Source organism: Diorhabda sublineata, chromosome 4 (genome assembly GCF_026230105.1).
Source record: "Diorhabda sublineata isolate icDioSubl1.1 chromosome 4, icDioSubl1.1, whole genome shotgun sequence".
NCBI classification, from domain to species: domain Eukaryota; kingdom Metazoa; phylum Arthropoda; class Insecta; order Coleoptera; family Chrysomelidae; genus Diorhabda; species Diorhabda sublineata.
In genome coordinates this window covers 34,515,982-34,588,070 of record NC_079477.1, presented here as the reverse complement: position 1 = coordinate 34,588,070, position 72,089 = coordinate 34,515,982, and the positions used below count along the sequence as shown (strand labels likewise).

The 72,089-nt window shown below is 32.8% G+C and overlaps 6 protein-coding genes across 6 annotated transcripts; 5 read left to right on the top strand and 1 right to left on the bottom strand.

The window, feature by feature from the left end:
- Positions 1-2,025: 2,025 nt before the first annotated feature.
- LOC130443363 (uncharacterized) lies at positions 2,026-7,134 on the bottom strand. The gene is made up of 2 exons (XM_056777936.1): positions 6,678-7,134; positions 2,026-5,423 (listed from the first exon to the last, which is right to left on the bottom strand). Exons 1-2 carry the CDS (start codon positions 7,132-7,134, stop codon positions 2,026-2,028), a joined length of 3,855 nt encoding a protein of 1,284 aa, XP_056633914.1.
- A 12,250-nt stretch (positions 7,135-19,384) lies between these two features.
- LOC130443362 (uncharacterized) lies at positions 19,385-19,771 on the top strand. The gene has a single exon (XM_056777935.1). It carries the CDS (start codon positions 19,385-19,387, stop codon positions 19,769-19,771), a length of 387 nt encoding a protein of 128 aa, XP_056633913.1.
- A 9,720-nt stretch (positions 19,772-29,491) lies between these two features.
- LOC130443361 (general transcription factor II-I repeat domain-containing protein 2-like) lies at positions 29,492-30,223 on the top strand. The gene has a single exon (XM_056777934.1). It carries the CDS (start codon positions 29,492-29,494, stop codon positions 30,221-30,223), a length of 732 nt encoding a protein of 243 aa, XP_056633912.1.
- A 2,303-nt stretch (positions 30,224-32,526) lies between these two features.
- On the top strand, positions 32,527-43,836 carry LOC130442931 (protein hook homolog). The gene is made up of 3 exons (XM_056777339.1): positions 32,527-32,607; positions 35,860-36,186; positions 40,190-43,836. Exons 2-3 carry the CDS (start codon positions 35,861-35,863, stop codon positions 43,251-43,253), a joined length of 3,390 nt encoding a protein of 1,129 aa, XP_056633317.1. The 5' UTR covers positions 32,527-32,607; position 35,860; the 3' UTR covers positions 43,254-43,836.
- A 9,152-nt stretch (positions 43,837-52,988) lies between these two features.
- Positions 52,989-58,660, top strand: LOC130443360 (uncharacterized). Its single transcript, XM_056777933.1, has 2 exons — positions 52,989-53,266; positions 55,583-58,660. The coding sequence occupies exons 1-2, from the start codon at positions 52,989-52,991 to the stop codon at positions 58,560-58,562; spliced, it is 3,258 nt and encodes a 1,085-aa protein (XP_056633911.1). The 3' UTR covers positions 58,563-58,660.
- A 2,025-nt stretch (positions 58,661-60,685) lies between these two features.
- Positions 60,686-68,979, top strand: LOC130442734 (reticulocyte-binding protein homolog 2a-like). The gene is made up of 2 exons (XM_056777081.1): positions 60,686-60,763; positions 66,116-68,979. Exons 1-2 carry the CDS (start codon positions 60,729-60,731, stop codon positions 68,955-68,957), a joined length of 2,877 nt encoding a protein of 958 aa, XP_056633059.1. The 5' UTR covers positions 60,686-60,728; the 3' UTR covers positions 68,958-68,979.
- The last annotated feature ends 3,110 nt before the right edge of the window (positions 68,980-72,089 follow it).

Genomic DNA, 72,089 nt, shown 5'->3' with positions numbered 1-72,089 from the left:
GAGATGTGTGCGATTTATGTATAAGAGAAGGATAGATATTTGTGATGAAAGAAGATAGAATTTCGGGTTAACACTAAGCAGGGACGTATTATTGCAAATCCGTTGGATGTTTGCTAAGGGTATTAGTGTTGAATTGTTTCACTTTTGTAGGATTTTCTGCCATAATGTGATTTAGGATCGTGTTACTTATTTGAAAATAATTAATTTTAATACAATACTAATACTGAAAATGTATTTTATTACTAGTTTTTTAAGTTTTACGTCAATTTACAAGTGATGAGTTATAATCGATTATTTTCGATTGCTTTAATGGTATTCGATACTTTCACAGAATGCGGAAAATCGCTCCCAAATGAATTTCTGCATTTTTGGTGTATTCAGAGGCTTGAAAAATCTAATTGCTTTGCTTATTTTCAAACTTTTAGTGATACCTAAATGAATCATCGCAATTTCTGAATATTTGAGAAATTTCAAAAGCTGGTACAGCACACATTGTTGGACCAGCCGACCCACGGACCCGTTGCTCATAGGTACGCCGTAACTATTACACTATTCAACAATTTGTGACTTTTCCATATACCCAGAAACGAATGTTTATAAATGTACCAACCCATCTTCCTTAAACCTAATAGCTGAAATACTCGTCCCCTTTTTTACTTCAACCAAATTATATTATACATCAATTTTGATCCATATGGAATTTGATAAAACGGTCCGTTTGTTTATATTTTCAATATTAAAAAGACCCATCGTAGATTCTTGAGAAATTACATATCTTCATCATTTTAGAAAGATAAAAAGTGGGTACTACATTTGTTCCCAGCAAGTTGTATAATTGTCTTATACCGAAGATAACGTATACCTTCCAGTTGGTTCACCAATGTTACGGAGAGAACCTGGCAATTATAAAAATACTAATTGTTTGTTGGTTTGTTAATATCAAAAGATAAGTATTTCCGCCAAAACTTTTTTCTTTAATATTGTTATTGATACGATTTTTTCAAGTTAATTAGAGTCCTTCTGTCTTTAATTCATTATTTCTCAAGTTCCCATTAATCATTGAAAAAATCTATGACTTTTAGCAATTGTTGAATCAGCAAACAATCCTTCAAATTACTCATAAACTGCATATTATTGTCTGGAACAACTTTCTTCTGCATATATGATTTATCAACTGATATCTGAGCCAACTGTTTTGAAAAATATTTTCCTGGACTAGACGTAGCATCAAGTTCTGTTTCTTCATCTACTGCCAGATTTAAGGTAATTAACCATTGCGTAGCAAAATTAGTATTCATGATAATGAATGAGTCAGGGATCCATCACTAAGATGTTGATATTAAAATTCAGAATGAGTGGAATCATGGGGATTCACTTTGGTAGAAAATATTCGATATGCAAACTTAAGTCTATCCGTGTCATGGGAAAACGTAACTTCAGTTACCTATTAAAAGGAGGCACAATTACAATTGAACAATTTTATACCATGACTCTGGGCTTTAAATTGGCTATATACAATTGGAGCAGCTGAAGAGTAAATATCTTTGACAAAATAGTGTTGCATTAGGACTTTTCCGTTAACCTGGTCACAATCTGAAACTAATCCGGATCACGTTTAATATTGTTCGCAAACTGATTGATTTAATCGGGTCGTTGTCATATGATGTGATTTTTTCTACCCTAGTAGACCAGTTTTTTCAACTTATTATTATTAATTTACATGATGAGTGTCATTGATATGTTACTGAGGTTTGCAGTTTTTATACTACCAAACTTTAGTGCAAAATTCGAGTGAGAGCTTAATCGTTGATAAATGCTTGTATTATAGTTATTATTAACACGTTCACATTAACATTTATTTGTAAGAAAATTTTTACATAGCTTTAACAACAGAACTTATTATATTATCTCATTTCTTCCATTCGCTCAGTAGTCGGTTGGTCGGACAGCGTTGCCAGTTTTCATGAGTTTTGAATTAATTCTGGCGTGAACATACTCCCCGCGTTGAAAGCATAAGGATGGCTTTCAAAGGTCAACTGGAAGGGGGCAGATTTTTTGAAAGCTTCTTTTGATGATTTCTCCAGAGGGAGTTCTTATAGAAGCGACCCTAGCGATACCGTCAGGGCCTCTATGGAGCTTGCTGATTCTACCTAATAACCACTGAGTGGGCATAGTGTTCTCGCCTTTCACTAAAACGAGAGAATCTTCTACTAGATGGCCTTGGTTGGACTTCCATTTGGTGCGTCTTTGGAGCTCCGCAATGTACTCAGATTTCCATCTGTTCCAGAAGTGCTGTGCTAATTGTTGTACGAGCTGAAATCTGGAAAGTCGATTCATTTTTATGTCGGTGACATCTTGATCAGGTGCTGCAATTATTGGTCTTCCAATCAAGAAGTGAGCTGGGGTAAGAGGTCCAAAATCGTTGGGATCAGAGCTCAGTGGGCATAAAGGACGCGAATTCAAAATCGCCTCGATTTGTGCGAGAACTGTGGCAAATTCTTCAAATGATAAATGAACTTGGGTCAAAACGCGCCTTAAATGATGCTTTACGCTTTTGACAGCTGCTTCCCACAAACCTCCGAAATGAGGAGAGTAGGGTGGTATAAAACTCCACTCTATATTCTGAGAGCTACATTTCTCGATTATAGTGTTGCTGCCATGTTTTAGAAAATCCTTTAGCTCTCGCTGTGCCCCGACGAAGCTTGTTCCATTGTCGGACAATATTTTTGATGGTTTGCCTCGTCTAGAGACAAAACGATATAGCGCTTGAATAAATGATTCTGAAGAAAGGCTAGAAATCAATTCCAAATGGACTGCTTTAGTTGATAAACAAATAAATACGCCAATATAACATTTACTTAAACGACAACCTCTACCTTTCTTATCGTTAATCATAAATGGCCCCGCGTAATCAACTCCCACTATTGAAAATGCACTAGAAGGATTAGTTCTATCGCGCGGTAAGTTGGCCATAATTGGCTGTATGGTTTTAGCATTGAATTTGAAGCATTTCACACAATTCTTAACAGTCTTTCGTGCAAGATTTCTACCGGATATAACCCAGTAATTTTCTCTTATAGTGCTTAAGAGCAGCTGAGGGCCGCCATGCAATAGGCGTTCATGTTCTTGTAAAAATAGTAGCTTTGAAAAATGATGCTTTGAATTGATCAAAATTGGATGCCTTTTGTCAAAGGAGTAATTTGAATGTTTTAGTCGCCCTCCTACGCGTAGCAAACCATCGGGTTCTAGAAAGGGACTAAGACTTAATAGATTACTATGGGAGCTCAAAGGCTTGTTATTTTTCAATGTTTCAATTTCGGTAGAATACGATTGAGATTGACAAATTCGAATGAGACATTTTAGAGAATCACTTAACTCCTGTACTGTAAGAGAACCGCCTCTTCTGCGATTTCTCTGAAGACAATTATCCTTAAATCGTAAAATGTATGCCATTGTTCGTTGCATTCTTGAGAAATTTGAAAAACGTTCAAAGGGAAAAATCAGAGTAGGGGGCGCAACATTGGTCAGAAGACTGGATTTAAGTTCAGGTAAATCATGAAGCACCTCCAGCTTGTCATTGGGCCAAAAACTTGGGTCCTTAGCTAGCCAAGTAGGGCCGCGCCACCACAAATCAGAGTTTAAAATTTGACTAGGATATATTCCCCTTGAAGCAATATCTGCTGGATTATCGTGGGTGGGGATGTGCCTCCAATCGGCGTGTTTAGTGAGAGACTGAATTTCTGCCACTCTATGGGCCGTGAATGTTTTTAGCAGATTCGGGCTTGTGCGTACCCAAGCTAGAGTTATAGTTGAGTCCGACCAAAGTGTGAAAGATTTGAATTGAATTTTCAAAGCAGTTTTAGCTTTATCTGTTAGGCGGGCTAGAAGCAATGCTGCGCATAATTCCAACCGCGGGATTGGTATTGTTTTTATAGGTGCCACCTTTGCTTTGGCGCATAACAGGGATACATGAACCTTTTGATCGGAATCAATACTTCTCAAATAAACACAGGCTCCGTAAGCCTTTTCCGAAGCGTCAGCGAAACCATGCAGTTGTAATTCAACAGCATTCTTGCAAATAGCTTGTCTGTTTAACTCAAGATCGTTCAAAATAAGAAGCTCCTTCTCCAACCTTACCCAATTTTCAGATATAGCTTTTGGAATAGCGTCATCCCAAGCTAATTTATTTTCCCATAATTTTTGCATTATCATTTTTGCGATAATAGTACATGGGCTTAGTAAACCAAGGATGTCGAATATTTTTGATATAGTAGATAAAATTGTGCGTTTTGTGACCTTTGTACCTATAGGATTGGTATGAATTTTATATTGAAGCTTGTCGTTATTGCAAACCCATATCAAGCCTAATGTTTTTGTTTTGCCATCATGCGCAAATTCTAGTATATCGGATTTTAAATCATTTGAACTTATATTTTTGAGCGCGTTGGTGTCGTTAGAGCACCATTTTCGGAGTGCGAAACATCCCGATTTAAGAGTGTCACTTATCGCTTTACATATGTATTGCGCATGCTCAAGTGTAGGTGCACCTGTTAACAGGTCATCTACATAAAAGTCGTGCTTAATGATTTCGGCTATTTCCGGGTTCATTTCTTGAATATCCTCAGCGAGTTTAGCTAAACAGCGTATTGCAAGATAACTGGCAGAGGCTTGCCCGTATGTAACGGTATTTAGCTGGTAGACTTCCAGGTTATCACTCGGATTTTCGCGCCATACAATTTTTTGCAAATGCCTTTGCTCGGGCGTTATTGAAATTTGCCGGTACATTTTAACTATGTCTGCCGAAACTACATAGTTATATTTCCTAAACCTTAAGACTATTGATAGTAAATCGTCTTGTAAAACGGGTCCAATGACTTGAATATTGTTGAAGGATAGACCGTTGCTAGAGGGCGCTGATGCATCGAAAACTACCCGTAGTTTTGTGGTCAAACTCTCTTCTCTCAAAACTCCGTGATGCGGCATGAAATATTCGAAGCTTGAATCATTGCCGTTACAAATTGTCATATGGCCTAGCTCTTTATACTCGTTCATAAATTGTATATATCTGCTGTGCAGCATTGGATCTCTCCTGAATTTTCGTTCTAATGCATAGAAACGTTTTTCGGCTTGAGCTTTCGACTCACCTAAACTAGAAGGTTGTTGCTTCAAAGGTATAGTGACTGTAAAACGTCCGTTCGCGTCTCTGGTAGTAGTTTTGATGAAATTGTCCTCGCAAAATTGTTCATCTGGAGAAAGTTGTCGCGTGCTAGATATTTCCTCGATTTCCCAAAATTTGGCTATTGAATTTAATAATTCCTGGTTTATACTTAAATTACAAGAAGCCTTTTCAACGTTGTTAGTACTTATTTGCCCAGATACAACCCAACCTAGCACTGTATCAATTAATAGCGGCATATTTTTTCCTAACGAAATTTTGTTATTGCTTAAAATTGTCCAAAATAGGTCCGCGCCAATGAGCATGTCTACTGGTCCGGGAATATTGAATTGTGGATCAGCTAGCTTTAGATCACCTGGAATCGCCCAAGATTGCGTGTTGATTCGACAACACGGCATCACACTTGTAATCTCTTTTAGAATATAACAATTGCCATGCGCTTTAAAATTGGTATGTATAGATTTAAATGAAACCTTACACCTTTTACTGACCTTTGAAATATTGTTTGAAATTCCGAAAATTGAAAGATCTGTTTTATGTGTCGCAATATTCAAACGCTTTTGCAAATCCTCCGTTATAAAGGAAGTTTGAGAACCACAATCTAATAACGCTCTTGCTTTGTGAAAATTATTGAAATTGTCTGAAATGAGTAAACAGGCGGTAGATAATAGCACCTGCCCCGCCGCTGGTACCACTACGCCACTGCTTAGTGCTGCGGAACTTGAGCTCGCGTTGTCCGCTATCTCGAGTTTTTCATGCAAAATTGTATTGTGCCAAGCTTTACACACTTTGCAAGGCCCTAATTTACACTGTTTGACAGAGTGACCCGAACGCAAACAGTTATGGCAAAGATTTGATTTTTTGACAAAATCTTTTTTTTGTGTTATTGTTAATCCGAGAAACTCTGCACAACGATATATTGAATGCTCTTTCTTGCAATAGGAGCATGTATATGTACTTGAGGTCAATGACCTTACTCTACTTTGTTTATTGAATTTATTTTCCTCATTACTAAATTTTGAATCTGATTTATTTAAACTGAGACTGTTCTTTGATTCTAACATATTAAGAAAATTGGAACGTTTTTGTAAAAATTGTAGGAATTTATCTAACTTTGGCAATTCTTCCTGATCTCTATTTTCCCTTTCCCATTCAAGATTTGAGCTAGTATCTAATTTATTAGTAATCCAAAAAATTAGTAGAGGATCCCAATTAGTTATATTTTGCCCCAATTGTTCAATAGATCCCAAATGTTTGTGAATATCGTCAGCTAAATTTTGTAGTTTTTCAGCTGTCGGTTTTTGTATATTTTCTAATGAAAAAATAGCTCTAATATGTTCATATATTAATTTTTTAGTATTGTCAAATCTTTTTGAAATTGTGGCCCATGCCACTTCATAATTGTCGGCCGTATATTTGATTTTGGAAATGGACGCCGCTGCTGTTCCTCCTAGTGCACTTCGCAAGTAATAAAATTTTTGAATATTATCTAATTTTTTACTATCATGAATAAGGCTTTTATATGTGTCCCTGAATTCTAACCAATCTTCAAAGTTTCCACTGAATTTAGGAAGTGATATATCCGGAAGCTTTATACCCTCGTTTTTACAACAAGCTTTGTCTGAAATCACGCTAAGATTTGTATCATTATCGTGATTATTGTAGCTTTGTAAAATGTTTTTAGCAACAGCGATTGCATCATAATATGAATTTTCAAATCTCTCTCGTTCGATTAATTGCTCATCTAAATTTATATCATCCTGTAACTCTATTTCTAATTGATATGATTTGAATTCGTCAAGATAATTTTCGGCATCACGTAACCTATCTTTTAATTTTGTAACTTCTGTTTGGCTTAAATTAGATATAGTTGCAAATTCATTTACCGCTTTTGTGAAAATAGTTAACTGAGCTTTAATTACACCTCTTTTCTTTATTAGTTTGCCAAGTTCTGCCATTTTATATTGTCAAATTGTTCAAGCACAAACAGAGAAGCTTTGAAATCGCAAATGGAAAGAAAAATTCGGAAATAAATAATTTGGAACAAACTCACTCTGATTTCGGTCGAACTGCCTGATTCTTGCAATTGAACTAGTCGGCCAGTTGAGTTGATGTCTGGTCGCCGTGATATTGTATCGACTACTTGTTTGGTCGATCACTTTGCACTCGTTGATAGTTGCTTGCAGCACGTGGTAAATTGTTTTTGGGTTATAGTTGTTAATAATATATTGTTTATTGCGAATTTTCACTGGTTTTGTTTATAATCCGGCTCGAAGGACCATTTTTTGTATTATAGTTATTATTAACACGTTCACATTAACATTTATTTGTAAGAAAATTTTTACATAGCTTTAACAACAGAACTTATTATATTATCTCATTTCTTCCATTCGCTCAGTAGTCGGTTGGTCGGACAGCGTTGCCAGTTTTCATGAGTTTTGAATTAATTCTGGCGTGAACAATGCTGAATAACAATTACAAAAAGTACTAAAAATAAGAACTTTGTGTAGATCATGTCTTTAAAATTGCCACCAAAAAGTGATCTGTATCTTTTTGGGTGATCTACCTGCAGCCGTGTTATAGTTTCTGTGCAAGAAAAATTTTAATATGAAATCAATTGTTGAAGATGAAATTTTAAGTACACAAAGTACTGGAATAATGTATTAAAATGTACAAACTTACGGGAAAAAGCTGCATAAGTACTAGATATTAAAAATTTGCATTTCATAACACTATAAATGCGGAATACAATCAGTTAATCATTTAATTATGTTTCATTTTCCTTCCAATTCGTTTTGGTTTTTCGTTTTGAAAATGTAATCATGCGAAACCACAGTAAAATTTATTGAAGAATGCAAAACTCATGAGTGTTTGTGGGATTTCAAAGCAGCTGCTTATAGAGACAAATACCGACTGAAAATTGAAGCAATTAATTTACGCGACTTTCTTGTGGATGATGTGAACACCAAAATAAATATTTTGCCATCAACCGACACTAAGAAAATTGCCAAAAAAACTGAGTTTATGAATCTGGTGTTAGGTCAACATAGACATAAAGAGAAAACATTTGATATATTTTATATAAAAATATTACCACATACTCTGTGTAGAGACAAAGTATTTCGTCACGTAGCATTCTTCACAAACATAATTTTAGCTAAATAAACTAATAGTTGGATTGAGATCACCATTGTTCTATTGTTTGGTTTGTTCCGAATCCATATTTAAGAGATATTTCATCGGATATAAACTGGATAGAATTTTGCGTGAAATTGTATCTACTATGAGTCGTAATAATTATGATAATGTTCTTACGAGAAATTAAACAAGATCCTGGGAAGGTTCAATCCCTTATCTACATTTTTTTATCTTATTACAAAGCTTGATGATAGTAAACTAGTACCGACGTAGCAGTGGTTAGTCTGATTAGTCGTAGTTCAATACTGACTGTTTAATTTGTTGTGGCAGAAGTTGGATTAGCTTTATTGGAAAACGAATAACAGCAAAATCATTATGACCCAGTAGAAAAACACCAATATAATATCATGAATCAGTGACGGGAAATCGATAGAATTAAACATTTAGTATTATTTACATCAAAATAAAAAAGTTTATTCAATAATTGTTCGAAGCGCAAACCTCCGGCTGCCTGACTTTATCCTAATATGACAAGATTATGGGAATTTTGAATCCTTTCAGCCGGTATGTTTTATACTTTGGCTCTGATTCGATCTTTCAATTCTTAAAGAGTTTGTAGTGAATCGTTATGAACTACAGATATCAAATAGCACCAACCAAACAAGTATTGTATAACCCTAGGAGTATAATGGAACCAAATTTATTTCGTTAACTGTAAATGATTTTATACGATTCGAAAACAAATGATTTATTAATATATTAACTGATCTCGTGAAAGTTGTAAATATCTATCACCATACTTTTTACAGTTATCTCACTAATATCGTTATTTATTGTGAGCTTTGATATTGAATTTTTATATTTTATTCCATCCCTCATAATTACATTTAGTTCATTATCTTCTTTGTTGAATATTATTTTTCCTCCGCAACGTGGAATATTTAGCACACTGCACAATTCCATTTAATTTCTCAGATTTCGAGATAATGTAGAATTGGGAATATGAGAAATTCTGTCAGGATATGAATCATGGATCAAATGGGCGGCTTCTTTTATTGATCTCCCCGTATTATGGCTTGCAGATACCGTAAAGCGACTAAGTGAGGCCTCGAAGCGACTACCTAATGCTGAACATACCAACACTCACAATTACACTGTCTGACGTGCGTTTCTGTAACCAAGTTATCGTTTGCAGAGACTGAAGGTGAACTAAAACCTAATGATTTGACTTACAAGTTTTATACTGGATTTTCCCACCAATAAACTTTCTCCCGCGAAAAATAATTCCATGGGAATAATCTCCTTGACAGGAATATTCACATTGAATTCCTTATCTACTAAACTATAGAGTGTGCTGTACTTGGATCGGTCGGTTAGTCATAAAATATTAATGTAATATAATGTTTTTATTTTTTATTTATACGATTTCTAATCGTGGGATGAATTAATGAATACTGTCTTTTACGTTGTACACACACTTAACTAACTTATAATAATTCACTTATCACTAACACTTAACTAACATTGAGGAGGAGGAAATATAAAGCTCTAAGTGTTCAGGATTTCCGTTGAGGGATGGTAAGAGTTTAGCAAAAGCTCCTTAAATTGAAATATCTTCAGTTAATTCGTTCACTGGAGTAGATTCAGTATTTTCTAATAGATTGGCTTTAATACGGTTTACAAAAGATTTTAGAGTCTTAGACATAAATTTGCAGATTGAATATGAAGGAGTGTCCATTAACAGCAATCGGAGCTATTTCTTTCTGGAGGATTAGGTACTTACTGTCAGGTTTTCCTGACAGGTAGCTTTCTTCGATCAAGGTCGATCTTACTCTTCTTACTCATTACTTTTAACTTTGAGCAGCTTCCTTAAGGGAGTCTGTCTTCGATTTCGTTTGTTTGGATAAGTGTTTTAACAAATTAATATTTGAGCTAGACCTGAACACTATCCTGTTCGCGGCGCCAATCAAGTACGCGAAGACGTGAAAACCTTTTTCAAAAAAATCACAAATACTTTTGGCGAGGAATCACTTTAATACTAATCAGTTTGTGTAAATACAAGTTATAATACAATTTGAGTGATTTTCTTAGACAATTGAGATAATTTACTTATACTAGGCGTAATTTCACGATTTTTTAATATAAATCTTACTTGGAAAAAAATTATACTTAACTGTAATTATTTTTCAATAACAATGTTTGAAGATTAGAAAAAATTTCTAGATTTTGATTTACTATGTTTTATTGTAGAATTACAACAAGAATTATGATGGATACACCGTTTGCCTTTATCCTTGAGTCAGAAACACTAAAGCCTCTTATTTTCAAATAAATTTGATGAGTTTCTGATTTAGAAGAAGACGGGGATTTTATGTAAAAATAAAACTGGAATAAATCACAACTATATCACAGCTTTTCAGGAACAGATAGTTTGTTGTACAGTGATTCAAAAAATATATTTTGTTTTTCAAACGTAGCTCCATTAATTGACTGAATATCCTCATGAGAAATCTTTGATTGAGATTTCAAAATTATATAGTAATATTGTTAATGAAATTTTCTAGTTCCGCTTAGTAAATTTCATAAAATGTTTTGTGATTTTTCTGGAATTTGAATTCATTTATTTTGTTTAGTAAATTTACTAAATTGTTTTACGTTGAAACTTCCCACACATTTTTGGTAAGATTACCAAAGAAATTTTTAACAGTGTAGATAGTCCGTCCTGGTATATTTCCTATATAGTCAGACAGTGTATGGGTTGTTTTTGTTTCCCATCCACTCGTACTTACTACAACATATTTTTATTTTAATTTATCTTCTATGCGACTTTTTGTAATAAATTTTGTTTATATACTTACATTAATTGAAAAATTATAGTTTATTTAAGAAAGGTATAGAGTAATAAAACCTCATAAGGTATGCAAAGGGACCACAGAGTGACCCAACGAATATTTAAGCCACTTTCATAGTTCGGCATTGACTTCATTGTAAATTTTTTTATATCGAGTGCAGGTAGTACCACCCGGGTTGGGGTCAATTTATGGGTTTAGCCTATTGTTATCCATTCGCAAACACCGAAAATAGTGTGCCAAAGGCGTGCCGGTAGGAAAGAAATTTTATTTTAACAGAATAAAAATTAGTCATTATGTACATAGCATTAGGTACACTTTTTTTTTATTGAACATTATACAAAAAATACATTATATAGAAAATAAATTATAAGAAATCATAATATTCTTCGTCATCATGGAAACTATCGTCTCCTCTTGACGATCGATTAAGTAGTCAAGATCCTCTTCTTTAATGACATGCTGGACTGTTTTTCGCCAGTTCTCTGGTGTCACCTCCATAATAGCATGATCAAAAAGTAGCTTAACGTTTTTCATTTTGAATTTCGTGTTGTGTCTTGCTACAAATCCTCTCACTTGCGCCCATATAAGTTCTATAAGATTTAGTTCTCAATTCGCATTTCACCAAAATAGTCTTCAAAAACATCCGAATCGATGTCCTCGTGAAAGGTTAGCAAACCTTCTTTTAAAAATCCCTCTTCGCCTTCAATATGGACAATTATTAGTCTTTTCCCTTTACCTGAAGGCACCTTAATACCCGTTGACAGGCCTTCCATGAAAGCTTGGCGAGCATTGGTTATATTTTTTGTTTCGCCACATTTTTGGTACTGTATAACCTTCATTAATCCATGTCTCATCAAGATAAAAGATTTTCTTCTACTTTGTTCTGTATTGCTTTATACATCTTAAGTATTTTCGTCGCCAGCAAATAATTTCATCGCTTCCCAGTAAAAGTGCTTGACGGTTATGCTTTTCCCAGGCAAAATTCATATTTCTCAAAGTGATCCATAGAAGTTTTTTAGTTATCAACGGAATACTGACCTCCTGACCAAGCTTAGGGTTGGAATTAGGCAAAGGCACTAATAGAAGCTTAAATGGTACCTGTTAAACGCAAAACGTAACTGTATCTAGTACCTAAGTAATTCCTTCACAATATTTCAAGACCTACACTTATGGTCGACACCTAAATTGAGCTGAACTGCACGGAATTCCCCTTTTTATTACTCTATACCTTTCTGAAATAGACTATAGCTAGAGGTTCAGCATAAAGCTGTTCATTTGCAGTTCTTTACTCGTAGATTTTTCAACACGTTTTTGGTTATAGATAATTCAATCAGATCATAAATTATTTTGTAAGTTTTCCTACCTGTTTTTTGATTTGACAAAAACTGATGATAACAGTTTAGCAAAGAACAAATCAATGAATGCCCAAGTCTATACCATCTGTATATAATGGACTTGTTAATTATTTGTTTTTGGAACTCAACTAGAAGGCCTTTGAAAAGTATTCGGGCTCTAAGCAAATCAGTTTTAATCAGGAATGTATAATTTTTCATTTGATAAACATCAATTAAAATAAAGTTAGAAAAGAAGATTCATTGTCATGAATATTAAATAGATCTGCAGGTATAGAAATAAGAGAACTAACAGTACGAGTTTTATAAAGATATACCAAGTGTACTAAAGGAAAGTTGTAATATAAAGATGATGATAGAAGATATGAATACGAATGTGGGAATAGAAACGATATAAAAGAAAGTATCCGAAGGGAAAAGTAGGAACAAGCATGGTAATAAAACGGAAAGTTACTGATGAATTCGCTATAGTACAACGTACGAAAATACTTAGCGCAAGCTTTGACACTAGAGAAATACATGTAATAATATTAATTGCACCGTATGGAAGGAATATAGTTCACTTCTTAGTATACATCAAGTAACAACTGCGAAGAATACTGAAGGAAAAACAGGGTGAGACAGGAAATTAAGAGTATCTATCTTAGCTTACTAACACGGAATAAGAGAATATACATGCGGAATAAGCAAAATATTGAAAAACACTTTAAAAACGAAGAATCTTACCAAGTGCATTTAGGAAAGTAGAAGAGGCTGCAAAAAGAACTAAAGATAGACCAAGAGGAAACCGACAATATGCTGCTCAGTCAAAATGTAGTTGGTGATACATAGAGATTAAAGCGGGACAGGACAGCGGGAGAATCTATGAAAGAAAAGCTTAAATAGGGACGAAGGATCAATTCCTCACAGCCTTCTCTATTATTTAGTAGTGTAAATGTGAAAATTTCCACCAAGGAGGTTTTTTTTAGGGAAAATTCAGTATAGAGCTGGTGAGACAGGTTTGAGTTTACCTTCAGTCTCTTAAAACGATAATACGGTTACCAAAACGTGGGTAAAACAGTGTAATGTGTAGTGGTAGTGTAAACAATGTGTTCAGTAAAAGATTACCTTCTCAAGCGCACACTGCCAATATTTAGCTCTAATTTACGTTCATACGGGACATTCTCGGCAAGCTAAGCGCTGGGTCGCAGGTTCTTAACCCTGCACGATATATTTCCTGCCATTTAGCTGTTTCGTTCTCTAAACGGAAGATCTCCCGAAAAAAAAAGAGATGCAATCGACATATCTTTCAGATACAAGACAGTCTCAGATAATAACCGAGGGTCTTTGCCATTTTTTTTCAATATTGTGCATTCCACCAGCTCTACAAGTTACATAATTTTTCAAAAAAATAACAGAAGGAATTAAAGGAATAATCATGTATGTCCTTGATTACATCACCATGTGACAATGAGGCAAACACAACTATACAAAAGATTCTTCTAGCATTATGCTATATTGGTTACCACATGTTAAGGTTTATAAAAGAACTAAAGCGCAGAAATATCGTAATTATCGTAAATTACCGGTTTGTGGGCAGACGATTAATGGATTTTTCACCACGATAATGCGCTGTCACATACTACCATGATTGTGACTAATTTTTTATCCAAACACGAAAAAAATCATCTCTCAGCCATCTTATGCGCAAGATTTGACTCCTGTTGATCAATGTTTGAACTGGCCCCTGAAATGGGTATCGATGTAAGAATTTATTTTTCAGGATACTGTTATGACTAGCTCTAGTTTCGCGACCACCCGATTATACAAACAAATAAGCCTTAAATTCATTGCGGATGAAAGCCGCCTTTTTGGGCTCTGTGGATTACGATGAATTACTCCTCTTTGAATTCTTTGATTTACTTTCCAGCCTGTAACAGTTTCTTCCCTCACTATCCTGTACCAGTTCTATCCTTCACAACTTATCTCACACCCATCGCTGCAATATTCTGCATTACTTGTTATTCCCAGCGTGCTTTGTGTCGGCCTCAAGGGGCAGACTTCCACTCTGTTACCTTCCGAATCAGGGCTTCCTGTCTTCGTATCTGTCCAAACCATTTAAGCCTTTGAATCTTTATCACTGTCACTATAACACCATCGTTCTTGATATCGTGGTTCATGAACTTTTTAGGTATCCACCATCGATATTGATCGGTGCCAATATACTCCTTAAGATATTATTATAAGATCCACTTCGACCTTTAATGACAAGCACATGGTATTATTACCTTTGTTATCCCATCCTCTTGTATAATTTTGGCCACATATTTAACAATTTAAGCTTTTTTCTCATTACCTGCTCTATTAGTTTCCTGAGGACACTATCAAAATCCTTTTAAAGTCAACAAACATCACATGCAGGTTCATTCCGTCTTGATAGAACTTTTCCTACTGTTTGTGACATCAGGATACCAGTTGTCGCCAGATTAACTATAGAAACTCATACCACCGGAAGAACATCGAAAAAATTGTAGTTTTCAACACTAAATACTTGTATGAGCTTGGCGATTCATCGAGTATAGTGGAATGGTGGTAAGATTATTTGCAAAAAATGGAAGAAAAGAAAGTTACCATTCAGACACAGATCGCCACGTGACTGTCAAAAAAAACAAATAGAGCTGCAACAAAGCAAAAAAAGTAAAAACACCGAAGCTCAAGAGTTGAGATGCTTTCGCAATACCTATGAAAACTGTGCGTTGGATATTAGACTCAAGTTTGAAACTGTATATCTTTAAGATAGTCTGACCAGAGAAAACTCTAAATTTAGAGACCTTCACAATCTCCAAAAGTAACGGTTTTGGTGCCATTTGTAATATAGTCAAAGACCATAATTGGAAAATGCAGGCTGCGATTCAGTAGCTCTGCATAATATTTGAAAATGCCACGAGAACTTGTTACACATTCAATGAGAGTATAACCGTGGTTAAAGAAATATCCTCAAACAAATTGATGGCCATGGCTTCATTAGCAGATTGGATCCTGGTTCTACGTGAATAAACCTAGAACAAAAATCAAATTGAATCGGAATATTCGTAACCTACCCGGCAACTATGTGTCTGAGTTTCTGAAAATTCAAGGGTCAGCTTAATTAGCCAAAGCAGTTTAACAAAAATTTGGAGCCCTCCTTAAGACCAAAAAGTTATTTTCTTCGCAACAGCTTCTAATCCTCTACAAGGCTCAGATATTCGTCCATCTTTGGAGTATGGCTCGCACATGTGGAGCTCGGTTTCCAAGCATACTCTGAAACTCGACTCAATACAAAAGAGAGCTAGTCGACTCAAAGGTGATCCAGAGTTGACAAGAAGCTTAGAGCAAAGTCGCTGATCTTGCTTATCGATACTACCACGGCAGATAATCTTCCAGCTATCCCAAATTATCTCTCTTAGAGCAGTACTTGACAGGTAGACGTGGCTTATGAACACCGAGTTCTCCTGCAGATACTCAGTACGTCAATTTATTGGGAGTTCTCTCTTTGGAGAAGTGCAAGCCAGTGGAATCATCTAGTAAGGCACTTCTTTCTCGAATACTACAATCAAGATCTTCCACAGACAACTCCACTCTCTTGTGCTTTCTTCTTTTTAAATAAAAAATCGGGTTCACAAGTTATAAGAGTGGCAGAATTTTAGACCAACCTGGTAAACAATAAATAGAATTATTTTTCTGGATGAGGTTTCTTAAGATTTAGTAAATTCTGAGAGTGGAAACTGTGAACTCAATCATATCGATTGCATTTTATTGTATTTGAAAGGCCAATTTTGAATTCGGCTTTTATGTATAAGTCATTTTAAACAGTGTGAAGAAGTCCTTCTGCATCTAGCGAAGGAGAAAGTTATAAAGTATACCCACTTGTAGAATAAAACTTTCTGATTGTTGAACTAAATTTAAATTTATGAATAACGTCCCAAAAATATTTAAATTGACCGATAGTGAGATATGAGGAAGCATTATGAAGAGAGGAATAGGCTAGTGTGATTATTCGTCCATTTTTAAGAAGTGATCCGACTTCATTGTCTGACATTGCCTACTTTCTGCAACGAATCATCCCTTTCAAAGTATCAATCTGCCTCCACCTAGAAAATAACGATAATAATTGCCATCTACGAGTAGAACACCCTGCACTTACAATAACACTGCTGGTTTTGAATTTGTGACTTGGCAGTCTGGACCTAGTGGAACAGGGCGAGGAGACATCGGAAACAGGTGGATAAAGAAGATATTTTCAGGTTGATGGTAATATCTGGCTATGGTATCTTGTGATTCAACGTTTGTTTTTATCTCGATAGCTTCTCGTGGGATGATAGTTTCGGTTCTATTGGAAATGATTGTGTGTCACGTATGGACGCGATGCTAGGCTGTGGTACAGGAAATTTCTAGCAGATAACAAGTATTCCTTTAACCTCACGAAAATACGAATATTTCTTTGGCCCAAGTAGAAAGTTCATGAGGTTTGATAGATAAATATTGAGTATCAACTATCAATCCATCAATTTCAAGTAGGTATTCAAGTTTGAAAAGTGTTTGAAATGTTAAATTCAAATAAAAAGTCTATCGCGCGATTGTGGATATAGATTCAAACATAAAGAAATAAACAACGATGAAACGTGAAGAAAAGAATATAAAAATACATTAACAAGCGATATTATGATCAGTTATTGTTATTACGTTTAATATATCAACTTCAATGATAAACGTTGTTCGACAAACATTTTGAAATTCTTTCAAATTTCTCACAGAAAGCTATGATTCTATAAAATGATCTAACACCACTTTAATATTATCTCATTTACATAAAAAGGTCATTTTTCCCATTTGATTATATTCGATATCCCAATCAAATTAAGTTCATGTTTATATTGGAAATTTTGGTAATTATACACTTTCACGGTCACCTGGTTTTTTGGCTCTAGAAAATCGAAAAATGGATGGATTTTAATGATCTTCGTCTCAAAATGTTCCATTTTACGGCGGATTTATAAAAAAAATTTGTAGAAATAGCTGGAATGGAAATTTCTCATAGTTTTACTGTTTTAAATAGTAAAAAAAGGGTTTTGCAAAATAATCCTTTAAAAAAAATTATCTCATTATCAGATAAAGTTCTTATTTTTTTGTATTCTACATAAATTAATAAACAATTTGAAAAAAAATCCAAAAAGAATGATTTTTTCAGTTTTTATAGCTTAAAATGAAATCGATGAAAAACAATCAATTTTCGTGTCTAGTTTCGTACTATATTAATCAATGTTAATAGTTTTTGGACCATTAAAAATCGAAAAATAGACAAATTTTATAATTTTGGTCTCAAAATGTTCCATTTTACGACGAATTTATGAAAATTACGGGGGTAATGGCTGAATTTGCGGTTTTTAATAGTTTTAAACCTTAAATAGTAGAAAAACTTTTTTTTTTCAAAATATACGAACTTGATTCCACGACGTCAGCAACAGTTACGAAGGATTATATGTAGAAAGTCATTTTTTTGCATTTAAAGTCATGAAACTGTAAAAAATATTTATTTTTTTTAATTTTCGTATTTTTTTTATAAATCCGCCGTAAAATGGAACATTTTGAGACCAAGATCATTAAAATCTATCAATTTTTCGATTTTCTAGAGCCAAAAAACCTGGTGACCGTAAAAGTGTATAATTACCGAAATTTTTTTCTTAATCATACAAATCTTCTGTAGCAAATAAATCTCACAATAACGCTTTGTAAAGTTGCAAACATTTTTTAAAACATCATATCAATTTTGTATACTTGAACATATTTAAAATATCAAATACGGTCCAGATTATATAACACCTAATTAGATAGAGTACAAACTATATTGATTAAGGTGTATTAGAGTGAAAAAGGGGCAAAGGCGACAGAATATATAAGTATGCTTGTTGGACAAAGAGAGGAACAAAAATGTAACGAGAGAGAGAAGGTATATAGCCAATCCTCTGCGTGGTTTTTGAGGCCTAGCCGTGGTTAGACCCTCCCCTAACATGCCACGTACCACACCAAGCCGCCCCTCATCCCCACCTTGACTGTCGCTTTTCAAATGTTAGGAAAGGCAATAAAGTTCAGTTGCGTTCGCAACTTAATACCGACGAAATCGATGTACGTCAAACAAGTATTTGTAAAACAATTAGTGATTTTAGAAATGCTACTTGGCCAAATATAAGTTCGTAAAATTACTTACTTAATGTGAATGAGGTGATAAATACCAATCAATTTCCAAAATACGATATTTATCAATATATAACAGTTATATTAAAAGTTAGTACAGGTTAACAAACAATTTGGATAATAAATTAATAACGTTGTTTATACTTGTTGAGCTAGAGTTTGTTTATTGAGCTCGAGCTAGTTAAATTTCGTTATCCCAACAAATAATTTAGGAATACTATAAAACCTACGCTTTTTCAAGCATATTGTGCAGTTTTTTGATATTAAATAAATTCTTTTCAAATCTGAAACACATACTTAACATAGCCACAATAACCAATTAAAATAAGTACTATAATATGACTATTTTTTTATAGAATACATAATTTTGAGGCTTGTTATTAAATTTTATATTTGCCACGTGATTTAAATCATAAATTTCGGAATAATTTTTAGATTAGAAAAAAAATTGGTATACATGAATATAGTGAATGATAATCGCATTCAAATTTTTTTTGGGCGCTATAAATTTGAATTGAATTGAATCAAAAATCGTGTTGTTAGTTGTAGTAGTTGTTATGGTATGCTACGCCGATGTTGCAGCAATCATCGCCGAATCAGAAAACGACCTACAGTGACAACCCTTCCAGTTCTTCTTGGTAAGCCTCCAACTCAATATGAACATTTCTATCAGCAAAACCAAATGTATGACAATCGCGAAGGATCCGCTCAGATGTAAGCTGGTGGCGGAGGACAATCCCATAGAACAATTCAGATATCTGGGCATAGACATATCAAGTACCCACGACCCAGTTAAAGATCTAAGAAGCTGGATAGTCTGGTCCAACCCGTACTTGCGTAAAGATAGCAAAAGTAGAATCTACAAGACTTGTATCAGACCCATCATCATGACGTACGGCACGGAAGTCCGCGAGGACACCAACAAGACGAAACAAATGCTGAGGGTGGCCGAGATGAAAACACTGAGAACAATAGTGGGGAAAACAAGAAGAAACAGAGTAAGAAATACAGATGTCAAAGAGCAATGTGGTACAACCACGTAAGACGGATGGACGAAAACAGACTTCCGAAAATATTCGTAGAAAACAACCCGCCCGGCTCAAGGCCTCCCGGGAGACCACCTAAAAGGTGGAAAGATAGTTGGCAATCCACCTCTCAGGAAAAGATGCTGAGGCAGCTTCAGAATTAACACATCGACAAATCTCCAAGAAGTAAAAGAAGAAGAAGAAGAAGTGACTATAATACTTTGTTTACAGCTTTTAGATTTGCTATTTATAAAGCTAGATCTGTTTCTATGAAAGCTTGTGTGATAACTTTTGACCAACCGCTTTATTTGAAAGCTCAAGATATAGTTTATGCTGTACATTTGGCTGATGATCTTTTTTTGGATGCGTTGGCAATATCATGATAGGAAGTGGTTTAAAAGAAGTACTATCGACTGTATATGGCGATAAAACATGCTACCAAATGTTATCAGGACATAATTATTCAAGAGCACTTTCAAAAATCATTTTTGAAGAGCTGAAAAATGATGAAAGAGAGAAAATTTTGTAAGATATGTTAATTGTCGATTACGTACTTCCATATGGTATCTATTTTCAAAGATTTTATAGCTGCAGAGAGGATGGGAGATTGGGAGTTACATTTAAAAACTGTCGAGTTAATGATACCATTTTTACACGCTGCAAGACACTTTCCTTAAGCGAAATGTAGTGAAATTTATTTACAAAAAATGCGTAGATTACCACAAGAGTTAAATGAAGAAGATTTTAAAGCATACAAACAAAACCATGGTGCTAGAAGAACTGATATGTATTTTGCAAAAATTTCAACTGACCAGACACCCATGAAGTCAATGAAAATAGAAGGTGGTCCTTTCAGACGTGGAGCAACACCAAGTGTTGTTTTCGAATGGATAAAAACAACGTTATTTACAATCGACGTAATCGACGGAATGGAAGAGTTTGATAGCAGAACCAATGAAGATTCTAAAGCAATTGATAAAATTGTACAGTTTTTCAAAATTCGTAAAAGAAGTCATGGCAATTTCCACAGGATGTGTAGGTAACGAAACTATTAATTGTTATGAAGCATTTGATGTTGGAATTAAATTAAGAAATAAAATCAGAAGCTTTAACTTCAAAGATATGAAAATGACCACAAAAGACACTGTTAAATCTTTATTGATCATGAGCAGTAAAATCAAAGTTAATAATAATGCAGTCGCTATAGATCCAAATTTAATTTTCCAACGTTTATACTTTTTGAGAAAAAGTAATGATGATCTTCGCCAATATTTTGACTAGGAGCTGGTTCCCTATCCTCTTTCACTGTTTGATAACGCTGGAATAAGGAAAACGACCAAATCAAGATTATATGATGCCTTTGTACAATGCCAAACGGATGTTAGTGATGTTACTAAATTTTTCTATATTATTGATGGTGGTATGCTACTTCTTAGATTAAAATGGGGAAAAAATAAAAAATTTGCAGATATTTGTCAACAGTATATTAGATATTTGCGTAATAATTATGGCACTAATGTTAAAGTTGTATTTGATAGATATAGTAATGATGGAACTAAAGTGTCTGAGAGAAATCGTAGATATATCGGCAATACTTCCATTGATTATTTATTTGAAGAAGACATGCCTTTAAACACAACGAAAGAGAAACTTTTAGGTAATAGCAAAAATAAAAATAGGTTTATTAATCTTCTCTGCAAAAAACTAGGCGAAAATAATATTGAGTGGAGTCAAGCCGAAAGTGATGCTGATCTAGTCGATCAGCTATAGATCGGTCCTCTCTTCAAGTAGTTGTTGTAGCCAAAGATATTGATGTGTTAGTTTTATTGATGGCTTTAGCACCTGATGATGAAGGAATGTTTTTTTAAACCACTAAAAAATAATATCTTGCAACGAGTTTACTCAACAAAAACCATATAAGAGAAATATCCAAATATTAAAAAAAACACCAGGAGTTTTAATAAAGATTTTGATGATAATTTAAAAATTACATGCAGCAGCTGAAAATTTTATGGTTGAAGAGACAATTGAAGGAGTGCTTTTTAATGATGGTATTGATTGTATTCTAAAGATGTATGGTGCTAAAACTGCCAAATGCTTGAATGAACTGCGATATAAACGTTTCATAGCATTAGCTTCAAAAAATAAAAGCGTACAACTTAATTCCTTACCTCCGACAGAAGATGCAGCAAAACAACATATTAAAAGAGTCCACTTACAAAGTTCAGCAATGGAAAAATCATTCATCGATACCACTTTGAGAATGGGGTTGGCGAAAAGAGAATTATTCAAAACCAATCAAAATGACACAACCAGCAGCACCTGACAACGTTTTAAAATTGATATTTTGCTCATGCGAAACAGGATGCGGTTCAGCGTGTGGCTGCAGAAAAAGTGGTCTTCAGTGGAAATGACTGCAGTAACCACCCAGTACTTGAGGAAGATGGAGAAGTCTCCGAAACGCTAAATGAGAATGAAAACTAAATGTACTTTTTTTGTATATAAAATAATGAATTTTCTATGGTCAATAAACAATTTATATTATGGTCCACAAATTAATTCCATGTCATTACTACACAGAACAAACTTATAGGTAATTGTTTATAACATTCATTAATATATTTACAAGTTTTTAATGGATATTGTATAGTAGAATTTTTTTTTGCATAAATATCACAGATATTGTTTAAACAAGATAAATAGTTCCGTCCCCACACCAAGAGGTGTCTCATTTTAAAGAATATATAAAAACAAAATTTAAAAAAAAACATCAAAATCAATCAAACAATTATGTATTCATTGACGCGACTATTTTGATACAAATTTATCGTACAAACGCGCAGCGGAGGTACTGGTCATTTCAAGGTACTTTGGCTACATACTTTGACATGCATCAATAACGAAGCAGACTGATAATTTTTATATAAAACGACTTGAATAATATTCAGTTTCTAACCCTGTAATATGACCCGAATTTTTATGTGCTAGAATATAGAAACATCAATGAATTTTCTAACAATGTAGAAGGCGAATTTGATTTATTCTATGCTTTTGAATTGGAGAGTAATACTATGATGACTCATTCACAATCCATAGGCGTACCACTTCTTTAGTTATAATTTTTTTTCAATTTTACCCTGAGTAGTTTCATATGAAATAACATTTGTATGGATATAATAAGTATATCGGGTGTAGAATTATATTTTCGTGCGATTTTTTAAATGTTTTTCCACATTGTGTCATACTGGTTATAAGGAAAATACCCTAAACCGGTCCCCTTCCCCTAAAGTGGACCCACAGATAAGCCTTTATATCTAAATATATATTATTGCTTATCATCAAAATGTTTCGTTTAGATATTTGGTTCAAAATTAATCGGGTTAATAAATTGATGGTTTTAGTCGCTTAAACCGGACCCCCTCTTGTTGCTGGTGCTGAAAAAGAAGCGATTATTGTCGCTAAATAATTAAATTATGTTTCTGTTTAACATACATTCTGTATCATTTTCTGATATTGAAATCTTCATTTTATTCTATTATATTGTATTGTAATTGTTAAATTATAATTATATTTGAAACTAGGATGAGTATTTTTCGATTTAATACCATTTTTAAATTTTTTTATTGTTATTTTGACAAGGGGTCCCGTTTCGGCAACCATATCACAAATTGAGAAAGTCTAAAGTTTTTTTTCTACTAATTTTAAATTAGATTTTTTTATAGTAAAAGTTAGATGATGCTTAACATTACAAAGTAAATATAAAGTTTTGGGCACTTGATTTTTAAACAACCTTGCGTTCATAATAAATAAGATAATTCAATATAGAATCGGAATGACAGTATGAACCTTTGCAACCAATATTCACAATAAGTGGTTCAATCATTTTTTTATTACCTATTCTTGTCGATTTTTGCAGCCTCCAAAAATAGTGATTAACATTACTCACTTTAAAAGAATTATTTTTTTTTGAAACTTTTCCCTTTTTCTGTGCCAATACCAGTTGAATCGGTTTTAGAGCGCAATAATGCGGTCTACGATTTTCTGCAATTTCATCGATTTCATATTTTTTGAATTTCCCTTCATTTAAGGAACACAAAGAATACAGTTTTTTTCACGAAGAACCGGGATTTAACATACTCACTAATCTAAAACGGGCTGTCATTAGTCTTTTATAACCAAAAGCTGCACAGAACAATTTAAAAAGGTTTGGACTGGTCAAAAGCTTTGTGAATTGAAGTATTTTAATTTCAACGAAAATAAGATTTATCTGGTCTTTCCAACTTGCAATGTGAAGTGTACAATCTATTGTGAATTCACAACTTAAATGGAAAATTTATTTAACACACTTGGATTTTTACCACTACCACCTTTTTTATATTGATCTTATTGTTGTATGTAGAAGCTCGAAAGCCTGTACTATTATGAAACTTTTAGCAAATATTTAGATTATTCTTTAATAATATTTGAAATAAATTTTGGATAAGTAAGTAGGTTTTATTTTATTCTCTTATACATACAAATACACTATAACTGACTTGATGGAAGAAAAGTGTGTTTATGGGGAACTTCACATTGAAAATAAAAAAAATTGGAGATTATTATAATGAAAAATCAATTATCTAATGGATAGTATGTTAAAATTGGAATGAAAGACATGATAATTTTAACATTATGAAGAATGTTTACCGGAAAAAGTGCAGAGCAGCTGTACAGTCTGCACGCGTTATTGTCATCATTGTGTAAGCACCTGCACATTTCACGCACAGCGGACTGTCCTTTTATATACCCAACAAAAGATACAATTATGTTTTCTAAGTAACTTTAAGGATTGACAGTAAGTGGTTTCTGATTATCGTCCTTGTCGGTGTAGGGACTATAATGGTTTAAACTTTGACAAAGATATGTACTTAGTTGCCTTACAGTAACCCCCTATTTGAAAACAGAATTGTTCATCTAGTGGTAAAAAACAAATTCAGAGTTAAAACAGACCATTTCCTATTTATTCATTGTCAAATTACGGTGATAATTACAGGGTAATATTGAAATTACTTAGTTCATAAGTTTATACGGGTCATTGGCGTGGATCTAGAGGTTTATAACATTTTAACTGCCGAGAAATATGGCTTGACACTACTTAGTTACTTTTATGATGCCTATGGAGGCGAAGGAACTGATGGGGTAGCTAAGGGTAGCAAGAGGAAGTTTCCTGTTCCAACCCTAAGCATCATTGTCATTGAAAAGCGTGAGTTTACGTTTTTAGATGAAAATAGTGATACGACAGAAATTCAAGCCAATCTGATGGACAGATCTTGTGAATTCTGGTCACCTTCTTAAATTTCATCAGTAATTTGAATAATATTGGTCCAGTCTATCAACCTTATACACTATTGTACTAAAGTTGAATTGGTGAGGTTGTTGTTTTGGTATTAAAGGATCTTAACACTTGATTTTACTTATAGAGATAGAAATATGAGTGGCGTAAGGTAAGTTATTCAGCTTTGCTGTTAGAATATACACACAAAGACGAAGAATATACACATCTGATGCACATTTTCACATCCCAATTGGGAACCATGCAGTATAAACGAAACAAACAATTTTTTTGCAAAATTAGTTATAATGAATGAGGTATCGATCAATTTCTATGATGTACAGACCAAAACGCAAAGTAGGAGTGGATATACAGGGTGTTCCGGGACTTGATGCAAAAAATTCGGGAATGACTAGATGATGTGAGAATAATGCTGTGACAAATATCTTCAAAATATGAATCCATTGTATTTCATTCAGGAGAAGCTGTTGGCCATGCAAATGGGCTTCTCCGACCAGGAAAAATGTTATTTTTTATATTTTAATTATTAATCTCTTCAAGTATTTTCGATAAATAATTATAATTTATGATAATTTTTTACAGAATTTCTCTTTATGGCGAACCGTATCTCCTAAACCACAAATTTTATCTAGTTGAACAAAGAGTACATTTTTTTTGAAAAAGCAAAAGTTACGGATTAGGGCATGGGCCGCCACTGGCCTTCAGATAGTAGTGTAGTCAAACACCCTACCCTACATACGTAATCATCCATTAAAAATTCATAATGTTGGAATATATAATTTGGAAAATATACTTAAATAGAAGTTTTGCTTTCACACTTTGCTTCACTTTTGCTACTCACTATTTGCATTAATACCCTGTATACATTGAGGTTCACCACCACCTGGTAATTTCCAGACGTACTTTTAGTACATTTCATCCGAGAACAGGAGCCACAATGACAGTTGCTTATTATGTAAAATCCACAATTAAGTAGAGAGAAAAAAAAACGGACATAAAACTTTTACAAGAGACAAAAATTGAAATCGAGTAGCGGCGTTTTGTGAAAGCATCTCTCCAGGCTGATGGAGCCCAATCAAGTCAAGTCAGAACATCGACGGCAGCCACAACATTAAAAAAGGGGATGATATTACAGAATAAGATCCTATTTTAAGATTAATTGTAATCGTAGAATCGTATTGGAATGAAAATATCGCTGTATATAGAAAATAACTGATCATGATGTAATCATCAACCCCCACATTTTTAAAATGGACCCTTCTTTGGAAAAAGTCACGTTTTCTATTGTCAAAGTGCTACCCCTAACATTATTATTAGAAATAGGCGTAACTGAATGTCTACACCAATTTCGTGCATTAGTCAAATGTAATGATGTTAATATTAAAAATTACACGTGTCACACAATTTAAGAATAGTTATTATTATTGATTCCATTTTAAAAACAAATTTCAAATTTAAAACGTAGTTGGAATTAGGGAAGGTAATCCACATTTGGTCTTGATAGAGTTCTTATTATTTTGACTCAATTTGTCTATTGATTTTTATGGATATTTCAAATGGAAAATTTCTATCCATAGTTTTCGAGCTGTTATTGAAAAGAAACTGGCTCTTTAGATGCATTGAAAATAAACAACGCTCATGAGCAGAAATACGATTACAGTCGCAATTCAACCGAACACGAATTCATCTTGGAGTCCTTCTCATTGAGAAGTTAATTTCCAGATACATCAAACTTCAAGAGATATGATTAATTCAGGTTTCCTTCCAACTTGTATAAGGAAACTATCGATCATCGGAACTAAACAACTAATTCTCAAGTTACTGGTTTCTCCTATGCTTATCGTTCAACGGCGGCGCATAGTCAATACGTTGGGGGTGCACAACGTAAAGCAAAAAAATTTAGGTCTCATACGACCACGTTTATTACACCAACAATCTGAGCTAGTGATTTAAAAATTTGGATAATAATAGCTTACTCTGTTGATAAGTACTTGGCCTCGCCGAAAACTTTATAGATTCAGGATTAATACTTTTTATTCTTCACAAACGCGTCTGTCGTTTTTCGAGATAAATTCACAATAACTAATTCATTAAATCTTAGAATCTCTCGAATAGATAACATGACTAGGGCAGTTAACTTATTTTCATTCATATCTAGCTCCGCCAGATTTTTTCCATTCTGTTGATTCGTCGATTTCATTTTATCAACATAGGGAGTAGTAAAAACTATTACTCACTTCCTTCCGTTCCACCAGTCAGTTTTTTCATGAGTATCAATCTTAAAATGCTCGTGAATACTCGTGGCAAGCGTTCTACACCAACATTGACATCATATCAGATCATAGTGCACACATGTTGATAAATTGTATGAACCACTGCAATCCCAGCTTATTACTTGAATATCATAGTATTTAAAAGAGTTACCAAGTCCAAATTCTCTAGTTCCGTGACATCTCCAAATAAACAGAGTGGTTCCTTGGGTAGCATTGCTGTTAATTCAAAAGTTTGACACCAGAGGTAAGTAGAAATAAGTAGAAACAAACTTTGTGAAACCAATTTCACTACAATGTTGCTTAGTAATACGGATGTCGTTACGAAAATTTTGTACGAAGCAAACCTCAATTATTTTCCGGTTTATTATGTATCCTATAGATGGGTATAACTTTTATTGAAACATCCTGTATATTAAGTGACAAAGGTGTAAAAAGATTAATGTCAAGCCTCGAAAATATTATTAAAGTACCTCAAGAGTCAAATTAAAATTGTGTCACGCAATTGCGGATTCACTTATGAAACAAGAAATGGAGCAAATTGGAAACTCAGAATTGTAGCATCATAGAGATGAAAAGATTAGCTACATTTTTTCAAAAAAAATACGCAAATACCATTTTTTCAAATAAAACAATAGTTACATAAAGTAATGTAACTCCCATATCTGTTTTCGGTGTACACGAAAAAAGTTTCAGTGATTAATTTTTCACAATTTCCTAAACTCGATAAGCCGAAATTTGAGATATTTTGAAGAATTGAAATTACAGAGCATTTTGTTTTATTGTAGAGTAAATTATAGTCGATTTGAAATTCTAGCCGAAATGGAAATACTCGTAAATTACGATACTCTATGAAGACATTATATGTGGCAGGGGTTGAATTTATTTTATTTTTCATCGTTCGAAATATGAATATTCTTCATGTTAACTCGAATCCTTTTGGAAAAATAACCTCAAATATTTGGATTTGGATTTGTAGCAGCGGAAAGAATATTCCAATATTTGCTCCAGCTCGATTTATTTCGAAAGTATAAAGAATTATATCCTTTTCCCGACATGTAGGGGTTGTAAGGGTAAACAATTGGGTTCGATCCCTTTATATCGTACTGCCGTTTATAATATTTATAAAAATTTTTTTCAACTTTCTATCTTAATTATTATATGAATTACATATTAACAGAAAAGTAAAAATAGGTACTTGAATACCTCAATTTGTTCTCAATTTTTTTTATTTATTTGATTTATCGTATGTTAACGATTAATGTTACTTTCCTTTCCACTGAATCTATTTTTTTTTTACTATGGAAACCAAACAAAGCAGACTAATGATTTTTATATGGAATGCGAAAACAAAATGTTCAGCTCCATTCATAACGACATAGTCTAAACAAATTTGATGTCATTCATAACTAACCATTTAATATTCAACATCATTCAGTACAACCTAGCCTCATCTAATCTATAAAAATTCAACATCTTTCATAATCTAGCCCACATATGGGCAACCACCGGCCCGCGGGCCGGATCCGACCCCGTGTAAGATATGATCCGGCCCGCGAGACATTTTGGAAAAACCCAATTAAAAAAATATTACACTAAACTAAGTACTTATACTTAGTACTAGTACATATACTTATACTAGTACATATCTTTAAAAGGAAACACTTGTTTGTGCTTTTTATCTTATCCGGCATCGGATATGATATGAATAGACTATAAAAATGTGGAGTCATCAATAGACTAATGAATCCCATAGCCTACGCAAGTTTCCTTGTGTTTCCTTAGTTTACCCACGGTAGTGATGGTAAACTGAGTGATCACCGCCACTCGGCTTGCTTGATCAATTTCTTTGAAGTTTGCCGCCTCACGGGCTATACATCAAAAGATTTTATTTATCGCCTCTCGATTATTCTAAACTAGTTTATTCCAGATTATTCCTTCATTTTGTCTATATAAGCGGGTGGATGGCCCGAAAGTTAGTTCAGTTCTATTTGAGCTACCGAGGTGATAACTCAGACAAGCGATACCCTTATCGAACGGCTAGAGCCATCAACTTGCTTTGTGAATTTGTGTGCATCTTGAGTGGTAACTAACTATAGTTTGTTATTAAGTTTATTGAACGAAAAGTAAAAAAACATGATGTCTGGTGGAAAGAAACGAAAAGTAGATACAGAGGGTCGCCAGTTTCAAGAAAAATGGACTGAAGAATTCTTTTTTATCTTGCACAATGGTAAGCCTATTTGTTTGCTTTGTAATGAATCCATTTCAGTAATGGATTCAGAATTCAATATAAAGAGGCATTACTCAACTAAGCATGCTACACTACACTCACTGACAGGACAATTAAGAACAGACATAATCCAGAAGCTCAGAGCAAATATTGAAAAACAGCAACAAATGTTTCATAAACAAAGAACACAACTTGATAATGTTGTGAAAGCTAGTTCTATAGTTAGCTCAAAATTGGCAAAGGCATTAAAACCATTTGCCGAAGGAGTATTTATCAAGGAGTGTATATTAGAAGTTTGCGGTGTTTTGTGTCCTGAAAAGAAAAATGAATTTGAAAAAATTAGTTTGTCAAGACGAACTATTGTTCGACGTATAGAAATGATGGCTAATGATATAAAAAGAACATTGACTGACCGTATGGCTGGTTTTGAATCATTTTCCATAGCATTAGACGAGAGCACCGATTTGTCTAACACAGCTCAACTGGCTATATTTATTCGAGGTATTGATAAGGAGTTCACTGTTACTGAGGAATTGCTAGCTTTGCAGCCGCTAAAAGCAACCACTACAGGAGAGGATATTTTTAATGAAGTTCAAAAGGTATTCACAAGTTTTGGCCTGCGTAAAAAGATGATTTGATAGTCCTTCATTGCATTATCCACCAACAGAACTTGTGTTCTAAGTCCATTCGACTCCACAATGTTATGAATGTGGTAGTAAAAACCATCAATTTTATTCGATCCCGAGGGCTTAACCATCGTCAGATCAAGACGTTTTTGGATGAAATATCAGCTGAATATAACGACGTAATATATTATTGTGAAGTCAGATGGATGAGCAAAGGAAAAATGTTGAAACGGTTTTACGAGCTTAGAAATGAGATAGCAGACTTTATGAAAATAAAAGATAAGCCACTATCTGAATTGAGTGACCCAAAATGGATATGTGATTTAGCATTTCTGGTCGATCTTGCAGGCTATTTGAATGATTTGAATTTGAAACTTCAAAAACAAGGACAGTTAGTTAATGATTTGTACAGCCATTTGAAAGCGTTTCAGATCAAACTACGCTTGTGGGAGTCACAGATGCAGTCTGGTAACAGTTACCATTTCAACACACTCTCTGAAAATATTGCTTATGCTCAATATGCTGAAGAACTCAAGTTACTGTCGGAACAATTTTGGAACAGATTTAGCGACTTCAAAAACATGGAAGAATGTTTCAATTTATTTGCTACTCCTACAAAATTTAATGTACAAAATGCACTTACAAATGGAGTTAATCAAGATTCAAGAAAACTCACTCCTAAAATCCAAATTTGAAGACGTAGAGTTGTGCGATTTCTACAAAAAATACCTGGAAGACGACAATTTTCCGCAGCTTAGAAATTTCGCAAGAAGATTGATTTCTGCGTTTAGCAGTACTTATAAATGCGAACAGTTCTTTTCATTGATGAAAGTTAATAAATCAACACATCGTACAAGACTGACTGACGATAATTTGGAAAATTCTTTACGTCTTTGTATCAGTGGAATTCATCCAAATATCGATGGATTAGTTTCCCAAATTCAAGCTCAAGTGTCTCATTGTTTTCAGTGTATTTAACTTTTGTACTTTGTAACAATTGCAAATGTAACTATTCAATTATAATGTACCATTTTTTGAAATTTCATTTTGTTATTTTAATAAATACAATAATCACATTGTCAATATACACATACACGTCAATAATAAATACATAATACAATAATAACAATACAATACAATAATATCTATCGCAAAAAAATATTATCACTACTTTAAAATGCACTAAGTACTTTTAAACGCGGCCCGCGAACGTTTTGCACGCTAAAGTTTGGCCCTCAGCATGTCAAAGGTTGTCCATACCTGGTGTAAAACATCGTATTGAAATATCATTCTAGCATCTGCTTCGGTTACCCCTAGATACTGAGTTTGATTATATTATTTTCTTGGGAAAGACATAAAAACAGAAGAGAATAAATAAAGCAGAAAATTGTGGGATATTCATGGGTACACTTACGAATTCGTTTGCTACCAGATGTGATTTGTTGTTTTTATCTTTAATATAAAGATAACAAAGTTGCGACATTGAAAACATGAAGATATGCCGTCCCAAAAACATCTTTTCAATTAAAACTCAGTTAAAACTCACAATTATGCAAAAACTTCATTAGCAACATTGCATGAAACCCAATAAATTTGCTAATCAGTCTTTCTGTCTAAAAAATTTTGTATGAACTTTCTTTTTGTGGACTAGTTATAACATCGCGGGCAGTATCTATAATGTTCTGAGACTGTTTTTTTTACACATCCCTATCCTTGATGGAACTTAACTAATAGTTTCCAATGGAGTATCTAGGATTCATCCTCGATAAAACACTTACTTGGAACAATCATCTAGACAAGGTAATCTCGAAAGTCACTGCGGCTTAAGGACTTAAGGACGTTAGTTCATCATGGGCAAGTCTACCATGGTGCACTAGAGGTCAAAAAACTATATTCACAAACGCATCGCTTGTTTGGTGGTCGAAAACTGAACAAAGTCGAAGACCGATCTGTTTCGGCATGTCACGAAGCAAGGAGCTGGATTTAGCATTTCTGGATCAAACATAACACTAGAAAATTAGTTGCACCTAAATGTGCAATCAATTACTATGGAAATAGAATGACGAAACAAAATAAATCAGGAAATTTGGTTACATATAATGTTGCTTATCTCTTATGTGTTACAAGAGTATAGTTCATAAGATACATATTTTCGAAAAATCAAACAAATGTGGTAATTAAAACTGTGGTCGCAGTATGTGTGTGTCAAATAGATATGGATAATATGAAAGTAATTAAGATTGTGTTATGTTATTCACTTTTCTGATAAATTTCTGTTTTCCCATCATAAAGTTCATTGGGAGTACGATATTGATAAACACAGCTTCAATCTACTGATTATAAATTAATAAGTAACAAGACGCCATGCTGTTTAGTTAATTGATAAATATTTGCAAGTAAGTACGATGTTTTGAGAAGTTTATTAAAATTTTGATTTTATTGTCTAGAAAAATCAAATTGCCCAATTTTATGTAAAAAATAAGAAATTTTTAAGACGTTTACGACGAAAACACCAGCTTTCATTAATTTTAATATATTTTTAGTGTATGCTACTACAAAAGGCCCTATTTTCAAATTAAAGTAATTCAATTTCTTCGCATTTTTTTCCTTTTTACATAATTTTAAGATGATTTTTACGTGGCCTTGAAAACTAATTTGTTGTTCTGATAAAAAAGCGCTAATGTTCGGAATACTAAAAACAGTTTGGCAAGAAGGTAACTCTTTAGAGATTGTCAGTAGGTTTTCTATAGTGATTATATTGTTAATTTCCGCCATGTTTCTGATGTCAACGGTCAAAATTTTACACAAATAAGATAGATTAGCTTCGACATATATATTATCAATATAAAGTCAATAAAACACAATTTTTTACGTGGAAAATTGATTAGAGAAACCAAGAAAAAGTTACATAACTATTACGCATAGTGCTAGCCTACATAAATAGAAAAATGTGTACCCTTATTTGGCTATCTTTAAAAAAAAACATATCTGGCAAACAAATGGTGGTGTAACATTTAGAATTAAACATTATAAGTTGCTTTAATGGAACGGTGGCGACATGTCCAGTTATTCTGAAACAATAGGCCACCATTTGCTTCGAAGTACTTCGTGCGCGACCAACTTTTGATGGATTTGGCTCGCCTTGAAAGACCCATACAGTCTATTGTTGTTTAGTTTCGAGTTTCGGGTTCATAGGCATAGATCCATGATTCATTACCTATCACGATCTGATTAAATGTCTTTTGAAGCACCGCGATTGAATTTAGCATTTCTTTGTACCAATCCACACGAACTTTTTTCTGAGCCTCATTTCATACAATATTGAATGTATACGACTGAAATTAATACTCAAGTATGCCTCAATTTCACGGTATGTTTTCTGGCAATAGCCGATTTTGGACGTTTCAAGTATCTGTACACAACTCATATGACAACACATTCTGAGTGCGCTTACCATTGAAAATGTCAAACTCTATGATGGGAATGTCAGATTTGACATATTCACAGTGTTGTCATATCTAAAAACTTAAGTAGCAACCCTCGTATCACTGTGAGTAAAAGGAGTATTGATTTTGACAAGAAAAGTATATTAAATTTCAATGAAAATTTTTCTAATTTTGCTCATTTTTCCAAAGACAGTTTATTTTTTTGAGCAAACTTGACAATATCCAAACAAATATGGTAAACGTAGTGCATTTTTTAAACGTGATTTTGTCAATCAAAGTGCTGTTTAGAATGAGGTGAAAAATAAAGTTTATTGAATTTCTTAAACAAGAAGCAAAAATTGGAGCTGCCCTAATACACATCTCCAAAGCATATTAACTTTTCTAATATAGATCGAAATCTTTTTCTTATCTAATGGTTTCATTTCTCAATACTACAGCCACTGGATTGATAGTAGTAAAAATACAGATGTTTCCATCACTGAAATAAGAACTCGAGAAAATTGAACAGCTTCGTGACCTTTTACACACAAAAATCCTAAATTTTCAAATTACAGAAAAGAGCGTAGCCACTAAATTCGTTTAGAAAAGTGAAAAGAAATTAAGAAAATATATCCATACTGCAGGGCTTCGTTGACATAAAACTGCAAATCCAATCTTAGTGGAATGAGTGTCCGTTCGACAATATTTTAGAGGAATTCAGTTGTATAGAGAAGAAAAACGTCTTCTTGTTGACATGGATGAAACTAACATTCGTTGTTCTCATACTCATTTGAAAAGGTTAAATTATTCAACTAATAATGGAGAAAAAACCTATTTAAAAATAGCTTAAATTGTCAATAGGTTTCGTACCTTATTCATATGTAAGGTGGACGTCTAGATCTAGCACTGGGGCTTATCACAATGATATGAATTTTGATAATTACCAAAACTACGCAACTGAAAATTCAACACCTTATTCACAAACCGAAAACAACAAATTGAAAGAGATATTACCAACATATGCAACAAGAAAAGCCATTATACAGGAATAGTTGAAGTTTTGAAGCATCCCATTTGACGAAGATATGTATAAACCAAAATAATACGACCTTATGAAAGTACAAGATTTATTAAATACATATATTTTCACCTCTAGAGCCACAGTGAATTAAGATTGACTCCACACCAACCCGATTTGAATCCAATTGAATTGGTATGGGCAAAAATGGAAGAATACATTGCCAAGTAAAATGTTTCTAAAATGTCACGATTCACTGTTGAATAGTGGGAAAACAGTGTGGAAAATTTTGAGCATTATTCATAGAAAACGAACCACTCACGACAATATTATTGAAGAGTTGATAATTAATTTGAATAGTGATTCCGATACAAATTCAGACAACGATAATAACGAAATATTTTGATATATCGGGCATTGAAGGACTTCCCGATGAAAACGCATCTTCAAGTTAAGGGTGAATTTGTACAAATTTGACTGAAACTAGGTTTCATTGAAGATTCGTTTTATCACCTGTGAGCTCTGTTACTGAAACTTTTCAATATTATATAATTAGTAAGTAGTTAATGATAATTATTGTGCACAATTTCAATTCAGTTTCATTTTCAATTTGTCTTAAAATACCCTCTTTCGTTCTAACGATTTATTTAATTTTTCCATTCCGCCTCCTCCTTATTTTTTCTCTAAGTTTTCGTCCTTTGATCCGTTACAAATGATAAAATTGGTGACAAATGGCTTATTTCAATTTCAGTTTTTTTAAATAAATCAATTTACTTTGTGGGAAACTACACTTTATTTTGTATTTAAAAAATATTCAAAAGTTCGTTTATTCTAAGTAATTATACGTATTCACAAATTGAATGTAATATAAAAGGACAATATCGAATTTTATTTTTATGATTGTCCCAGTTTTCGTCCTACTGATAATTTTCTGTCGTTATTTTATTATAGAATATTGTCAACCTTACCATTGTATCAACATAAAAAATCAAAAACTTTCTAAAAATGACTATGCAATAGTTTGGGTTATACTTTTTTGGGTTGTTTATTCATCTTTTGTGCATTCCAGAGATCGTCCTTCGTTTGCCAAGCAGTAGTGAATTATGTTACATTCGCAAACAAACTAAAAAAAGAAAATAATTTCTGATACGAGCCCAGATAATTTATTCTTGGAAGTTTGATAGTGAAATTTAATTTTGTTTCAGAATGAAGTATTTATTGCTCCTTGTTCTTCTGATAATTGATGTCACAGATATCGATGGTCATTTATGTTCCAGACCAATGGTGAAAAGAGAAGAAGTTTATATCTACAGGACCACATCAGTTATTTACGTGAAAGTTGTAAGATGTTTATACAATGATAAGATAAAAAAGTACTACGATATTTCCGACAACTGTTTGAAAGCTTACACCAACGGCACATTCACTACAAAATATGATGAAACTTATAATATTAGAAGACCTGATAGTCCCGCACTATTGGAGGTATATATTACGAAGGTGGATCTATTAAAAAATGAAGTCTTTTTGAGGTAAGTTTGATGTATTTTTTTGCCCAGAGGTGGGGTGGAAGCTAATGCCTTCCTCACAGCGGGTGGGTGCAAATGATGTGAGTTTGTGTGGGACTCTCACCCACTAAACCACCCTCCTCAATCCTCAATACACATCTAATCTTTTGGATTTTTGAGCTGTTTCTTAGCTTCAGTTCTCTCCACCAGTCCGTCAAGACGGCACAAGAAGAAAGAAAGTTACTGAGCCACTCCACCAACTTCAAGGTCTTACAGCTCCCAGGAGTGGAAGTTTGATTTATTAGCATGTGGAACGAGAAATATGATCAGTTTCTGGTAGTATATGCACATAAACTTTTTTATTGATCATTATCTCAATTTCTTAATATGGTTTGGAAGTACCTACATTATCTTCAGAAACATCGTGGTTGCTTAACTAAAATTACTTATTACGTCTATATAATCCAGATCAAAACTGAAGAAAAATATATATGTGTGGTAAAAGAGCCAAGATGCGAGGGACCAAAGGATCTTAAGACGGAGGGGATCCGCGAAGTATCCCTTGATAGGGTCCACTGGACGTACCTACTCGACAGTTTTTTCAATAACCAAGATTTTTATCAGGGAGAATTGGGACCAAAAAATGTGGTCCTTCAGATTGTGACTTCCAAACAAGGATTAGTTGGAAAAAAAGTTCAAGATAAAATAAAAACCAACACAAATTCCATCAAAGCACCAGGATTTCATTTGGTATGATACCGAACTCAGGAAAGCCGTTACACGATGTTAAATATTGAGAAGAATAAAATCTTTCACTGAACAACAAAACTTTATCTCAAATTCTCAGTTTGGCTGGAAAAACACAAAACGTATCCCCGATATAATTGAACGTGTACTGGAAGAGAAATTAGACTGCTGGACATTATTTACAGATGTATACCTTTAACAGAGTTTGGTTTGAACACTACTGCCAAAACAATACGCAGAGAATACAGAGATGTATTTCAAATATATTGTTTAGAGTGGAAAAGGAAAAGGAAAACCCATTCTCTCTTCAGCTCTTCAATGTCATGTTATATAACAATGGAATAGTAATGGCTACATTAGGTCGACAGTCCAAACTTTTACTATACAATCAAATACTTAAACCCGTATGGCTTAAGAAAATTCAACTATGGAAGTATATTAGGGAAAGAATATTTTATTGGACAAGATAATATTGCTAATTTAAAAGTTAGGTTAACGGAAGAAATTAACAAAATAACCCCTGAGGTCATAATTACAAAGAAGTTTTTGCTATATTATGAGCGGTTTCTTATTGGGAACGTGGCAATGAAACACTAAAATGGAATAACTTTAATATATTTTCCAAGCCTTCGAATACTTATATATCCATCGTCTGGAAAATAATTAATCAAGATTTTCAGTGGTTTTGAATCGTATTCATGTAAATAATTTTAAGATTTATAGGTTTATAGGTCATTTATATTAATTCTATCAAAATAACTACAAAAACAAACTAGTCAAATTAACGAAAACCAGTTTGGAAAGTGAATAACCAACAAGTAAATTTATTATACAAGAAGATAGCGATTTTCTCAATATTTATGCCTAAATGGATAATCTTTGTCATCATAAAAATTTTTCCAGAAATCTTGATGTCACATTATATAAAATAAACAATATCATAAAACAGAATGGTCTATGAAACGAACTTAGTACTCAACATATTTATAATTCAATAGATGTGCTGTATCACAAAAAAATCACAGACTATAAGTTTGGTTGATAGAGTTATCCAATTATCAAATCCTGAATTCAGATGCTTAGTTATTCAAGCAAAAAATTGCATTGAAAAAATTATATACTACACATTCTTTAAAATGATATAGGTACTATAATCAATTGAGAAACTTAGCAGAAACTAAACATCAAAACGTGGAACGTTTTTCCCTTGCCATGTGTATAAAAAGCCGTGAGCAGCAGAGCTCCATCACGAAAGTCGAATTTTTCGTCGAATGAAGAATTTAACTAATACACAAACAAATCTTTCCATAAAATGAATTTCTTGGAAATGATATCAATTCTCTATCTTATTTCTTTATATGGAAAATTTGCTATTCCTCAATAACTTTTCATTTCACAAGTTAACTCTCTCTCTCGAATGAAAATTCATAATTTCAATAGACCTGGTGGTCTCGAACCCTCTTGTTCAATTCCAATTGACAACAAAGAAAATATTGTCATAATGACAAGAAATTTCGAAAATGGGAAGTAAAAAAACTCACCCTAGCAACGATCATACTCGTATTATTCATTAAATAGGAGGCGGTCCAGTTCAACAATTACAACGATCAAAATGATTTCGGGCGTTTTGTGCTAGAAGAACTGAAGAAGAAAACTTTGAACAATTCTTCAGCATCATCCCTACTTGCATGCAAAGTTCGAACCCTCTAGTTAAACTTTTTCTGGCCAAAAAATAAGAAAATACAACAAAAATGACCATAAAATGGAGAGGGGTGGAGATGGAAAGTTTCGAGCTTAGATAGGAAATCATCTCGCAACTAATTGAACTTACATGTGAAATTTCATTTTTCGTTTGACCTGCAGAGGTGAGCAAAGGTCAAAAACCACTTTTTTTGCACTGCGACCCCTCGAAATATTCATTTGTTTTCAACCAAACTCTAATAACATCAATCCGCCGCCAAAAAAGCCATGTATGCTAATTTTGAACCAAATCGGACCCATAGCAATTGCCCGAGACACGAAAATAAGAATTGTAGCTTAAACAGATATATATATATATATATATAAACTACAGACATTCGAAAAACCATCATAATCGTGTTCAGGAGGTCTCAAATCATGGGAAAAATGATGTGCCCCCCATTTTTCTTCTAATCATGCTTACCGTAATAGTCTAATTTTTCCTTGAAAAATTCGACTAAAAACGTTTCCAAGAACTATCGAATTTTTTCTCTAAATATGATATTAGTATATGTCAGGAGGAAATAACAAACTTTATCGAAATATTTCACTGAAATAAAATTAGATTAGAGGTAATCGATACGATAAAAATGTAAAACTGTATTAACAAACTATGAAGTAACAAAAAAACATACATTCTATGATAAGAATTCAAAAATTCTTCAAATGGAATCACATATATAAGCAAATGAGATTTTTAGAAATGATTCATATATATTATATAGGAACGAGAAAGCTACCAACGATAAAAAGACCTAAACAGTAAGATTCGTATTTCTATTTCATAAATTTTAATGCAACTACGAATAAAGCTTGGTTTATACAGTGAAAATAAAAAAAATATCATGAAACTAACACACTGAAATGCTACTTGTAGTTCATGCATAAAATTAAACTTCGCGAACTTATTATTTTTTCCTCAATTTTGTGATTTCGTTTAAAGCATCCTTCTTCTTTGGTTGTGGAAATATTCGCGTTATTGTGTCGATTTCAGCTGTGGTCTTTTACTAATATCAGAAAAATAGAAAAAATCAATGTCCGAAAGTCAGCTGTGCCCCTTAGATGATGGAACACTGATAGATAGTATCAGAAACAAAACATACTTTGGTATATATGTGATGTCAGGAGCTTTCCACATTTGTATGACAAAAAGGGCCCATACAGGTTACTAATAATTTATAATTATCCTCAATTTATTGCATAATTTAAAAAATTACCACCAAGAAAGTTTAGTTTAATGTTAATTTCAATTTAGTTTCAATTTTGGCTGCATAAATCAAGCTTAATTCAATTGATGACATTTTGAAATGTTACAACTGAAGAAAAATGATTTTGTTGGCCACAACAGTTTTGTTTGATATTTATGTTGGAGGTGGAAAAGAATAGGTGAAAACGTCAATTTTTAAAAACCAATTTTCAATCAAAAGAAACATTAAATCCAGAAAATTTAGCAACAAAAACTAGCTTATTCCAAATTTACATATTTCCATATTGAAGTAACTGGACATGTGCTTTCATTATATTTGTATTCCTTTTTCAGATCGGGAACAATATGTAGATACGACAGGGGATTTTGCTACGATCCAAGAGAAGCGTACAATTACGCAGTTGTTTGGGAAGTAATCCCCAAACCAAAAGTAAAGTTTCCAGATACGCAAAATCCAATCTTCCACGGATCTGTAGATTTATGGAATTTCACTTCTAACAATTTAACATATTTATTTTACTATGATACACATATCGATATATCTTTTGCATTCAGACTCAATAATTACTTAGATAACAAGGAACAAATATGGTACACCGACGAAAGTGGTTATATGGTATCGTTGAAAAGTTTGGGTAAACCTTATTATTCATTAAAAAAGCCAAGTAGAAATCATTTTCCGTTTAAATCCAAGAGGTTTGTGAGTGAAGCTATTCTAAGAGATTGTGATTTGAGAACTAATGCTGTTGATGGGGATGTAGAATTAGGTGCAGAATATTTAGTAGATCCTGAAAATCTGAAAATAATTTTAAGTCAGTATCAATCTCGTCTCCATTTGAGTTATAACTCTTTTTCTTCCATAGAAAAATACACCACAAAATTAGAGAGTTATATGGAGGACTTAAAATATAAGAAATCTTTGAATTTAAGTTTAAATATTCTTTTCAATAAAACAGCTGAGCTGGACGCGAAAACCAAACACTTACATTTGAGCGAAGAACGATTGTGGTTAAGTCTTAATTCCATAAAGGGAAAAATAAATTGTTTAAGAAATACGTCAGACGAATCCATCGAAAATGTTTTCAATCAGTTTACACTCCAACTGCAAGCTCTAAATAAAAGTAGTACGATGTGTTTACATAAAGTCAATGGTATAGAAACCGAAAATAAGAATAAGGAACTTTCAAAAACAATTATTTCAATGGAGAAATGTTTAATAGAGTTACGGAACACCACTAACCAAAAAATTGAGTTATCATATTTAAAAATAAGAAAAATCGAAGAAGCTTTGAATGATTTTGAGAAGAAGTTAAATGAAGATCATGAGGTAAATGATGAAAAATTCAATAAAACAGAAGAAAATGTAAAACAAATTCAGTTGTTAAATAAAACAGTATATAACATAGAATATACCCTCAAGAATAAAATCGATATCATCGTTTCGTTAGCTGACAAAATATTAAATTTGAAAAATACAACGGATACATCGTTTGAAAAGTATCATTTTGATTTGAATCAGCTTAATATATCTGTACATGAGAAGATGCATTCATTTGATAAGCATATTAAGAATTTGCTAATCTTAGTGGAATCATACAAATTTGTACAAAACGATTCCAGGAATTCAATTGTAAAGGAAATTGAGCAGAATATGAAGAAAATGGTGGAAAGTAACAAAAATTATGCTGATAATATAGAAAGTAGTATTATGGAGAAATTTAAACCGATAGTTGACCTATTGAATAAAGATAGAAAAAGTCTTTTGGAACGAGTTGATAACATTACTGTTGATATTAATAACAATATAAGGAAATATTTAATTGATAATAGTAAACGTGTAGAAAACATAAATGAAAAATTCAATCAAACAACGGCACATATTTTAAATGAAATTAATAATACTAATAATAAAATCAACATCGGAGAAAAGAGATTAAGAGATTTTGTTTTCAATAAAAATGAATCCATGGAACAATTCAAGTCTGAGTTAACTATATTAAAAAGTAGATTAGATTCTTTAAATTTTGATGTACTGAAATTTAAAGAAGGTTTGTATTCAAATTTGAAAGACATGTTGAAAGGTTATTCGATGGAAAAAAAATATTTAAGTGATGAAATAAGTAATTTGAAACAAACGGCATTTCAGGATAAGATTTATATAAATGACACTTTCAATAAAATAATCAATGAAAAAGCTAATTATGTTGCAAATCAGTTACAGTTAGCGAATCGAGCAATAGACGAATTGAATAAATCAATGAGCGATTCTCGAAATGAATCCAAAGAATTTTTATTAAGTATATTAAATTTGAGAGAGAAAAGTATTTTAACGAAATTGGAACCGCAGATAACACTATTAGAAAATGATATCACTAAATATCGAAATCAAACGGAAAAGCTTATGACTGTTATGGGAAAGGAGGTCAGTAAATTTTATAAATCCTGCAATCTAAAATATGATACGCTTGATAGAAATATTATAGATTTAAATAGAACTATATTGAATGGAGAAAATATTACTAAAGTGAAAATTGACGAACTAGAAGAAAGAATCAGTAGCTCAAATTTGAAAATAGATAATGTAGAAAAAAGTATCGACCATCTAATTATAAATACTAGCTTAGTTAATAATCATATCGAAAATAATAAGAATGTAACAACAAGTATTGAGAATCAATTATTTAGTCTATCAAAAAATCTTAATAAAATTGAAAGAGACGTTTCAAGAGTATTAACTGAAGAAATTACAAGAATCAATCAGAGTTTGGAATATAATAGTGCAACAATTGGAAAAGTTTTAACAGATTTTAATAAAACTTACGATGAAGTTGGAGAATATTTTCGAGAAGCTAAGAGCAATATTTCAATAATCAGTTCTAATATGAGTAATTTAGAGAAAAATCTAAATATGGAGAGAGTGAATAATATGAAAATAACTACAGAATATACCAAATTGAAGAATGAATTAGAAGACAATAAACAATTGATTATTAATAACGAGAAGATTATAAAAGAGCTAAATAAAAATCTGGAAAATTCCAATAAACAATATTCTGCGAGCATCAATGAAATTGCTGTGTTAAAAAAAGAAATACAAGAAATAAGGAAAGGGGATAAAATAAAAGAAAATTCATTTAATGAGTCATTAAAAAATATTATGGAGTTATTACGACAAAAAGATGACGAGATAAGCGCGATTAAAACAGAACTCAAGCGAATGTCTTCTTGTTGTAATGATAACAGAAACGATTTGTTAGAAAAAACGAAGGAAGTTGATGAAATTAAAAAAATGTTTATTCAAAACATTAAAGATCTTAAAACACAACATACATCGTTTAACCACACAATTAGACAAATTTTAGATAATCTGGAAATAGAAGTACCAGATTCCCAATGAAGAAACTTAAATTATTTGCATGGTAACGGCTTTTTGATGAATAAATATTTCTGCAACATTTCTCTTTTTTCTAAATAATCAATGAAAATCCAAAGCAATGTGACCATGACTGTTGGGCTGTAATACTGTATTTTCTTCGTTGGAACTACTTTCTTTGAATGATCAAGGTGTTTTGCAATGTCTTCAAAAAAACTTTGTCGATTTTATCAAGTTTCCTTTGATTTTATCATCAAGCACTACTTTGATTTGCAAATTTTGTACTTTATTTTTGAAACTGTCGATTTCTGTTCCAAAATTTTTTTATGGATAGCATTAACGATCTTCGGTCAGTGAACCCTACGAAACGTTTTGATTCGATTTATCTTTTAAAAACATCATTCGGCCTTGGATATCGTAATGGGAATTGTCACTATAATTTCTGATACTTCTCTAGTTTATTTCTCATATCTACTAAATGGTTTTTGATTAAAAATTTTGTTAGAACATTCAATGCCCTGCAATAATTTCGTGAATAAATAATAGACATTTCAGTTTGTAATCGTGATTTATCAAGAAGTTTTCTAAATAGAAAAATGATGTGATTACAAACATGGACTAAATGCAATTTGATACAGGCAAAATTTTGTTTAAATTTTGCTCAAAACTGAAGAAAAAATTTCAATCTCGAAAGTATTTTTATACTGTAAATATACTGTAAAATGTTATTCTGCACATATCACATCTGGGAGCTAAGGAATCGATGTATAATTCGAAAATTGTGATCATTTTAAATCTTATAAGCTTTTACCCGCGGCTTCGCTCGCATCGATTCCTTTAAATAAGTATCAGAAATCATTATAATAGAAAAGAACGAACTCTGTAACTATATTAGAACCTGAGATATAGATCTTTGAATGTAGAAAAATTGCCAAAAACCTACAAAAGTCCATAACTCCACATTGAATGTCCGCGCCTAGCTCCTCTCCAACTCAACCGATTTAAGTGTTCAAAAACTCAAAAGAAAGAGGATGTTTCAGCAAGTGTTCTTAAACCAAACAAAGTCTCTATCTCGAATAGAACCTGAGATATTGAGGATAGAACGTGTGTATGCCAAAAACCTACAAAAATCCATAACTCCACATTGAATGTCCGCGCCTAGCTCCTCTCCAGCTCAACCGATTTAAGTGTTCAAAAACTCAATAGAAAGAGAGTGTTTCAGCGAGTCTTCTTAAACCAAAACGAACTCTGTAGCTATATTAGGACCTGAGATATAGATCTTTGAATGTAGAAAAATTGCCAAAAACCTACAAAAGTCCATAACTCCACATTGAATGTCCGCGCCTAGCTCCTCTCCAACTCAACCGATTTAAGTGTTCAAAAACTAAAAAGAAAGAGGATGTTTCAGCAAGTGTTCTTAAACCAAACAAAGTCTCTATCTCGAATAGAACCTGAGATATTGAGGATAGAACGTGTGTATGCCAAAAACCTACAAAAATCCATAACTCCACATTGAATGTCCGCGCCTAGCTCCTCTCCAACTCAACCGATTTAAGTGTTCAAAAACTCAAAAGAAAGAGGATGTTTCAGCAAGTGTTCTTAAACCAAAACGAAGTCTCTATCTCGAATAAAACCTGAGATATTGAGGATAGAACGTGTGTATGCCAAAAACCTACAAAAATCCATAACTCCACATTGAATGTCCGCGCCTAGCACCTCTCCAACTCAACCGATTTAAGTGTTCAAAAACTAAAAAGAAAGAGGATGTTTCAGCGAGTGTTCTTAAACCAAAACGAAGTCTCTATCTCGAATAGAACCTGAGATATTGAGGATAGAACGTGTGTATGTGAAAAACTCCCATAAGTAATGTACAGGGGGAAATCGCATTTGAGTATAACTTGAAAATGGTGAAAATTAGATGAAACCCGATGGTTGATGGCTGATCTGTGCATAAATACCTTTCATTGAAAAAAAAAATTAAGCAAATCGGTTGGATAGAACGCCTGAACAGACTCGGAATGGAAATCATCAATTTTTTTAATATATAAGATTGTCCATTCTATTTCCTTTTTTGTTTATTTTACTGTTAAAATTTTGAAAGTCCAAAATATCTACAGTGAAATCTCCTTTTTGAATTAACTGTGAAGTTTGAACTCTTTTTCAATAGTGAGTGAGTTATGAAAAATTTTGGATTCCTGTTCACTTTGAGAGATCCTCACTCAAATTTCAGACATTTTTGGATGCTTAGTTTCTATTTGACAATCACATAAGTGAGTCGTTTGCAGATTTTTCTGAAAATAGAAGAAATTGTTTATCTAGCTCTCATTAAATACTTGCTTTTGGAAGGCAATACGCTTACGCAGATGAACATGAACGTATCAAAAGACGTATTAGAATGATCATTTCCTGAGCTTTCTTGATCTGATTTAAGCAATATTATTTGGACTGCTCCGAAAAAGGTAAAGACGGTTTTATCGGCCAAAAAAATAATGGCGACTGTTTTTTTGGATAGACATTCATTGCTTATCTTCAAAAATAAAATAACAGGAGAGTATTGTGAATTATTGCTTGATATTAAGAAGGGACGAGAAATGATCGCAATGGCAACTCATAATTTGCGCTACGAATTGGTTAACCACCGAAAATAATAACTAGATCCTGGCTCCAGCGACTTTTTCCTGATTCCTAACGTCAAATCCACTTGCGAGAAAGATATTTTGAGAAAGAAGTGTATTTTGAAGCGTTAAAAAGATTACAGTAAGTGTATATATGTATAAAAGGAAAGTATACTGAAAAATTAAATTATTATAGGAAAAAATGTGTAATGTTTCTTTGTTCGCTCCTAAACTTTTCAGATAACCCTCCTATAATTTATAATTAATTTTTTATACTTAATCTGTGAGTTGATTTTTCAGGTATACAACTGAATAATTGTATTTATACGTTAATTGACAATGAAAAATAGAATATATTGTAATATATGATGCGTTCCATTTGAGGTAATTTCCAACGACACCTGGACCAAATACAACATTTTTAACACACATTTTTTAACTGTATCTATTAGTACCAGCATATAACCTGCAACAGGATGTGAAAAAGATAACTTTTGGATCAGAAAATAGATATAAACTAAACAAGTAAATTTTTGAGTGCAGAAGCAGCCGTATCGGGACGATTAACGATGAACTCTACTATGAATACAAGGCAATTGGTTGATTCCCCGGATATTTGATGTGTATTTGTCCAGCGATTATTCATAAAGTAAATACTCGATCAATATGCTTCAGTTATTGTAAATTTGAAATATAGTAACCAAGTGAATGAGAAGTATATAAGAATTAATAGATCTTTATCTTACTCTTTATAGTTAATCGACACAACAGCCGTTGTTGGTCTCATTTTAATCCTAGAATGTATCACGAAGTAAACGCAGTATTCTTACTTCTTGCTACGGAACTGTGGATGTTCAATGGTTACGGCTGATTTATCAATTTGACTCCATCTCAATTTATCCCTCTATTCGAGAGAGTGTAGAAAATTAGGATTAGGGGGTTCGTTACTACTGATATTAACATATAACGGGAAGAACATGGTATGGAACTAGCCAAAACAAAGATCGAGATCGAGATTTTTATATTACAGAGGTGGTTTTCGAAAATTCTATATGCTCAGGCTGTTAATTCAAATATAGGGAATCGAGGGTCGTTAGAATATCTTCTGATAGTGTGTACTGCCCGGACAAAGCAAGATGAAAAGAAAGTACCAACAAGACTGAACTAGATCGACTCATACATGGACCATTGATAACCCAACAACACTGAACAATCACAGATTGGCAGGTGTCTTCTTAGAATATTTTGTAGTACATTTCCTTACTTTCAATAACTGAAAGAAATTACTTTGTTATGTCTCCTTACATTTAGATGCTATTTCATGAAGCAGGATTCAATTTATGAGGCAATCAAAGAGTTTAATTGAAGGGAATGAATGAAATAGAAGAATTTGTACAAGAGTTTGATGGCATATGTGTTTTGAAATAACTTCACGAATAGTGTCCTGTTATCTATTCAAACAATCAAATTTAGTACAAGCACCATGTGATCGTAAACTGAGCCTCGGCAAAGTATTCGTCTATTACATCATCCGTTGCATAATCAAAATTCATCGAGATCATCGCCAGGGAAAGACGTTCGCAGTTACATTCATCCCCTGATACTTGAATTCATAGGTATATGTAATTTAAATTTGTAATTGGTTGAACAAGAAATTGGCACAACCCTTATGACTATCTATGAAAAAAACCATTGTTACTTAGATATGCCACAACTGAAATGGAAATTTTTAACAGAAAACTCCGAATTTATAACAATACACTGTGGTGAAATTCCCATGTCAACTCACCATCCAATTTTGCGGACAATTGTTCGATTTTGGTCTCATTCCTTCGTTTATGTGTTATCCCATGGGGTTTCCATTAAAATTTCAAAAACAGACAGAGGATAACGTAGAGGAAGGAAAATAGAGAAAATATATACAAGACTATACATTCTATTAAGAATTGTAGCCGCTCAGTTTGAGCTATTTTAAACCTGCATTTTTGTGAGTGGTCACATTTGATCACAGCTTATCACGTACTCCTAGATTTTTCTTATCTTGTATAATCTGATCTTCTGGGTCCTTCAAGAAAAACCAAATCCAACAAAAGTTCTAAAACGGTCAAATCCAAATGGTACACCAGTATTTGTATGCCAGACGTGTTCGAAAAAATCAGAGAAACCAATCGCAGGAAACAAGTCATTCTCCACCTCGACAATGCAAGCTCTCACACATCAGTTGAAACAAAAACATTGTTGGACAGTCAAAACATCGAACGGATGGACCATCTGCCGCATAGTCCTTGTTTTGCACCCAATGATTTGTTCTTAATCTCGCAGATCGAAAATAAATTGCGAGGTCAACATTCATTTCAATTGGAATGGAAAAATGCTTCGACAATTAGTTCAAACGTCTGCAAAATTTGTTGATGTTACTGGTGAATACATTGTTAAATAATAAAACCATATCCAATTATAAATATTTGTTTTAATTTTTCTGTCTTAAGACTAAGTACCAACCCTCGTACACTTCATGCAAGATCCTACTACTCGATTCTGCAGGTATCTGTTTTTTACTAAAACTGTCTTTCAACAAATACTGAACATATAAACAACGGACTTTCTGGAACTCTGGGCAGAGAACATAGCCCTGAGCCGCAACCGAGTACTTCAAGTTTTTAGCCTACTGTTTCTGATATCACATAAATTAAATGTTACAGAAAAGTATTTTTCATACAGAAATTTATGTAGTTGAGTTCGATAAATTATCGCAAACAGGAGATTATTTGTTTGTTCGAAAGCCAAGCAGCCATTCGAGCTCTGAGCTCCAATGTCATAAGATTCAATCTGGATTGGGGATGCCTGGACAGGTTAAATGAGTTAGAGAGGAAGAATAAAGCTACCCTCCAATAGACTCCGGGGCTCAATGGAGTGGAGGGCTATAAAATAGCGGAAGACCTGCTAAAATACAATAGAGGAATAATCTGCAGAGTTAAGTAAAGAAAATCATGAGAAACGATAACCAGAGAAGTTTTGTTGAATGTATAAACCTAGAAAAGAACAATTTTAATAAACAGTCCTGTTGGAGCATTGCCGCCTCAATGGAACTCTCAAAACGCTAGGTTCAGCAGATAGTGCAGCCTATAGATCCTCTTAGGCAGATGTCGAAACCTCTAACCACATTCTATCGAGGTGCGAGGGACTAAGGAACTCCAGATGAACATCTTCTGTAGTTAGAGCCATCGCACATCCTGATTTTCCCAAAAAGAATGGGATTGATATATATTAACTGCAAACACACGGTCCATCATCCATGCTGTCACAAGAAAAGTGGACACAAAAAAATCGTCGTGTACATAATACCCTAAATAAACATACATACATAGTTTTAGAAGTATGAAATTATACCAATTTATAGCAATTTGAATAAAAATGCAAATTTTCAATCTTCTCCTACGGACACATCAAATTTATTCGATTGTCTTAAATAAACTGAGAGGTTTAAGTTATCACCTCACGCGTATTGTAATTAAATCAATTTATTCGAAACTTAAAACAAATCATATTAGTTGAATAATGAAAAAAATATTCATAAACTACGAACCATAAATTTAATACCTTTCAATTGATGTCATAGTTGGTTTTACAAACTGATTTAGGTCAATAAAAAATCCCGTTTGCTTGACACAGTAGGATTTGGGATTTTACCATCATTATTAAGATGTAAATATAAATTAATTGGAAAAATCATTTTCAGGTCATTAGATAGTATAGAGTTATCTTCCCAAGTTCCATGAATTTATTCTAAAAATGTTATGTCAACTAACCTCGTTCCAAGATTCTAGTTGCCAGTTCGACCTCGCGATACCTTCGTAGATAACATGGGAATTTAATAATTCAATCACTCTAGTTCACAACTTATTGATAAATAAATCATAGTCGCGCGAATGTTCCATTTTATTACAAAATTGAATCACGTAGCCAAATATTCAGTTCTCATCAAGCATTTCGTATATTTTCAAATCAAAACTTATCAAATTGGAGTATAGAATTCAAATTTGTAGTTTGGAATAAATTCCATATCATTTTTTTAATGATACATGTGGCCAGAATCAATGGCATGGGGAATATCTTTCCATTTGGACAAGGAACATTTTTTCAATTGAGGAATTTGAACTTGCGCTTTATTTGAGTAACTTATATATTTTCATTATCCTACATTGAAAATCTGAAATACATCTTTATCGGTCCAGCCGTCCTTAAGTTAAAAGTGCTCAAACCAACCGGTGTTTGCTTCATACGAGGGTATTCTGAGAAGTTTCCTTCAACAACCATGCCAGCATTAGTCAATATAAGTTGGAAAATATATTTGCGTTTGCGTTGAAAGATAATCATGTGATTTGATCCATTTTGGACGCTTAGTTTGTGTGTTGTAATCGGATACTGCTGACGATATTATCGAAAACAGTCACTAAATGGTAGTGGATGAGAATTAAGGTTGGAGAACGTATTTGCTTATACTGATATCTGATTGCTTATCTGATCTCTATATAACACATTCTCGTCCATCGCCTCGTGAGATGTCACATTAATAACGACTTGAACGGGTGGGAAAGAATAAAACAATTCAAAAGATTCATAACCATATCAGCTAAGAAGTCTAAGGAGCTTCTCGTAATGTAAAGAAACGAATTAAACTAGTGTTCGGTCTTCCGACAGGTCACTGCCTAGTTTAATACCATCTTAAGCAGATAATGCGAAATGGGTGGAAAAAAAAACCAGAAAAACAGTCTCATGTGGAAGAAGTTTACGTATTTCGGAAAAGAAAGGAATTATATGCAGAAAGAAAGTCAAAATCTTGATCACACTAGTGAACGCTATGTTTTCTGTTTTGAGGATATTATATGACCATTTTTAAATGCTGTAGCCTTTGAATAATATTCACTAAACGCATTTTTTGTACAACTACTGTGATGCATCAACGCTGAACAATTGAATGAATTTATCAGTCTAAATGTAACTTCACAATTGAGGGTGTCGTTATAGAATTATATTTTTATAGTGCGATGGGCCGGTACATTATTTCCTCCATAAAAACAATTTATTAATCGAGCTTTTGTGTGTTACATATTAACTTTTATTTACGAGTATGTAGTAATGTTCAGTTCCATTCCATTATAATAGAAGTAATTTTATACCGAGAAATACCTGAAACGAGGAGACGGAGGATGATAACAATTTATATTCGTATTAACAAATAAAAAACCGATGAAATAGAGAAACATGTTTGATTACATCTCCTAGATTCATGTAAAAGATTATGAAAAAAATTAGTTATAACTTCAGGGAATAACTATACCCGTAAGTCATAAATTTTCCTCCAAAATTGCCATTTTGTTCCAAATCTACTACTACCGAAACAAACTACATCATAGGCACAAATATGGTAAGTTTATGGTGATGAATGCCAATGTAAGAATTGGTTTATTTGATTTCATTCCGAATATTTTTAACTTAAAGATGAATCTACCCTAATCGACAAGTCGTTGTAAAAAATCTGAAGAATTATTAGAAAACACATCCACTTATTTTATTTGGCAACATCGATCGTTTACCTGAAACTGGAAACTTGATTTTAAGAAAAAAATTTAAAGGGTTGTAGTTCCATTTGTGAACCTGCCGAAATAATAATAATAAGTAATTTTTTAAACAAAAATGATTGAATTCTGAAGAAGCTCCACATACAGTTTTGTATTCACGTGAATGAATGGATTGCAAGGGTTTTGTGACTTGATATGCGTACTTTGGATCGGTTTTGTTTACCGTCATCTGCTTGATCCAAGAGAAACCAATTCGGCTCTCTACTGTGGGAAACTCTTGCGCTCGGAATTTGATAGTATCAGTTATAACTACTCAGAACTTTCGAAAAATTACTTCCCAAAATTGATCGAATTAGAACATATAGAAACCACACATTCGTAGAAAAAGTGAGAGTGTGCGAGAAGTGAGAGAATGACAAACTTATTTTGATTTTACGTTCAGGAGAAATACGCAATTGTTCCGACTAATTGTCCAATACTATTTTATTATTTAGAATTTTCCTCGTGACTTGATATCCGTACTATCCGTACGTGTGTTGTCTTTTAACGTATGGTATCGAAATTTTTGATTTGACCAATTTTATATCATTAGGTACATTGTAAACAAAATACTATTTGTCCAAATTGCTGTTACTAATGAAATTTATCAATCGGCGGCTATGGTTTTATTTTATTATGTGACATATCTTTTTGTTGAATAAAATTCCCTATAAATTCAAATTGTAAATTTTTCGCTCAGATATTCTGCAACTTTTATTCGGTTAACTAAAGACGTAGAGGTGAGTTCTCATATCTTTTTGTTATTAGTAAAGCAAAAAACTACTTAATATGATGCATTGATCACATCAAAAGATATTCAAATCATAGTTAACCTAATTGAAACACAATTATATTTATTTAGACACCTTTTGGTAGTTTATATCTTCTCAAGCTTTCTCTTTTCTTAAGACTTATCCTTGTTTCTTTTATTATTCAGCCTCTTAAGGAGTAGATGCTCAGCCTTCGTGCTATCTCTTGGGAGGTCTACAGGGAGGTCTCCTTGAAGTTGCTTTTTCATCTTTTGCCCATTTAGTCCATCGATCTTCCATCATCTTGATCTGTTGAATCATCTGAATCTGAAGATCTTCTCTTATAGTTTGCTTTTAATTTGATCTCTTAGACTCACTTCTTCAATTGGTCATTCTTAGTATGTATATTCTTATTAGTTAATACAAGGTAATACAATAGAAGCAACAGACTCCATATTTTACCATGAAGCATAGTTAATTGATTCGCGGATGACATAGTGTTACCAACACAAAATTGGAGAGAGAAATAGAAAAGATTTTCAGTAAATTTTGGATGGACCAAAAACATATTGGCCTACATATGAATCAACATGCGCAAGGGAGACACTGATAAAATCAAAAATACTAAATGAATCGCAAGTGGGAAATAATATAGTTTTGAAGAAGTTAATCACCATCACTATCAAAAGAACTGAGAGCATAAACCTTATAAGGGTAGACAAATTCAGAGCGTATGAGACAATAGTAGAAAATACGGAAAATCGAGAAATGAATATGATTTGCAAAACGACGAAAATAACTCAAAAGGTGAAAGTACAAAGAGGAATATGTTTCCAGCACATTGCCATAATACTACAGCAAAGAATTTTAAAAAAGGTACTAGAGGAAGGAAAAGGAGTAGAAAGAATAAGTGAAAGCCAATTGCTACAAGAAGTAAAGGGGAATACAAAAAAGGTAGATATGATCGAGTGGAGAGAAATAATTAAGAACCGAAGAAAGTGGAGAAAAATAGTAAAGATGGTTAAGATGGTTAAGAAGATACAATTAACAATGTAAATTGTTCCTGCTAAAGTTAGTTTAGTGATACATTATTACTTCAGTGGTGAGACAATAAAGTCAGTGTTTGTTTGTAGTATATAGTAGTAAGATTTTTCGCACAACCACTTAATGACTTTTTTATTGGCATAATCTTCATTTGTGCAATCGATTTCCAAGACATATTTTATTTGCTCTTCAATTCTGTTCTTGATATTAACAGCACGGTAACAATTGTAGTGCTTTCCTAACCACTGTGTCTTTGATCAGTTGGAGTATAGTAGTGTGTATAAAAGACAGTGTTTTTGATTTCGATAGGCATTTTAAATTTTTTTTTACATTCTATAACCTCATTAATTCTATCGTAAAAAATATTTTTCTACCTAACTCTTTTTCACTTTGCTTCGTATTGCTTACAAAATAATCATACTTTTGGAATCCATATTGATTTAGTCTTTTCCTTGCTCTGTTCACAACTGGTTTCTATTCTATTAGTTTCCACTTCTTCTGTAAATGTGTCCATACTATCCTAATCTACATGCATTCATGAATTTCATCTTCGCATTTCTCCCACTCCTATTTTAAATAGACCCTATTTTTTGTTTTTTTAAAAATTCATTTTTGAACGTTCTCTTAGTTTTTCTTTTTTTTTTTTGTTATATTCGCTACTTACGGTTACTTAGAGAAGGCTTTATGTTCTACTTGTATCAGTTTGTAATGTTACGAGGGTTGCTACCTAAGTTTTGTGATATGCCAACACTGATGTGAATACGTTAAATCTGACATTGCTGAAAAAATTCAATCGCGGTGCTTCAAAACAGATCGCGACAGGCGACGAATAATGGATCTACGCATATGAATCCAAAACTAAACAACAATCGATTGTATTGGTCTTCCAGACCAAGCCAAATGGTCACCTGTTTCTTAAGAATAACTGGACATGTTGTCGACTTTCCATTATAGGAACGTAGAACGGTCAATTCTGAATAGTACACCATCATTTGTTTGCTTGGACTGTTTGAGAAATCAACTATACCTATTATGGAAAACGAATCAATCCCCATCACGAGAATGCGAGCGCTCGCACATCAGCTCAAACAAAAACGTTTTTGAACAATCGAAATACCGAATTGTTGGTCACACAATGATTTATTCTTGGAAATCCAAAATAAATTACCACTTCAACGTTTTTATACACCTGAAGAAGCGGTTTATGCATTAAAAACACATGTTTTGGAGGTACCTCAATCGAAATGGAAAAAATGATTCGACAATTGGTTCAATCGCATGCAAAAGGATCTTTTGGAATAGGGCCCTATCCAATTATAAATATTTGTTTTTTTGTATTTCCCAAAACTTAAGTAGCAACTTCTGTCTATACATAAAGATTGTTTTAGTTTTTTTCTGTTTTCAATATTAACCTTATCTGTCTAGTTATTTCATACTTCTTGATAAGAGTGTTACATCGTCAATATTGATAGAGTTTGTTTGGTTATCATGGTGCCCATAGTTTTATTTCAAGCAATATTAAAAAAAGTGAAGATCTTTTATGTCCTTGCCTTACACCTCTATTGAATTCCAATTTCTTGATCTCGATTGTTTATTAACATTATCCATTATAATAGCCACCCCAATATTCTTTCAGACTTCTTTAAGCGTTTGTCAATGATATCATAAGTTTGTTCACAGTATGTTGTTTTAATATTCAACAATGCTAATTGTGCATTTTCAATATTTTCACATTAAGTTTTATTTAGATAGTTTATGATATCTTCTATTGTGACAACATCAAAGTCTATTTTCAAATTATTGAAATATGCGCTATTCGAAAAGTTGGAATTAATAAGTTGGTAGCTGGGTGCGAAAAAATTTTCATATATGTGTGGTGACGTTACAGCCGTGAAAAAACTGGAACTCTGAAACTCCACCGCAATTAACGAAAGTTACATCGACGACGACATAATTAACGAACTAGAAAGTGGAAAATTGTGGAGATAATTAAAAAGAGTAACTACGCAAACAATATTACAAGCTACTATAGAAAAACTTATAATATGTCGGATGAAGACAACAAACTTTTATTCGTGGTTATTGGTTATTACTCGCTCATTGATAAATATACTATTATTAAACATTTTTTTTAGAATTGTGGTTAGTAAGCTGCGTTACCCTATGAGCACACTGTATAATATCTTGATGTTGAATTCTTCGACTTTAGAATAGATATTAATATACGAAATCTTATTAAATATACTCATACTCAAGCCTTTGCTCAACTGATCACGAAATGTGGATAATACAAATAATTTAGTAGTATTTATTTTGTTTTCCAGAATGAAACGCTTATTGCTTCTTTCCGTCATCATCGGCTGTTACTTTGGAACAGATGCTGAAAAATGTAGAAGACCAAACTTGAGTCGGAATTTCGTTTATATCTATAGTACTACTGGCAAAGTTCCTGTTAAAATAAGCAGATGCCTATTCAATAATACAAAAGATACGTATTCCGATATTTCCGATAATTGCCGCAAAGCGTTCCAAACAGGAGTATTCATCGATAAATGGTCGGAATCGAATAAAATCTCGGATAAAGGATCGCCAATTAAGTTAGAAGAATACGTATCAAGGGCTGATTTGATTAAGAACGAAGTTGATCTCAGATCCGGTTCTGAATGCAGATACGACAGAGGTTTTTGTTATGATCCCACTGAAACCAATTCATATGCCGTTGTTTGGGAAATATTTGATAGATCCAAAGTACAATGTCCTGAGCAACTGTATAAAGTATTTGAAGGAGATGTAGACATTTGGGATTTCCAACCGCAGGGATTAAAATACTTATTCTATTATGACAATTTTGCCGATGCAGCTTTTTCTTTAGGTCTGCAATCCCAAGGTAATTGTCAAGATACTGATGTATGGTATACAGAAGAGGGTTACGTAGTTTCGAAGACGCCACTAAAAGCTAAAAATATGGATGGCTTTGCATCTCTCAAAACAAAGACTGGGATAAAAGGAGTGAAAGGTGGAATGAAAGGTGGGGTAAAAGGGGGAAGAATAACAGTTATGCCACCGAATCGATTATATTTCTCTTTGAGATCGAAAAAAATCGTCAGCGAGAATATTATGAGAAATTGTGATATTCTATCACTCACATTAGAGCAAGTTATCGATGAAATCAATTCAGAATATTTGGACGATTCTCAAAATTTACATTTGCTTTTGAAACGCTACTACGACCTCATTCAGAAAACTAAAGAAGATATATTGGAAATTATTAAAAAAGAGAGTACATTGGATCTGTCGTTAGAAATGAAACAAAAACTTTCTGAATTGTCTCAAAAGTTTGAAAAAACACTAATTGATATAACAGATATTAAAAATACGTTAGAAAGTGCTGGAAATTTGAAAGGAATTAGAGCAGACATTGATAACTTACATCTTGAAATAAATAAACTTTTAAAGAAAAATGGGGAATACGATGATTTAATCAAACGACTATCAACGTCAATAGAAGAGCATAGTAAAGCATTTGACGATAAAGATTCTGAGCTACAAAAACTTTCAGTAAAATTGGAAGAACTTCAAACTTTTATAAATAATCAACTTTCTACTATGATAACGAAAAATGAGGTTTACGACAAATTACATGAACTAGAACAAGGATTCCACAACAAAGTAAAAGAATTAGCGATGAACGTAACATTACTTTTGTTGCAACATGAAGGGAGCGGAGGAGTTAAAGGAAAAGGTACTGCTAACGCAGAACTTGAACAAGTAATTATAGAGAAACTCAAAGGCTTTAATTTAGATCAGCAGAAAGCGGCCATTGATTCGCTCAAATTAAAAATGGAATTACTTTTTGATCAACAAAAATCTGAGACATATAATAATGCTACATTATTGGAAGAGAAAATTTCAAAACAAATAGATGATCTAGCTGCTCAGAAACAACCTATTTTGGATAGACTTGATAAAGTTGAAAAAAACATTGATGAACTAAATTCGCTGATAGATAATTTGAAGCTGGATCTAGATAAACGTGAAAAATCACAAGATAATATTTTGAAAGAATATGAAAATAAAATAATAAAAATATGGGAGAATTTTGATACCTACGATAAGATAATTTCAGATCTAAAAAAAGACTTGACAGATTTAAGAGAGAAAGAAGTAGATTTTCAACCAGTTTACAAGAAGATCGATGATTCAATAGAAGAAGCATTGAAACCACGTGACAGAAGATTGGATAATCTTGAAGATATTACTTCAAAATTGACAGACTCCATCCAAAGAGATACTTCAGAAGTAATAAGTCTTCAACAGCAAATCGACGAAATAAATAAAGGATTGAAGAAAGTTGATGATCTCAAACTTGATATAACCGACGAATTTGAAAAAGAAGTAAGACCCGTACATTCCCAGCTGTTCAATCTTACCGGGGCATTGGAAGAACATTCAAAAAAACAGACTGCCACTCACGAAGATTTACAAGATGCTAAGAACTCAATACATTCAGAGTTGGAATATTTAAAACGACAAATACAGGCAGCTGGAGATCAACTCAATGCCACTATTGAAGATAACAGTGATTCGATTTCGAAATTAATAGAGCAGGATAACATTTTAAAAGCATCGATTGAGAGTCTTGAAAAAGAAGTTGGTAATCAAGATAAATTTGTTAAGAATTTGGATACTTTTGTTAAAGACAAAACAGTAAAATATGATTTAATGAACGAAAATTTGGATCAATTAATAAACAAATTGAATGAAAATGTAACAGAGCTGTACGGTGCTATAAAGAAACACGAAGAATCAATTTTAGAGCTTAGCAAACAATGCGAAAAAGCGGCACTACAAAGTAGTTCTAAAGTGAGTGGTACAAAAGGAGGTGTTAAATCCAGCAGCGTCAAAACTACTTATTATCAACAAAACAGCGGAAAAACCGGAAAAGTTGTAGAATATTCAGTGGATGAGGATAGCGACGGGTCTTATACACAAACTAAAACGACCCAATTTGTTAGAGACAATCACAATGAAGAGATTGCCACGTTACGCAGTCAACTTTCTGATGTCCTTGTGGAATTGACAACGCAGAATATGAGAATTTCGCACTTGGAAAAAACAGTTTATGAGTTGAGTCATAAATTAAAAGCGACAGATGACGCTTTGACATATTCAACTAAAGCACTCGATCAAAAAATTGATATTACAGAAGAATTAGTATCAAGTTGTTGTCACAAATCTAGTTATACGGGAGTAAAATCGAGTTACACAGGGGTCAAATCTGGTTATACAGGTGTTAAACACTAAATTTGATGGAATAATTACTTGTTATCCTAATATAATTGATATGCTTGAAAATTTTGTAAATATATTTTTATAATAAAATATTGTATCTCATTTCTTGTCCAAAATTGTCGTTTTTATCATAGTTAGCGTAACTTTAGTTGATCAGTTACCAATAATTGGTAGTTAAAACTGCAAGGCGTAAGAGATGTCCGAAATTTCTGTTAATGGATACAAATTTTGACTATAAATTATCAACAGGTACAAAAATCTAGGGGTTATATAGAATAAAAACTGTTACTTTCTAATAATTAGCTGGAAAATACGGTATTCGGTGAACTTAAAATTCATTATCATAGATACTAAGGTACGATTTGATAAAGTAATTGTCTATTTTTTAATGAGTGGGGTATGATGAGTATTATGCCCGGTTCACATTATTCCAATCCAGTAATCCAGTCCAGTGCTGAACTAGATCATGCCATCCACATTATTACACTAATTCAAAAGCTGCATGATCGATAACATTAAAGTGACGGTGCTTTCAGGAAAAACTTTGGGAATTGTGTTAAAACTGTTTAACTGTTACTCTGAGAAAACGAATTAAAAAGGTAATCTTGAATTGGCCGAGCTATAATGAAAAACACCGTAACTCCAGTCTACTGAAACTGGATTTATCACTGAAATGATACATATTAGAAGTTACAAGTGGATTTTCTTCATAGTCGTATTAGAAATAGACTTCCTGTAGTAGTTCTATTCAAAGCATTGTTCTTGTTGTCGGCAACTGATGTTGATTTTTACTCTCGTACCCAACTTTTTGTATGATTCATTTATCATTCTGATATGGTAATTCTTGATGCAAACTATGCAAAACACTGATGGAGCATGTTAAAATTTCTTATTTATTAACTCTCTTCGATGAACTGGTGCTTCTTTAAGAAATGTACTTAGTTCCTCTGGTGTGACAATCTTGGCTTTTTTTTGATCGATGGCTTTTGATATAATTCTATCATTATTCGAAATAATGAACAATTTCTTCAACTATACTTCTATCAGGTCTCAAAGAATCCTCCCAGTCTCAAACACACAAACACAAGTGTTTGGAGAAATGAAAATCACACAAATGAATGAATCGATTAGAAATATAAATCATACTGCAACTATCCTCATGAGAATATCAAATATCTTCCCGGTTACTAACCCAAATTCCAAACAATCCACAAGCAATGAATTATGTTGTATTCCTCATTTCTATTCATCTCTCCATCTACAAACAGTAACTGGTAATCGTAAGGTATTTTCGTGAACTACTATAAAAATTTTGGGTAGTTTTCCTGATCCCATTAACTTTCTGAAAAAATTAATACTCTTAATGTCTTGAATTGGAATTTGATTCAATTTGATTCAAGCGAAAATACAACAAGGTTGGGCTACAATCTCAGAACTCAGACTGTTTTGTTACAAAAATTATTGAGCAAAACCGAACGGTATTTGTTTTTGAATTTGATGATGCAAAATCAAACAAAAAAGATAATCAGATATAGTAAGGAAGTTGGAGAATGAGAAGTTAAATTCCATTAGTTGATAATGAGAAAAAGAGTTGGCCGAATAGCTGCACAATTCCTATAGTTACCAAAATCGACATTATAAAGTAAGCTGAGGAAATTGAAAATAAACTTGTATACTCTGCTTTTGAAAGAACTAGTATTAAAAACTAATTTCTTATTATAATTTCCTCAAGCGGATTTTAGCTATATTATTTACGAATGTTGGAATTATTTTGATAAACTTTTATTGATATTCAATAAGAAAAACTGGTATATTATATTAAATGATTGGAAAACCTCCTATTTCATTCTGCTACTAAATATTTAAGGCGTTTGTTCAGAAACTTGCCAAACAAAACGTGTGATCCGACATTTTCGTAAAATTACGGGAAAACTGGATGACATTTATGTGGAAATCCCCGTCGTGGGTAGTTCCAACAATATATTTAAAAAATTTTCACGGCCTTCACTGTTACGAAACCTAACCTAATCAATATCAAAAATATAGTTGAAAGTATTGGTATTCTTAGTAAACCAACTATTCGAAGACCTTGAACTTATCTGCAACTTTAACAAAAAAAGTTGATAATGTTTATCAATTGCAGCTATTTAAATTGATCTATGATGCATTTTGGCAAATATGAATTCGAGCTCCTCAAGTAGTGTATTGGAAACGTAAGTAGTTGATCATTTTAATTAGTTTTCTCTTCTTAATATAGTTCAAAGTTTTGACTGTGACGAATATTGATCGGCACTTACCATATATTTTGTTTTTGAGGTTTTTGATAATAAATTATTTAAAGTTATAAATTACTTGATTGAGTTTACTATAATGAAATAAAAGTGAAACAATGAAGAAAAAACTAGAACCTAAAGACTCGAATAATGACAAAATTTTTTGAAAAAGTATCGATGGAACTATTGAAGAAAACATTAAAGCTATTCAAACAAATGGTGAGAGGAAAACCAACATTTATGTAAACATGTAGCGGGTCACATTGTAACCAATTATTTATAGATTCATGCTAGAAACCGACAAGTTTAGGAAAATTAAGGCAGCCGATGAATGGTCTAAATTAGGAAACCAGCACTAGAATTTCCGAAAGTAGTATCAAAATCGAGGTTGAACAAGAGTAGAGTTAATCAAAAACTATATGTTATAAGCTAAATATATTTCGAGGAATACCTAGCATTCCATTCTAGATTTTATATAGAAATATGAACTCCCCGATGGTATACTCGTATAGTGAGTGATATTGTGGAGCGGTTTCATAGGTTAATCAAATTAGGCGTTCATCCTATACCAAAAAATTGTTTTCAATAGTTGTTGAATTTTTGAATACCGACAAAAAGAGGAAGACCACATCCGACCAAGAACAATAGTTTTTAGTGATAGGAAACGAATATCACATCAATTGAACTTTTGTAACTATCGTGAGTTCTCAGAAAAAGTAAAATTGTCCTCAAGTTTCTTGTAAATATATCTACCACTTATTGGTGCCTTTATTTCTCATTGTCACCATTCAGGTATAGTTTTCAAATGACTAATAGTAGTTATTTGATTATTTGAACATTATTGTCAAAAAAGGGTGAAGTGGTAGGTGATAAAGTAATTAGACCATATTTCTTTGATGAAAGAATAAATATTGACGTTTGTATAAAGTTTTATTCACAATTGTCCGCCAGTTCTATTAAAAAAATTATAATACGTTGAAAAATGTAGTATTTGCATGATGATTTCTTTTTTCGGGCCTTTATTAAAAATGAGACCATTAGAAAAAAAGCGGCATTTCGATTTATTGACATAGACATATACTGTGTTTCTTGACCTCTTCATTAATAGGAAATTGGTGTCTTCTTTTCATGCGCAAAAATAAGAAAAATTCACACATGATGAGGCCAGGCGAGTGAGGTGCGTGGGGCAAAGTAACCATGCCACTTTTAGCAGAAAATATCGCTGTGTGCATGTGCATTGTATTAGTTTTTACAAAGTAAGGCAAGACATGCTCTAAGTCGATCTTCTTTCTGATGGTCAGCCACAGCCCGAGGAACAATCTTCGCATCAGCCTTTTAAAGCTTAAAGCTACATTGACGGCTCACTTATTTTCCTCAGTGGTCAGCGTGCCAAAATTTCTACTTTCCATTAATTCAAATAATTGATGAGTGTCTGAAAGAGAGTTTGTTATCAGTAGACATGTTACGACATTTGAACCGTGAAAACCACTCGTACAATCTAGTTTTTGCCATAACGTATTTCTTAAAGAAAGCAAAATCTCATATTTGCCTCATGAAAAGCAAAACTAGAAAAAAGTAGCCCTAGTAAAACGACAGACGGCATCCAATTATAATAAGTTACGCTGTCTAGCTTCTCATGGAAAAAATTTATACTACAAAAGCTTACGGAAATGCCATTTCGGTTATTCGTTGAAGAGGAATCCAAATACTAGTTTGGCAGGTTATGAAAAATGATATAACTCTGGTACGGATTGAAAAGAGATGTTTTGTTAGAATTATGGAAAAACGCATGTAAACTACAAGATTTTTTGTGACCAACGACGTTGCAAAATCTTCGTGATAATAATACTAGTTGAATACAGTGAATGAGCTACTAAATTTTCAATTATCAAGATAAATTTGATGTCGCGAATCATATAACGAGGTTTTATTTTCATCGGCCAAAACTGGTGAAAGCATCAAATATTTTTAATCAATATTTTTCCCAACAATGTAAAATTTCAGTAGATATTACTTAAGACACAAATAAAAATAAAAAGTATAAGTTTTATTATTGGAAACTAGCTTCGTTTAAATTATTATAAACACTGTTGAACAATCAAAATACATATTATTCAGAACAAAATTAATCCTATTTGACCCACCTTCATATTATCGTTACGACAGTTCATGGCCGACAGAAAAGCAAAATAAACATTTATAAATAAACACGTCGAATCGGTATCAGTTCACTAATTAGAATAATTCATAAAATAAACTGTTGCGAAGGAGTCATTTTATATAAAATGTTACAGGATTATACTTTTTGAAGTTATCTCACGGAAAGGCTGTAACAGAAATTATAAAGAAGAAATGACTATAACATTTGCCCCGATTCGCGTAAATTGGTAACAAATGCAAACTGTTCAGATATAATTAATACTAAGTAAACTGGGAAGCTTGATATTCAGAGTTCGACTTCAAGATTCTTGTATAGCAATGGTTTTAATCCGTGACACCAGAAAAAATATTACCATAGGAATTCCATCAATTTTTGTGTACGGTAAACTACGCTATATACTTTTATCCACGTGTGGTTTCCAGGAAGAAGAAACAGTAGTAGTCGCTCTGACGTGGTAGATAGGTTAAGTATCTCAAATATAAGTCTATGGCCCATGGTCATATTTTATTCTTCATTTAAAGTAGGCAGTATCAATAGTCAAGTTTTGTATAAATGAAACGTTAATGAAGATTAGCGTCCACGACGTAGATTGTTATTGAGAAATATATTTTTCCAACTATTGAATGAACATTTATGAATGTCCGAATGTCTAATGGAACAATCCACATTTTGATATAGAGTTGGAGAAATATCGCAGATTGAGGAAAACTCTGAAATGACTGTCGATTAGCAAAATAAGCGTATTGGCTATAAACACTGTAAGAGGAGTAAACTAACAAGGTATTGTGTGAAATATGAAAAAATCTTATGCCTAGAACACTCACACGTGGTTTGCAAAAACTTCTTGGAACAATTTAATATTATATTTAATCACGACTTTGTTAGTAATGTATTTACAACGATTTATCTTAGACATAGATCCTTCATTTCTAATTATTGAATCAATTTTTAATTGACTGGTTTTTGAGTCAGACGACATCCAAAATGATAGTAAGAAATTTTCCTCTTACGGCTAAATGTATATACGAGGATGTATTGATATCTAGTTCTAGACCTAGACCAGTTCCATGCATAAACAAAATATTGCGTTACTATTCCAAAAAACAATAACTTATTAGAAGTGTCAGTGTGAAGTTTGACGTAAAAAAAGTGAGCCAGAGCTACGCAATAAATTAAAAGAAATAAGATATGCATCGAAATTGTGAAAATCGAAAAAATAGAGTATCGAGCCATCATCAAGTACCTGTATTTAAAAGGGTTAAGAGGTAAGCGGATTTACGAAGATATGCTTAATACCCTTGGTGATCAATGTCCTTCGTATGCGACCGTGATAAATTGAACTGCAAGCTTCAATAGAGTTAAATTTTCCATTGAAGATGATGACCGATCGGGAAGGCCAGTTCCTGTGTCAGTCCCCGAAAATATCGATGCAGTTTATGACATGATTTTATCAGACCGTCGAATTGGGTTAAAACGGATATCTGAAGCACTGAATATTTCATACGAATGCGTTCATCATTTAGTTCACGTCAATTTGGAAATGAAGATTTGAAGACTATGTAGACTTTTTAAATCAAATTGTTACTATGGATGAGACTTCGGTACATATCTACAATCCAGAAATGAAGCAACAATCGATAGAATAGTGACACTCTAGTTCTCCAAGATCTAAGAAGTTTCGTGTCCAAAAATCTGCTGGAAAAGTTCTTGCTTCAGTTGTTTGGGATTGCCATTGTGTAATCATGATTGATTTTTTGGATAAGGGTAGAACAATAACTAGAGATTACTATTCGACATTGCTGACCATTCTACGGGAAAAAATTAAAAAGAATAGACGCGGAAAGCTATCCAAAGGTTTTGCAGGACAATGCAAAAAATTCGTGATTTAGGGTTTGAATTACTAGAGCACCTCCCTTATTCACCAGATTTAGCTCCGTCCGACTATCACCTCTTTCCTCAACTGAAAAAAAGTTGAAAAGGTCGTAAATTTTCTTCCAACGAGGAGGTAATAAAAGCTATGGAGGTCTAATTTGCAGAGCAAGAAGAAACATTTTTTTTTGAAAGGTCTAGTTCAGTTTTATTACCAATTGACATTTCAACATCGTGCGTTTGAGTAAATACAACGAATTCTTAATATTTGAGTAATTCTTCGATACATCGTTAGGTAGATAGGATTCATGCAAAATATCAGTCACGAATAATAAATTGACTGGTCGTCCTCGAACAGCGTGAATTCAGTTCAAAGTGATTACCACTCCACTATACTGTGTGTTCCGACCTTAAGAAAATCACGTAGATCGCTACAGCACATGTGATTTGGTTCAACTTACATCCTTACAAAATTAGAATTGTTCAGAAGCCTCACAAACGTCATTTTGATCAAGATCAAGAGTTTTTTATGAAATAATGTAAGATGTTGTTGCTAATAAAATCGTGTTGTTTCAAACTTTCACCGGCCGGTTATAACAGCAATGTTTGATTGTCACTGTTTGATCTAAAACACTATCAATTCAACATCAAGCACCGACTCTTCAGTATCGGTCTGGGCCATATAGTTTTATGGAGTCTAGTAATTTGTGAAAGATTCAAAAGATTTTTCACTTTTAAATAGTCAAGCAAGAAACCGATTGATGTATGCAAATAATAGAACTAGAAAAATCCTTTAATCAAGTAACAGAAATAATGCAACAGATATGTGAATTCAACTCTGTTTGCTTGATGTACGATCCCAAAATAGTCGAAGCAGCAAATTCTACAAGCAGAGCAACAAGCACAATTTCAAAAAATCATATGTTAACGTTAAGTGAAAATTTTACTACAACTAGTAAATATAAATTCAATGTTTTTTGTCTTAAATCTCGTACACTAAAAATGTGGGTTCTTTGATACTTTTGATGTATTATACTTATACTTTAAAAGTAATTTTCTCCATATATATTTTTTTCAATTCTTCAAAGTATATCAATTTAGCTTGTAGTTCTCAAATTAGGTTGCTGATAGTGTTGTGATTAAAATTGCATATTAACATACGTGTATTCTTTTTGCGTCATCGTTATTATTCATCGTTTTTTTTTAACAAGCGATTAATTTTAGTGTGTCAATATTCTAAAACTGAGTATTTCATATTACAGAATGAAAACTCCCCTTCTGATTTTCATCATTTTTGGTTGTCACGCAGTATTCGCTAACAAATGTGCAAGACCGAACCTGAGCCAGGAGAAGCTTTATGTCTACAGCAATATTGGGCAAATGTCTGTCCAAGTTAGTAGGTGTAATTTCAAAAATGCTAAAGAAGTTTATTCAGATATATCTGACAACTGCATTAAAGCATTTGAATCTGGTATATTTATAGATAAATGGTCTGAAAGGAACGTTTTGGCCTCTGAGAATACGCCAGTTGTTATAGAGGCGTATATAGCAAAAGCCGATTTAACCAAAAACGAAATATACTTGAAATCAGGTCAAATTTGTAGGTACGATCGGGGTTTTTGCTATGATCCTCTTCAAGGTAACACGTATGCTGTTGTTTGGAAAATTGTTGATCGAACGAAAATAGAATGTGCCTCTCAACTCTTCCAACTCTTCGAAGGAGACGTGGACATTTGGGAATTCCAACCCCAGGGACTGACTTATTTGTTTTATTACGACGATTATCAAGACAAAGCTTTCTACTTGAATTTAAAAACCAAAGGAAGTTGTCAAGATAATGATGTCTGGTATACAGAAGATGGTTATATTGTTTCCAAAAAACCTTTAAAATCGAAGGATATTGAAGAAAATGCAGCTCTGAGGATGAAAAGTGGAAGAAAGGGAGTAAAAGGTGGAGTTAAAGGAGGAAGAATCACGTATATGCCAACAAATCAAAATTATTTCTACTTAAGACCAAAAAGTGTTGTAAGCGAGAATATCCTAAAAAACTGCGAGATTCTATCATTGGGAATGGAAGCTATTACTAACAAAATTGATTCAAGTTACTTTGAAAATTCACAGAATTTACGTTTAATATTGAAACGCTATTACGACCTCATTATAAGTACAAGAGAAAACATTCTTACGAAAATAGAATGTGGAAGTACAAAGAATGTGACATTGAATCTTGAACACCAGTTTACAGAATTATCAGAAAGCTTTAAAAATGCTACAGATTTTATTAAAGAAATTGAGAATACTTTGGAAACCGCTGGAAATTTGGAAGGTATTAGAAAAGATGTTGATACATTGGCTGATCAAATATCAACATATTTGAAGAAAAATGGAGAATTTGATGAACTACTGAAAGAATTGTCATCAGATGTGAAAAATAACTCGAAAAATATCAACAATAACGATTTGGAAATCAAGACACTATCAGAAAAAAGTGAAGTACTCGAAAGAATCGTCAATAATAAGCTTCCTGATTTGATAACCAAATCTGAAACATACGACAAAATAAATCAAATAGAACAAGAGTTTCATAATAAAGTTAAAGAATTGATAATGAATGTAACTTTGCTTTTACTACAAAACGAATCATCTAACGGTGTTAAAGGAAAAGGTACAACCACTGCAGAAATTGAAAGTATGATTTTGGATAAACTCAGTAGCTTCAATTTGGATCAACAGCAAGCAGCTATCGACGCACTAAAAGAAAAAACAGAACTACTTATAAATTCATTGAGATCTGAAACTAATAATAATGCTAGTATTTCAGAGAATAAAGTGATGAAAAAGCTAGACTCGGTTGCTTCCCAAAATCAACTTATTACTGAGAAAATAACAAATATTGAAAAAAATGTCGATACTTTGAATAAAACTATAAATGAATTGAAAACTGATATAGAAAATAATGATAAACATTTTAATGATATAATAAAAAAATTTGAAGTACAAATAAATGATATTATGGCAAACTCTAGTTATATAGAACTAGTGATTGCGGATTTGAGAGAAGATTTGGGAAATTTGAGCAGAAAAGAAGTAGATTTCAATCCCATTTATGAAAAAATGGACAAGTCTTTGGAGAAAGAGCTGAAACAAAGAGATGAAAGATTAGACTCACTGGATGACATTACCGCAAAATTAACTGAGTATAGTCAAAAAAGTACTTCTGTTATTGATAGTTTACAACAACAAATTAATGATACTAACGAGTCTCTGAACAATTTTAATGATATGAAGGAAAATGTAACTGATAATATCGAAAAAGCAATTAGTCCAGTTAATAAGAAACTGGTTGATATGAATGAGATATTAGAGGATCATTCTAAAAAATACGATACCGTACAGAATAACTTGGACAATATTGGAAAAGAAATTGTTATTGGATTAGATAATTTGAAAACTAACCTTAGTGACGTGATCAATCAACTTAATTCTACATTAGAAGATAATAGTGTTGCAGTAGTTAAGCTCTCGGAACAAGATAATAGAATAAATAACGTTATAGATAACCTTAAAAATGATTTGGAAAGTCAAGGACAATCTATAAATAATTTAGAATCTGTATTACAACAAGAAATTGACCAATATCAGGTAACAAGTAATAATACTTTGGGAATGATTGATAATCTTAAAGACAATGTCACAGAATTATACGAAGCTATCAAACTACACGAAGGATCGATTCTTGAGCTTATAAAGGGATTCGAAAAAGTTTCTCTACAAAGTGCGAGTAAAAGTGGTGTTAAAACTACGAAAGGAGGTGTAGGAGCAAGTGGCGCACAAGTCGCTAATCAAGAACGAGAGTTATATTATCTTCGAACTCAATTAACTGGGGCCAATATTAAAATAAAAACTCTGGAAAATAAAATTGAACAATTGGAGACGCAAATTGAACACTTATTTTTGAAATCGGTTAAATTGGAAGATATTCTAGCACTTTCAATGAAATCTGTGAACAATGACATAAAAGGTACTAACGAAAGAATCGGACTAGTTGAATTTGATATAAAAAGTGAACTTGCTCTTTGTTGTAAAAATAGAAGGAAAGTATGAGGCAATTAAATATTGGAAGTGATTGTGGCTATTATTCTATACATACTATGGATAATTCATTTGTTGTAATACATGTCAGATTTGATTTGACTCTAGTTTTAATATGTACATGAATGTGGAAAAAATGACTCCCATTAAGCATTTGATTACTTATCACAGTAAAGAGTGTGCTCAATATGAACTACACCAACGTTCCCAGAAATTCCAACTTTGGCCATGAATTTGTACATGAATTCATACATTACAGTATTACTGCTTGTATAGGGTTGAATCCAAATGCAAAATAAATAATTTCTTATCTTTCTTGAATAGATTTTAAACATGTCAAATGGAGAAAATTAAAGATATAAAGCCTATCTCATTTTAAAAATAATTTCGAAGTAAGGTAGGTACCCATTGTTGAGGCGGTGGAAAATAAAAAGAGGGTCCTCCGCTACATCAGAATATCTGAGAAACAGTAGCGACATAAAAAGATCAAGTAGCTGAGATAACACTGTGATTGCATCCAGGCAGAATCTCCCAAACGGTACACGAATAAGTCTGAAAAAGTTTTTTATTTCAATCTATGAGATTTTATTGAATTCTTAGTGATTACTAATTTTATTAATATGCGTATTTTTGTCTGGAGAATTTTATATACGACTAACATAACATGTCTATATGAATTGCTTATTGTATGAGTTTATGAGAATTAAAAAACGTATAATTCATATTTATTTGTACTGGAGATTTAGATACAGATTTGTGAAACCGAAAAAACGTAAATGTTGATACTTTAATCAAATTTTTATTAGATTTTAGTAACTTGCAATTTCTTCTACAACTTGAAAGCTTACAGCTACTTATCTTTTGGAATGTTCTCCAAAAACTGATGAATTGCAATCATAGATGGTCGAATCTGGGTAATAGGGTGGATGTTTAGGTTCTGTTACAATATTTTCACGTGAAAATTGAACTTTTGCAGTATGAGGTTGTAATATTTTGAAAAAACATTCACTCGCGAATGTTGATTTACTCAAGAATTACAGGTAAACTTTTGGTGATGTGATAATTAGCTGTTACTGTACGTTAATCTTTAACCTTACTACCTTCTAATGATCCTGTACTACTGGGCACGTAACTTTCTTGACAGACATTTGTTTTTTTGGCCTTCGATGATGTTGGACGGTATTCGAGGTGAGTAGGAATATAATTAAATGGTATGTATGTCCACCATCATTCAACTGTAACTGGAAAACAGGGCCTCATCAAGAAATGGCATCGATACTATTTTCAGTTCGATAAACCAGCCAAGCACAGTAGCTCATGATTGGCTTTTATCACCAAATACACGTTGCTAACGTTGTTCAAGACTTTTTTATTCACTAAATCATAATTGCTTACATCACGCACATGTTCTGGTTACAAATTCATATTTCGGTGCTAAATTGTATCTACTACTATTAACACTGGTATCAGAGTCTCAACTGGAATCAGAGCTCACTACTCAAGGACGACGGTTTTTGAAAATTTAGCTTTAACTCCTCTAGTTTCGCTGTGCCAGCTAGCTAGCGTCTATTATCATCCAGTACTGCTTTGCTTAATCAGGTGCCAAGGGCTGCTCAGTTCTAAGGATTTCAGTATGAGTAATTTCGCGTATACTGTATCAAAAACACAAGAGCGTCTTTTTAGATGTAAGTCCGACTTCGTAGTACTTCGTGGTGATTCATTAGGAGAGAGTTAATGCCTTCGGCGTTCTTGATTATCTTATGGTAATAAGTAGTATGATGGATACGTTTGCTAAACACCCTGCTTCGTTTATTTTTCCAATTTAGGTGCAAATCTTCGTGGTTAGTTTGCTCATGCTTAAGGGTAAATCTAAAGGAGGATAGCAATCAGAGCCATAAGCGTTAATCGAACCTCCTTTTCGAAAATCTTGCTTATCACAAATGAAACACCTCCAATACACCCTCAATAGATCCATCCCTATAGTATATAAGAGATTAGTTTTGATACTCAAATAAAAACCTTTTTTGTTGAGTGTTTCTCCCCTGAAATAATACGTTTATGGTCTCTGCTATTGAAAGTGAAAAGTGAAATAACATTTGTCAATTATTCTATATTGTAGTTTTTGAAAATTGATAAGTAAAGATAAAGATCCAAATATTTGGACTACTATTATTATACATTGCACATATTTATGGAAATTAACATTTTCATATTTTGACTGTGATGAAAAACAAAACCAAAAGCATTTCGAATGTTCAAAAATTGACTAGTTCATAGATAAATTTTGGAAAAATTGCTACGCATAGTCGTCCACGCACTATATCATCTACAAATAGTAAAAGTTTGGCCGAACTTGCTATGGTATGGTAATTGTGGAAAATGAGGTTCTCATTATATTAGTCATATTGATTTAATAAAGAAAAAATGATTATAAAGTTTTTTCATTGAATATTTAATAACAAAAACGTTGTTGTTTGACAACCACTGTTTGGCAATGGGTTTTCCGAGAGGATGTTCCTAGATAATACCCAGATAAGAGAATAGTTTAGTGTAACAATACAGCCCGTAACCCCTAGGGGTAGGAGGGGCGCATCTCTATACCTCGTCGGCATCTCAAGATGTCACCCTCCATTGATCTCTAGATTGCCATCGTTTTCGTAAGGGAATTGAATCATTTCGGTACACCGAAACTTTATTCTCCGGTAAGTATTTACGTGCAAAGACGATCCATTACAAAAAGATAAAGAACTAAACAGTTTCGGTTTCTAGAATACAAGGGACTTGATCGAAATAATAAATTTAAATAAGCCAGTTTGCGCATAACGAAGTTTCAGGTATGATCAAATATAAAGATTAACTTTTGGATTATATGTTAATAAAAAGAACTCTATAAAAAAACTGCTCTTTGTTTTCATTGGTAGATATTATATTTATCTATAGATGCTCTGTAGCATATTCTACGTGAAAATATGTGAAAGTTATACTCTCAAAAAATGCATTGGAAAATCAAATTCCATAACAAAATATTTCGTTATGCTGGTCCACCAACTGTTCAACTTATCTGTTAATAGATTCACAAGATGGCAAAAGTACTTTCAAATTTACATAATTTGATTTTCAAGAGTTTCGTTCTGTCATCCCTCT

Coding starts and splice junctions, on each gene's coding strand:
- LOC130443363 (XM_056777936.1), bottom strand. CDS start 7,134: ATGGCAGAACTTGGCAAACTAATAAAGAAAAGAGGTGTAATTAAAGCT. Junction 5,424..6,677: donor TAAAAGCCTTATTCATGATA/GTAAAAAATTAG, acceptor AAATTTCGTTAG/GAAAAAATATGCCGCTATTA.
- LOC130443362 (XM_056777935.1), top strand. CDS start 19,385: ATGAACATTTCTATCAGCAAAACCAAATGTATGACAATCGCGAAGGAT.
- LOC130443361 (XM_056777934.1), top strand. CDS start 29,492: ATGATGTCTGGTGGAAAGAAACGAAAAGTAGATACAGAGGGTCGCCAG.
- LOC130442931 (XM_056777339.1), top strand. CDS start 35,861: ATGAAGTATTTATTGCTCCTTGTTCTTCTGATAATTGATGTCACAGAT. Junction 36,187..40,189: donor AAAAATGAAGTCTTTTTGAG/GTAAGTTTGATG, acceptor TTCCTTTTTCAG/ATCGGGAACAATATGTAGAT.
- LOC130443360 (XM_056777933.1), top strand. CDS start 52,989: ATGATTTGCAAAACGACGAAAATAACTCAAAAGGTGAAAGTACAAAGA. Junction 53,267..55,582: donor AAGAAGATACAATTAACAAT/GTAAATTGTTCC, acceptor TTTGTTTTCCAG/AATGAAACGCTTATTGCTTC.
- LOC130442734 (XM_056777081.1), top strand. CDS start 60,729: ATGAATTCGAGCTCCTCAAGTAGTGTATTGGAAAC. Junction 60,764..66,115: donor TCAAGTAGTGTATTGGAAAC/GTAAGTAGTTGA, acceptor TTCATATTACAG/AATGAAAACTCCCCTTCTGA.